The 56,074-nt window shown below is 35.4% G+C and overlaps 5 protein-coding genes, 1 long non-coding RNA gene and 2 pseudogenes across 7 annotated transcripts; 6 read left to right on the plus strand and 2 right to left on the minus strand.

Annotated features, from left to right (window-relative positions):
* The first annotated feature begins 5,257 nt into the window (after window positions 1-5,257).
* Window positions 5,258-7,080, plus strand: LOC142537365 (uncharacterized). Its single transcript, XR_012818532.1, has 3 exons — window positions 5,258-5,475; window positions 6,207-6,269; window positions 6,854-7,080. It is a non-coding gene; the product is annotated as an uncharacterized LOC142537365 (long non-coding RNA).
* Window positions 7,081-9,109: 2,029 nt separating this feature from the next.
* On the minus strand, window positions 9,110-9,463 carry LOC142537445 (uncharacterized). Its single transcript, XM_075642961.1, has one exon. The coding sequence runs from the start codon at window positions 9,461-9,463 to the stop codon at window positions 9,110-9,112; it is 354 nt and encodes a 117-aa protein (XP_075499076.1).
* On the minus strand, window positions 9,464-11,548 carry LOC142537446 (uncharacterized). Its single transcript, XM_075642962.1, has 4 exons — window positions 11,183-11,548; window positions 10,576-11,119; window positions 9,890-10,516; window positions 9,464-9,825 (listed from the first exon to the last, which is right to left on the minus strand). Exons 1-4 carry the CDS (start codon window positions 11,546-11,548, stop codon window positions 9,464-9,466), a joined length of 1,899 nt encoding a protein of 632 aa, XP_075499077.1.
* A 4,394-nt stretch (window positions 11,549-15,942) lies between these two features.
* Window positions 15,943-18,596, plus strand: LOC142537366 (protein PHR1-LIKE 1-like). Its single transcript, XM_075642902.1, has 7 exons — window positions 15,943-16,690; window positions 16,771-16,942; window positions 17,030-17,106; window positions 17,474-17,513; window positions 17,834-17,888; window positions 18,051-18,120; window positions 18,223-18,596. The coding sequence occupies exons 1-7, from the start codon at window positions 16,154-16,156 to the stop codon at window positions 18,460-18,462; spliced, it is 1,191 nt and encodes a 396-aa protein (XP_075499017.1). The 5' UTR covers window positions 15,943-16,153; the 3' UTR covers window positions 18,463-18,596.
* Window positions 18,597-20,888: 2,292 nt separating this feature from the next.
* LOC142529258 (UBP1-associated protein 2C-like) lies at window positions 20,889-23,983 on the plus strand. The gene is made up of 6 exons (XM_075634733.1): window positions 20,889-21,346; window positions 22,329-22,449; window positions 22,612-22,755; window positions 22,897-23,093; window positions 23,178-23,253; window positions 23,425-23,983. Exons 1-6 carry the CDS (start codon window positions 21,192-21,194, stop codon window positions 23,731-23,733), a joined length of 1,002 nt encoding a protein of 333 aa, XP_075490848.1. The 5' UTR covers window positions 20,889-21,191; the 3' UTR covers window positions 23,734-23,983.
* A 174-nt stretch (window positions 23,984-24,157) lies between these two features.
* On the plus strand, window positions 24,158-26,484 carry LOC142529263 (cytochrome c oxidase subunit 5b-1, mitochondrial-like; annotated as a pseudogene).
* Window positions 26,019-27,166, plus strand: LOC142537447 (transcription termination factor MTEF18, mitochondrial-like; annotated as a pseudogene).
* A 5,212-nt stretch (window positions 27,167-32,378) lies between these two features.
* On the plus strand, window positions 32,379-34,087 carry LOC142529271 (uncharacterized). Of its 2 annotated transcripts, none has more exons than XM_075634766.1 (2): window positions 32,379-32,624; window positions 33,361-34,087. In XM_075634766.1, exon 2 carries the CDS (start codon window positions 33,453-33,455, stop codon window positions 33,855-33,857), a length of 405 nt encoding a protein of 134 aa, XP_075490881.1. In that variant the 5' UTR covers window positions 32,379-32,624; window positions 33,361-33,452; the 3' UTR covers window positions 33,858-34,087. The 2 variants fall into 2 exon arrangements, with proteins under 2 accessions (XP_075490881.1, XP_075490872.1); XM_075634757.1 differs by having other exon boundaries at window positions 32,381-32,931.
* The last annotated feature ends 21,987 nt before the right edge of the window (window positions 34,088-56,074 follow it).

Consider the following 56,074-nt stretch of genomic DNA (forward strand, 5'->3'; position numbering starts at 1 on the left):
TGATTGATATAATCAATGAAAAAATTTTAATATAGTTTACGTTTTCAATAGACTTTAGTTTTAATTTGAGTAAAAAAATAAAAAATATATATATAATACATAAATTACATTTGAATTAATAAAAAAATTAATTAAATTAAAATTGAATTAAATGAATTGATATAATCAATTCAAACAATAATTGAAGTGATCATTTATTGTAGTACACATATGTCAATATTCATGATAAATATTTCCTTTTTTAGAAATGACATTTTGGCGGGAAATTAATATTTTTGACAAAAACTCTGTTTTTATATATACTAGTATTTAACTCGTGCGATACACGGAATGATATTATTAAAAATTAGTGAAAAATGAATATATATTTAAATTTTAAAAAATAATAAAATTATAAAAACTAAAAATAAAAACTATTTTTCGCTAATTTTAAAAAGTTTCTTATATACAACGCATGTCGATTAATTTTTTTAGGCTAATAATCACTATCATATATCAAAATTATAGATCGTGTTAGTCTAAGACAATAACATGATGCTTATCGTGTTTAGTGTATTGATGTTGGTCATCAACCTTAATACATATTTAATTCTTTACTTTTCGAGAAGTTATATATTATTATTTTTTAACATGTGATAAGAAAATATTTTTAAATCACATCCAATAAAATTAATAAAAAATACTTTTTAAAAAATTCAGTAATTTCGTCTAAATCCACATTCACAAACAATTTTGTGACATGACACGTGTTTGACACATTTGAATGATAACAATAATTTTCTCATCAATATCTTTATCCAAATGGATTGTGATTTAATTTACAAAATCTCTTCTTAATATACACAACAGCCTATTATTCCGAAAGAAAAATGAAACAAGTGATCATAAGTAGATTATGTATAAATCAGAAAAGTTATTTTATTAACATTTACTATGTGTATTCCAAAACAATGTCAACAAATTTTATAAGGTGTATTCTAATAAGATGTTTGATTTCTTTAGAATTAGTTTAATCATTTCCATTACGGGACATTATACTATCATGTATTCGCGAACTTTGTAATATAGAAGAAAATTATCACATTAGTAATAAATAATAATTAAAATTTTGTATAAATAGAAGAATAATATTTTTTACTTCTTGATCATAAAAAATAGATTTCAAACTTAATGTCTCGTTGTTCTCATTGTTTTCATATGTAGGTATTTCATAACAACGAACAAATCTAAATTTAAACGAACATTACATCTTGAAATGATTCAACTCATATATGATGCTGAAAAGAAGAGTCATTTCAGAATTCAATTTTGGAATAGATAAATTTAATAAGATAAATTTTAATAAAATTGGTTTCTAATATAATATGCAATATTGCATTATTTATAATTTAAAATTTAAATAAGACATCCTAAGGGACAAAAAGTATACATTGGATGCTTTTGAAAAAATTACACCATACATTAACTCTTTCAAATTATGGAAATCCCGAATTGCATGCATTGAGTGTCAAACATTTCTGATTATTGAGGGTAATATACATGTTCATCATGTAGTTTTAGAAGAAAACTACAATGCAATAATTCTTTAAAATTAAGGTAATTTCGAAATAATGTGTATTTGGGATAAAAAATTTATGATTATTAAATAGTAAATTAATGTACATTGGAAAACTTTGTTGTAATGATAATTTTTAACACTCAACCAATTTTATTTTTAGAAAATTTAATAAACTAATTAAATATTGTATTTCTTTTTTAGTAAGTAATTTGGCGAGTAAATTACTTAAAATAGCAAAATTTATTTTTGGATGATTTACCTCATGAGTGATACTGAACATTGCAATTAATTTTATTTTAAATTTATTTATATAATTTTTACTTAAACTGATTGATATAATTAATGCAAATTTTTTTTAATATAGTTTACTTTTTCAATATAGTTTAGTTTTAATTTGAGTAAAAAAACAAAAAAAACATTTAATACATAAATCACATTTGAATTAATATAAAAATTAATTAAATTTAAAATTGAATTAAATGAATTGATATAATCAATGCAAACAATAATTGAAGTGATCATTTATTGCAGTGCACATATTTCAATATTGAAGATAAATCTTTCCTTTTTTAGAAATTACATTTTGGCGGAAAAATTATTATTTTTGGCAAAAACTCTGCTTTTATATATATATATATATAGATATATATATATATATAGATATAGATTGGACCATGTCAATGGCCCAAAGATTGTGATTTTATTGTAAACACGTAGAAATGAAGTCATAATTATATTAGTTTTTATGTTGATTGGGGTTAGTTTGATTATGCCTTCACAATTGATTGGAGTGAAACAGTTTCACTGTGCCTCACGATTTAAACTTGCTTTTTTTTCTTTTGTTTCTCTCTTTCCGTGTACAGTGAAACATTTTTTATATTTTCTTTAAAGGAGTTGTTTTTTTTTCTTTTAAAGGAGTTGTTGAAGGTTAACGCAAAATAAATTATTCTCATTGCATTAAGGATATATGTATTGGTTTACATTATGATGTCTATCATCTCATTAAAAATCGTATAGTTCATATGTCATATACACATTTTATTAACATGTATATTCTTTCAGAATCATTTTAACATTAACTTGTGGGTCATGTTGTCTACGAATTCATCTTTATTCTTATGTTATATTAAATAAATATAATTTCAAATTTATTTACACAATTTAAATTATTATTATTATTTAATATAAATAATATTTTTTTTAAAATATTTATAACGTAAAATTATTTTATCTTATTTTATGATTGTAATTTATTAAAATTAAAATTTTATTATGAATTTGAAATGAATGAGTACAACATATAAAAATAAATCACACTGGCATAAAATTTTAAAAATATATAAATTAAACGTGAAGAGAAGCTATAAAATACTAATTCAAGAATTGTTATTGTAATGTGACCAAATATGTTCAACTAAGTCGATACGAAGTTGGTGATGCACATGATTGTCACGTATTTCAGAATTTGTCTAGATTTAGTCATGAAATCCTCAGTTTGAGCCCTGCACAGGTTGTGCGAGTTCGTCACTTTTATCGTTATATCAATTTGTCACGTGACTCCCCTCATATTCAGCAATCATGTTGCGCAAATAATGCATGTTAACATAAAATGTTTTAACTTTTTCTGTACCAATAATGAGTTGGAGCTCTGACAATTCTCCATCGAGCTTGGAGCACCTCAAATGCTCGTTCAACATATTTTCTTGCAATATCTTGTCTTTCCTTAAACATCTTCTTTGGATCATCCAGACAAGGACAAGCCTTCACGAAAGTAGCACATTCCGGATTTATTTCATCTGTTAGATAAACTTCGTATATTAAGTCTTGTTGACTATGAAATTAATCTCCGAGGCATTTCCTTGCAAGATGTATTGAATATGGGAGATTCATACAACATGTTAATGTCATTACGTGAACCGACGACACCAAAGAATGCATGACATATCCACAAGTCTTGAGATGCGACAGCTTCAAACACTATTGTTGATGACTCATGGCCTCTTGTAGGTAATTTTTCTATTCTCAATGCATGCGATCAAGGTTGCCCAACATTCCAGGGTAGACCTCTCATCATGCATTTGAAGAAGATGTTGAACATCATTCGCATTCGACCTTCTCAAATATCGATCACCAAATAGTTCAACCATATTTTCGTAGAACTTGAAAAGACACTTGAGGGCACTGGATTCACCTCATGCATAGGTACTCGTCAAGATGGTTGGCTGCATAAGCCAATTATCGAATTGCAGTTGTACATTTTTGAAGTGGTGACAAGCTTTCTCTTCTATGAGCATCGTTCCTCAGTTGAAAATACGATGAAGACTCTGAAGTGGTTTAACTATGTGAAAGAATAACTCTCTTCGCATTCGAAATCTTCTTCGAAATATTTGATCTCGATACACAGGGTTTGTGGACAAATAATCATTGTAGAGCCTCGCATGCCCGGCTTCACGGTTTATTTGGATTAACCTTCTTCTTTGCCGCATCACGTTATTACTTTGATATGCTTCAACTATTTGTCAGCTTTGTTGAAGTATCAATGACATTAGCTCTTTCCTCGGATCATGATCTTCTTCATCAACTTCAACTTGGACTTCGTTTTCACTTGTCGAGCTATAGTTGATGTTACTGAAATATTGAGACATTTTGGAGGAAACAAATTCAAATCTACGTGTTTGCCAAATGACATATTCTTATAATGAAGAATTATAAAGCACAAGGTGTTTATATATAAATATATATATATATATATATATATATATATATATTTATATATTTCAATGGCTACTTTGCAACTATCATATTTGAAATGATTATATTTCAACAACTGCTTTGCAACGATATATTAATTGACAAGATATTTATATTAATTAAAATGAAAATTACATTAATTGAAAATTACAATAACTGAAAATTAAATATTACATCTACTCATAATCTCTTGACATATACGTTTGTGAATAATAAGTTGATCATATGTCATTTGCAAAGTGTCATTTGAAATGATTGTGTACTCTTTTAATTGAACTTTGGCTATGACAGTTTTTGCTTTCATATTCTCTACTTCAAGTTATTTTTGTTTCATTTCAACTTTACCTTTTTACATGCTTGTATACTCAGTAAACTCTACAAACATATTGTCCAAGTCTACTGTAGAGCTTGAATTATTTTCTTTTGTAAGTTTCAATTAATTATACTATTATAAATTAATGCATACGTTTGAGCGAGGAAATCTGGGTCTTACAAGTACAATATTTAACCTCACAACATTGGTATGTTTCAACACTCATTGTCCTATGAATGAGAATTAATTCTGAGTGTTAGCTCAAGTTCTCATAATTATGTTGTTTCATTGAACCAAGATATTGGTATCTCCAATCAACAAGGTTGAGTTACAACCATGAAAACTTTATTTTAAAGATTTTGAGCACATTCTTCTTAACAAGTTATATATTCGATCTCCATCCAAGGATTTTTATAATGAATCCGTTAAATTATCTTATGATTTCACTTAATAAAAAATAAAACATCATTGGAAATTAAGTTTAATATGATATTGTGTATTTCACGTATATGTATACCAGATGTAAGATTATCTGCTAATTAATAAATAGCTTAATAAGTTTATTTTAATAAATTTTAATTATATATAGAATTATGAGTCATTTAGGGGAAACAAACCGACGTGTAGCATGCCCTTCTCCCTTCACAAAAGGAATTGGTGGAACTTAGGAAAATAAGAAAGAAAACAAGAAGAAAAGAAACGGGAAGATAAATCTGCAATCGGCCGAAAAGTTTGGGAGAAAGAAAACAAGAAGAAAATTAAAGAACGAAACGAGAAGATAAATCTGCAATCGGCCGAAAAGTTTGTGGATTTAGATGCCTTATAATTTGAGTTTTCTCCTCTAACAGTCAAAGTGAGTTTGTTTCAAAGTTTATTCTATGTTATATAGATGTGTGTGTACTAATTCGATGGAAATTTTGTGAAGTTAAGATGTTAATAGAAATTAAAAAGTTTGAAAATTCAAGATTTTGTGTGAACTAGCTGCTGGAAATTTGTAGTTTAATTTTGAAATTTGTTTTCTTTATCATATGAATTCTATGTACATTAAAAAAAAATGAAAAATAATATAGATTGAAATGGTTGAAAACGATGAGTTACTGTAATTTACGTTTCATTAATTGTTATTGAAATTTAATGACTTATTATTAGTTGAATTTAGATATATAATTGATTATAGCATATGGCAGTGAAACGGAGATATTATGGTTAACTCTTACAATTTCGAGTGTGAGTATTTACTGAATTCAACTCAAACTTGTGTGGAATTGTGAGTAAAAATAAACATAAAAAGAAGGAGAAGCAGGTTCTGCACTTGAGGGTTAGAAAATACAAACCAAGAAAATTTATGTTCTTTCTACTTTACCTTGAATATCGGATTTTGTAAATATTTGATATAGTAAATGAATAAAGAGAATTATGAATTAGTGTTATCCTAATTCGGACTCGGGGTTGTATTGCGACTTTGGTTGTATGCATTATTGTTTATAATTTTTATTTCAAGATGATATTCGATGAGATGTAATCATCGTATTGAATTATCATGTGTTAACAGAGAAATATTGTCTTGGTTGTGTTAAAAATCAGATTGTAGCAGCAAGAATCAGGTAGGACAACAATAAATATATTTTGTGAACGATATTTCATCAGGTATATTCATTTTCGATGTGAATATAAAAAATCACTCACAGGCAAGTATGTATATTGAAAGTTGTGAAATGAATGATTTGATGATGCTATGTGTTGAATTTATTGTTTCTGAATCAGTGAATTTGATTATATTGTGATTGGAAGTGAATGAATGATGTATTTTGTTAAAGCTAGCTAGTGATTTTATTGTCAACCAGTGAATGATGTATCGGGTTTGAATTATTATTGATGGGCAATCCAGTGGATGATGTATCTGGCTGGTTTTCGATGTTGATCGGTGGACGATGTATCTGACCTTTGATTTGTGGATGTGATCGGTAAAGACCAGTTGATGATGTATCTGATCCAAATTTATTGACGTTTATACAGTTGACTATGACCGATTGTTTGTGATTATTCATGGAAGAAAATGTGAAATATTGTAAATGGTTTTATTTTCATAAATTATTTGGTTTTCAATAAATTCAGATGAGATGGGTTGAGTATTCATAATAATATGTTTTTCAATTGATTAAATTTCTACATTTGAATGACTGTGAATGTACTATGCGTTAGCTCACTTTTTCATGGGATTTGTATTTCAGGTACGGTTCAAAAAAAGGGCTAGAGATTAGCGTGATCTTGTAATAAAGAGAGCAGAGCAAAGCCTTCTGTAATTTCTGACACAGTAGTTTTGGAAAACATAAAATAACAGTGTATGTAAATTATCATGTGGTCATTTTAATTTAAGAATTATGATGTAATTTTTAGAATTTGTTGATCTTTTGATGTCGAAATGTAGTTGAGATATAGTTTGTTTGTCCTTTGAATTTTTAAAAAAATGTAAAAAAATGTGGCAATATTAGGAAATTTGAAATATGGTCATTGTAGTTTAATGTGAGATTAAATCTCCCGGCCTTTACACCAACTATCATATATTTTAATTTTGTGTCATATTTTAACATTATATTTCTATTTTAAATGAGATACTTCCACAATTCGAGTTACTTAAAGGACTTTATGACATTTTTGAAGTTACGCAAACTTTAAAATATTTAAAGCGTTGTTAAATTTGAAATCTAAACGCTAAAACTTATAAATCCAACTCAAAGAATTAATTTCTTTCGACTTTGGATTTAAGGACAATTGTTTAAAAATTTAAAACAAAGCTATAATATAATTATAAAGTTTGAATTTAAGTGTGCCAATTAGAAAATTCAAACTCAAGATAAATTTGGATTTTAAACTTGAAAGCTTTGAAAATTTTGCATGTAGAATTAAATTAGATGGAAAATAGAAAAGATAATGATGTAGTCAATCTTTATAATCAAAGACTTCTCCAACAAAATTGGATAAGCATAATTTTACAAATTCTAAGCGTAATAATTTATAAATTCAAATTCAAGATTTTAAATATTGTTAAGTTTGGATTTAATCATTCTTGTTTAAAGAATTCAAACCTTATGAATTATTCTCAAATTTGACAATATTGTATTCTTCAAATCTATCACTTCAGCTATCGTTGGATTATTATTGAAACTTACATGTTTTCCAAATTTTAAGCATTATAACTTAGAAATCTAAATTCAAGATTTTAAATATCTTGCAAATTTAGATTTAATTGTACTTTCTTGCAAACTTTAAAACTTGGAAACTTGAATTTCAATCACATATAAAACATGTTGTATATAATTTATACATCATTCTTATGTCCATCATAAGTCACTAAAGCTACATTTTTCATTCCGCAAGATATACATCTCATATCCTGTATTATCATCAATGAATATGATGAATATTATTTATCATATTTAAGGAGTCATATAACTTTTCAGTGAATGAATTGAGACAATTTATGTTTCAATGCATATCATATTTGATACTGTAAAATTTTAGACATATGATTGATTATCTTTTTCAATTCATGGTCTAAATTTAAGATCTCAAGTCTCATTCTGATAAAAAAAAATATTCTTAAAATAAATACACAAAGTAATGAATTTTTGAGCCAAGAAACTACTCGAATAGGCTAACTCATATTCATGTGTTTAGCATAATCCTCATGGTTCATATATTTCAGTATGGTATTTGCATATTGCAGAGAAAAATCAACATATTCCTAGTTCTTCCATATCGAAATTTGAAAGAACGTCAAATTTAAGAATTATAACAAAAATAAGCCATGAAAAATTTCAAAACCTGATATTTGAAATTCAGTAATTAACAAATCGTCGATATTTTCGCGAGACTGTATAATTTGAAGTCGTTCTTGTTCATAGTCAACATATCTTTGAATTACAAACCAAAAAGGAATAACAATACAAATTTCATCCTAAGATTGTTGGTGTGAATTATCCAGGAACACCTTCACGGGATCTGCAATATGAAGATAACAAGACTTAAGAAGCTATGTTATAAAATTAAAAAGTCCGGGCAAAAAGAAAAACTATTTGGCCTTAAGATGAATTTGTCCCACATATGGTGCTCACAGGTTATGACAATCATATCTCATGATACAACGACTTTCAACTTGTGATAGTAGCACGACAAATCACAAGTTTCATAACTAAAAAATGAATCAAACTCTATTTTGTGAAGAAAAAAAGAAGTTCAAAATGAATGCAAATGATCTTTCTTTGTTTTATCCTCTTAAAGTTGATATTATGTTGTTTCTCTTGTATTGATTTATTCAGATGAGTTGCTGTGAAAAATTCAAAGGCGTATAGGCAGGGATGAATCTAGGATTTCTACTCTGTGGGGGCCGCTTCAAAATACAGACAAAATATTAAAAGAAGAAAGACAAAAATTCCATCAGTTATATTCAACTAAACATAAATAGTACGTTTTTAACAAGAAAATTTCTAACTAAAAGAAATTCGACGTTCCTTAAAATTTTCAAAGTCTTCAATAATAGTATCTATACAAATATTTTTAGCAATTTCTCTTTCAATAAATATCATTAATACATCCGAGAGAAAATCATCCTCCATTTTTCTCCGAAGCCTAGTTTTGACGATATTCATAGCTGAGAATGACCGTTCTGTAGTAGCAGTAGAAACTGGAAGAGTCAGCACAAGCACGATCACTCTAAAAACAAGGTCATATGTAGCAGCTTTTTTAGTCTTCACCAACCATTGACACAACTCGGAAATGGTTGAAAGACTTTTGTAGTGTGACCCTTTGACTACATTATGCTCATAGTGCTTCAACTGCATCTATAACCGTTCTTTTTCTTCACTAGTAAAATCTTGTGGATAAAATTTTTCAACCAGTTTGCATATATCCATATATCTCAATGAATCACTTGCATTTTGAGGATTTAAAGCAGAACTAAGCATGAGTAACTCCATCGCATCTTCACTAAAACGCACATTAATTTCTTGCAGTTGTGAATCTATAGTGGCATAAAAAAATTTTACCCTATAATGATGCTCAACGGTGAAATTGCCTTGATGACGACGGGCTCGACATCGCCTATCAACATACTGAGCACTAAAATCAGGAACATCAATGTTACGAGCCACACAAAAAGACTTCACTTTTTCAAGAAAATCATCCCATTTGTCATCCCTTAGCTCTTGAATTAATTTTTTTTGTAGATGAAACTAGCTCCATTGCATTCAAAATATCTTGAGACTTACTTTGCAATATTTGACAAAGCACATCTGTGATCTCTATAATCTCGTTCATTAGATGCAATATGAATACAAAATCAAATGAATTCATTTCATCATAAACAGACGTTGCTTCTGCTCTTTGGGAAGGAAGTCCATCTTCCATAACTTTGAGCAATACAGTACATGCTGCACTAAACATCTTGATCAAGCTCGATAATGATCTAAAATGAGAACTCCAACGCGTATTAGCTGCTCGTTGTAAATTACATATCTGATTAAGTCCACGCCCTGTCTCGAGTTCATTAATAGAAATCAAATAAGCAATGTCATCTGCGTGAGCTTCTTTCAATTCATCATTATGCTTGCACGAAGCACCAACCATATTAACTATGAAAGTTAATTTATCAAAAAACTGATGAATGGGAGTTATATTTTTTGCTGCCGCAACAAGAGCCAACTGCAATCGATGGGCAAAGCAATGAACATAATAAGCACTCTTACAATCTTTCAGAATCAAAGCTTGCAATCCATTGAACTCACTTCTCATATTGCTAGCACCATCGTAACCTTGACCTCTAATATTTTGGACATCCAAATTGTAATGACTCAAATAAGAATATATTGCATTCTTTAATTTCAAAACTGTCGTATCTGACACATGAACAAGCCCAAAAAAAGGTTCTTGTATGCATCCATTTTTGTCCACGAACCTAACACTATAGAAATTTGTTCTCTTTTTGACTCATCACGGGCTTCATCGATGACTATGCAATACTTGCTGTCTGCAATTTCTTCACGAATTACATTTTTCACTCTCACTGAGAACATGTGAAGTATTTGCTTTTGAATATCATGACATGTATACTTGGCATTTTTCGGAGCTTTATGTATTGCATCTGAAAGCTCATCGTTATACAAGGCCACCACATCAAGAAATTCAAGAAAGTTTCCACGATTAGATGAATTAGAGCTCTCATCATGACTTCTGAAAGGAACGCCCTGAAGCGCAAGCAACCGAACTACATGTAGACCAACTTTCAATCGAAGGCGATTCCTTGCAACTGCTTCTGAGCTAATTTTGTTGAAAAATCTTGGTATATGTTGAGGTTGGTTCATTAAATCCTCACATGCTTTTTCAGCCATACGATGAGGTGAAGATACATTATCTTTCCCAATATGACATTGGAAAGAACATGTTTTTCCACTTCGAGCCTTCTTCCAATTATCAAATCCAACAACAGTAAATGCAGTTTGCTTAAGACATCAAGATGGCTTGCTAAAGATAAAGCAAGGAAAACAGAAAGCTTTATCTTTTACTGGAGAATACTCCAACCAAGGAAAAAGTTCATACCAGGATGATTGAAACCTGCGGGGATGAAGATTGTTTTTATTTAGTGGATATTCTGAAAGTATAGGCTGGTATGCTTTCAGATTTAGATAAGCCCGACGAATTTCTTCTTCCTCGTTGGGAGAGTATTCCCGTATTTGTCGACGTAATCCTGGATCACGCTCTAAGAAATTAAGATCAACCCATGCACTTTCAACCTTTCTTAACTTTTGATAATGAACCTTTGGTGGAAGATTATCATCTGATAATATAGATGGGGCTGTAGAAATGGGAGGATCTAGTTGACTAGATCTCTTCCTCTGAAAGAATTTATCAATTGTACCAGATTTTTCCATTTATGAATAAAATTACACCTGACACAATAAATAAAATCTAGTCATTTAAATATACTAACACCATAAATAAAATATCTGCAATAATACATTATCAATACTCACTGCTAAACTTCAAAATCTCAACAAAATATAATAAAAAAAGTGTATAAAAAAATATAAACAAACAAACATCAAAGATAATGTATTAATGATAATGTATTAATGAAATACTGGTTGAGTTTTTAAGCAACAAATACTCATAATGTATTAATGAAATATAAAAGAGATTTAAGGAGCAGTATTTTTGAATTCATGGCTTCCTCATTTATTTATGTTATCTATTTTTCATGACCCCAGTTCTCAAATTATATACCTTTAGTCAAATTCTAAACAAGACCACATACTGAAATTGAATTAGCACTAAATATCCATTTTCTCATTTAATTAAATCGGCAATTGTGCATGTCATTTGCTAAGTCTTAACCATAAATTTAAATAACCTTTCTACTTAAAAGTCATACTAAGTTGCCAAATTACATTGGAACTCCTCCCGAAAACATTCTGAAATTTCATGAACTTGATTACTGAAATTAACGAGTAGCGATTCAGTTCTTAGGATCATCAAACCAACATTAATAAATTATATTTTATGACACCAAAACTTAACATTCCCAAATTCACTTGTTATCCTTTCTAAACTATTTGCCAACATATACATCAAGTTTCGAAAATAATACAACAAATCAAAAGAGTAATTGTGCTTATCTTAAAACAGTTGAAATTACAGGAAAATAGGAGACGAGTAAATTTTCTTCCTAAACCCTGAAGCCTGGATTGTTCCAATCTACATATGGGGCATTGAGGCACCCTCTCCAAGCGCTTCAACGCCTCTCCTCGAGCGTTAAACAATCTGTTTCGAGTTTTATATATTTCTTGTCTTAATTTCTATTCATCAAGCTTTAAAATTATCTAACACTAATATCCGGTTCCAGGGCACAGTTTGAGCTCGGTTCTTTTAGTCGTCAATGTATCTTGCACAATTTGTCTTACATGTCTGATTTTAATTGCATAAACTATTATTCTTCTTGCTAATTGTATTGAAGCCGAATATATAAATCTTAACAATTATTTGCATTATTGAGTAAAATATCAAAAGAAAATCTAATTCTTTACCACGAACATAGTTTCAACCTTAAAAGTACAGCATCTAATTCTTGAATCGATTTGAGATTTTTGAGAACAAAAATCAGATGAGGAACAAGAGTTTGTTTGAATCCTCTAATAAGGTGATTCCAAGTTTGTTATTTGTTCATGCAATTTGATTCTTCCCTTCTCCCCATTTTAATAAAAAGCAATTAACATAGCATGGGAATCTATTAGCACATTATTTCCTTTGCCGACTCAATTTTGTCATATGTAAAAAATAAGCCCTTTTAGTATAGGGTTAATAAAGAGGTCGGGTCGATTGAAACCATTGTTTCATGCACGGACGTAGACAGGAAATATTTTGGTCCTGGGTTGAATGAATTCATAAACAACCAAGATCTTCCATATGAATCTCACTCCCCTCATTATCTATTTGTTGGAGACGAAGCTTCTTGTGTAGAGAGAAGCCCCTGTGAGACGCTATGAAATATACTCAAAAAGATGGGCTAAAAAATGGGCTGAAAATTTTACCAAGTTGAAAATATAAGGCTAAGATTTAATATATAAAAACCCAATCCATACTATTAGGTTGGCCCAAAAAAATAGCCTGGGCTGGAGCCCACCCCAGCCTTTGGGGTGGCTCCGTCCCTGGTTTCATGTTTCAGATGATGTCTCGAGTTCGAAATTTAATTGTAACAAATAATTATCAGATAAAAAAATTTAATAATAAACAAAAAATTTGTCTATTTATTTTTACTGCTTGGAAATAAGTTTTACTTGATCGAAATTGTCTGACCACACGTATTTGCGAAGCATAAAATGCAGCACAAAATGAAACAAAGGATTGTATTACGTAGAGTGATGGTAATCCCATCTTGGTCTAATTATCTTATTTGCACACACTTTTTCATGTGTTTATATCAATTATTTTAGTATATTTAAAATTATTATATGTCAAATTTTAATATTTGGAAAATAAAAAAATACTCCAAAAGGTACATAAGTGTATAGGTTTGAAGTTTAATACAAACATAATTTTGAAATAATATTAATGTAGTACATGAGTTGTGACATTCTCTCTAGTAAACAAAATAACGATGTATATTTTTCAAACAAAATAACAATATATCAAAAAAAATAATTAAAAACAAGTAATTTAGTACTTCGATTTCACAAAACAATCAAAATAGTGACGTGTTTTTTTGTCAAATATAAAATCTCACGGCCCTGAAAAATATAAGTATATATAATAACTAGTTATAAACAAAATCATAAGAATAATCCCTAAAGAATTTTAATACATATTCCCAATAATTTATATTAATTGACTTCACTCATCACACAAAAAAATTATAAAAAAATAAAAAATTATGCAAATACGCGACGTATGCAGAGACATTTATACACACACGTATACACATATATGTCATCTGTATATTTCTATGCTTGTGTGTTTATATATACGTCCAGGTTTTGGTCCCACCATATATGTATTTATATATATGTATATATATATGTGATTCTTCCTTATCGGAATTGGATCAGGAAAAATCTTAATTCTAAGAATACAATTAAGTCGTTTGAGAAATCGAAGGGTCAAAATTGGGTTGTATCATACATGCACATAATTTGTATGAAGAACTAATAAACACAAAAGACAAAAACTTGTGTGAGACGATCTCACGGGTCGTATTTTGTGAGATGAATATTTTATTTGGGTCATCCATGAAAAAATATTACTTTTTATGCTAAGAGCATTACTTTTTATTGTAAATATCGGTAGAGTTGACCCGTCTCACAAATAAAGATTCGTGACTGTCTCACAAAGACCTACTCTTAACAAAAACTGTAAGGAAATAAAAGACAAAATTCATAAGCCATTATGAAATTAACATCATCGACTCGTTGCGTCTGTCTGGCCAATATATATGTATTTTGTGTTGAAAATTACCAAGTTGTAATTAATTCTTTATACATGTTTCCAGCTTGACACCAATTATTGAATAATGTTTTTGTTTGTTGCCTTTCGTTTGTCAGCTTCATTGGTTGCAACGATCCGGTTAGAAATGACTCATTTTTTCATCAGATACATATAAGTAAAGGTTCTTTTAGGTCGGGTAAATGACAATTCAATAAAATTAAGTAGATAAATACAATGAGTTTAGGAGATAAAGTTCCATTAAAACCTTTTCTTGGAACTCCTAGTGGTTGAGGAAAATTATGAAGTAAACCGGGTAAACTGTAAACATTATTTTAATACCAATTTATTTTATAATTCTCAGAAGGGTATCATCCCAAAATGTTAGCTTAATGATTGATATACGCTCATGAATTTATAAGCTACTCTTTATGATATTTGTAATATTGTCGACCTCTTAAAATGCCTACGTTTTTCACTCATTTTTTAGTATTCAATGCATGCATCATGCACCTTAATTCAGTCAATAAAGTTTTTTATCAACACTGATCCGATGGTAGTCATTTTCTAAGTCGCCCTTTTCGCCGACTCTCAACGAGAGAACTTATATTATTGGTCAATTAACGATTTTATTCCAATAATTTTCATATATTTTTTTTTGTAATTTCAATCCATTTTTCATCGGAGTATTGATGTAACATCGAATATGTCAGCAGTGTCTGTAACTACGTCAGCAATTTTCAGTGTCATAAACTTCATGTCATGTCATCATTTTTCAACGTCACATCAGCAGCTCAGTGCGAAATATCTAATTTTTTTTTAAACGCAAATTAATGGACTCAATCGTAAATTATTGGACAATAAACCAAAATACAAAAGACTTACAAGTTACAATATAAGAAAATGCAATTCTTCTCACATAAATATCTACTATGGTTTTTTCAACTGCTCCCATTACAACTATTAGCTTGTGCTTTTTTTTCGTTTTAGTTTTAGTTTGATCATGTTTTGTAACCTTAAAATTTTCAAATTTTTTTCCAGTAATCGTGACAAGTTTAATCATATATTTAGTTGGTGTCAGGTAAACAATATTGTTTCATTCATTTCCCAATCAAAACCCTCCAAGGAATGGGGTTTATAGAAAAATGTATATTTAAACATGTCGATGGGAAAAACAAAGCTTTTTGCAACTGTAAATGCATATTGAGGACTATAAAATTTGTTTGTTTTACCACTTTATTTAAAAATCTGTCATTGGGACCAAAGTTCATTCCTATCCGGTTAAGGAATAATTAAAGTGATGCATTTGAATAGTTGACATATTCATTCTTATATTTGAAGACTCGTGGCATATATATATTTTTTTTGAAAAAAGTATTTCTTGACAGATACCAGAAAATGAACATTTCTAGTGTGCCGTGTACATGATTCAATCTCGTACAATCCAGCAAAGAAACCGATAAGAGGCAGAGATTTGAATATAGTTTCATTCTGTTATTGTTAGCCTTGTAGTAAAGTTTTTGCTCAGTTCAGTTGATATATATATACACACAACTGGATAAATGAAGGGGATGCCGCAGTTTGATGGGTTTTTCAGTGATTTTGCAACTGAATTTCCAGATTATTTTCCTCAAATTTATGGAACTCAGTATCAATCTGCACCGCCTACAACAGAAGATGCCACACAGCAGCAGATTGTGTGGCCTGATCATTCATCCAACACAATGATCAGCAGGTTAGAACCGCAGGCTCCTGCTTTTTACGCAACCGAAAGTTACATGGGCTTATCTGAATTTGGTTCCCAGCAAGAAAAGAACTCCACTTGTTGCTCCCAACAATTCAACAATTCTTACACAAAAATACCGGTGTACCAAGAGCCTGGTGATGGCTTCATGGGATATGCACCAGAAAGAAGTGAGCCCGATTTTCAACCGAGCAACAGCCTGTCGATTTGGCGCCAAGGTTTGTATGATAATCCATTTGAAAACTTGTCTATGGGTGAACAGCTACTACGCCTGAAAAACAAGCTATTGGGTGATCTTGATGATTCAGATAGGAGAAGCCCTTCTGTTCCATTCAATGAAAATCAAGATCTTAGAGTAATTGTCCAGAATTCACTTGTTTTAATTCTTCGTTTGATGAAATGGCCCTTTGTCATTTTTTATGACATCTTTCACAGGTGTCACAAAATTTATACTCATCTCCTTCTTCATTTGCGAAGCATCTAAGATCGAATAATAGTATTTCTTTGTCACCCGGAGCTGTCTCAACTAGCAAGACTCGAATCAGGTGGACTCAAGATCTTCACGATATATTTGTTGAGAGTGTGAATCGACTCGGTGGTCATGACAGTAAGTGATCCTTGAATTAGCCACATAAATTCTTTTCGGTAACATCTCTTTTCCCAAGAGATAAATTTGATGCTCCTTGTAACATAGAGGCAACACCAAAGGCAATACTGACACTTATGGATACTGAGGGCCTGACCATATTTCATGTGAAAAGCCATCTACAGGTGCAGATTTTTCTGAGCTCTGATAGTCAAGTAAACTAAAGAATTTGATTTATTGATAAGATTTGCTAAAATATTCTTATGATGAAATCGTTGTAACGCTGAAACAGAATCGTCAGATATGTGGCAAAATATGATTCTATATTCATGTGTGTGTGTGTATATATATACTCAGCATGTACTTTGAAAATGTATGAACAAGGAGCTATGAAATTCACTTCTTAAATTGTTCCTTCTTTCTTTTCTGTTTTCTAACCCGGTATCAAGAGCCATTCAAGGCTACCACCTCTGTTTCAATGGACACTATACTCCCTAATTCCAATATCGTTCTCATCATATGTTTTGGTTTTGTTCTTCATTTTCTTTGCAGAAATATCGTAACGCAAAGTTTATACCAGAATCTGTGGAAGGTATGCTTTAATCAGCTTCATTGTTTGTAAAGAAAATAATACTACTGAATTAAAGGCAACTATAATCTCTTCAGAAAAAAACACGCCTTGTTTTCATATTTTCTCGTCTTTTTTGCCTTGATAGCCCCAAGAACTATCACAATGTTTCCAACATTTGTAGATCTTCGCTAAATTATAACCATTGGAAATACCTACTAGTACATTGTCTGAAAACAAAACAAGAAAAAAATAAACAGTGATACCTGAAAATCTCAATGAAAGTAAACGAAGGGTCCAGAATGAATCTGAATTCTGATGAAATTCTTTTGCTGATCCTGCAGAAAAATCCGAGAAGAAAATTAGTACAAATAATGCAGCACATATGGACATCAAAACGTAAGATTCTCATGTTGTTTGCTAACTAAAGAACAACATCAAATTTTATCTTCGATTTTTGCTCGAAACTATCCATTTTCTTTAGGATTCATGATGGTACTGAACAAGTAAACATGCTGTCCTGTTTTTGCCTCTCAATATGTGTCGAAAATTGTTTTACAGAGGAATGCAACTGAAGGAGGCGTTGCAACTCCAATTAGATGTACAAAAGCGTCTTCATGAGCAGCTAGAGGTATCTCTAACACTTATCAAACATTCATCTCTCTTTGCCACTGTTTCGTTATTGGACAAAAATCTAAGTGGCCCCTTTTCTTTTCTCCTTTTTCTGGAGTAGTCTCAAGGAGTCTTACAGATGAGGATTGAAGAACAAGCCAAACAATTGAAAATGATGCTTGATCAGCAACAAAAAACAACACCAAGTTTCACGGACTCGACTGATCCGAACAACAACGAATGTCCTAGTTTTAACATCTCGGCAAAGATGCTTGAAGATCCAGAGATCGTCAATTTAGACAGTTGTGACGATGATAAAAAATTTCCATCCGAAAGGCTTGGTTTGAACAAGAGTAATTGATCAAATTCATCTTCAGACCAAGTTCATTAAACTACTGAATGCGTTGAAAAAGCATACTTCCAACTCTTCAAAACCAATGAAATTATATCTTACCGTGCATTAAAAATACATAAATTAATATTTCATTGATATGAGATGCTCATACAATGTGTATCATGAAACCTATATTTGGAATACTGTATATTCTAAACAGTTCCTAGTCGATTCAGTCGCCGCTAAGAAGGATAAAGACCGCTCGAGTTTGAGATAAGTATCTGCGATATGAGTACCATGTTTCATTGGTAGGAGACATTGTGATGTCTGAACATGCAGATAGGTGTTCCTTGTAGAGTGCACTGAAAAACCCTCCATAAAAGACTTTCCAAGTGGTTCTCACTTATCGAGTGGAAACATCATAGTTTATGGTAGTACACCATTAGTCCTTATGACCCGGGACAACATTGTGACTCTATATGCTAACATTGCGCTTTGACTTGTTTACCGGCTCATATGGGATCATCAGATGACAATGTTGGGTGTTTTGTCGAAACATATAGGAGTCGATGCATTGTAGTCGGGGATTCACCGCTTACCTTCGGGTATGGATATCTTATGTGATCTCATGTGTATGTAGTTTGAAATATCTGATCAGAGTGTTGGTGGTAATTAAGAAATGGGTTTATTATATTACACCATCGATGCAACTATGACATGACACATAATATCGATTGTTTGACAGTTCTCGATATACCAATAGTTGTCGAATCGGTCGGGATATATGAGATGAAGGGATCGTACTGTATGCTAACCATAATGGAATGATTCTTGCAGGCACTATAATTTGATACCTAGAGAATTATGTAAGCGATTTTTCTAGGTTTTTTACATGATTGGTTGGGTACTATCTGACTTGAGTTTTGACGTTCTTATTATCAAGGAGTTGATAAGTAAGAATGAAGCAATTGATGTATGCTTATATAAGGACATGTTTAGTCATGAATCACATTGAGATGTGAGCTAGTTGTATCAATGAACCATTGAAGGTAACACACGTACTAGCTTTCTAGATCTCGTTGAGAAAGAAATTAATTAAATGTGTTGAACGACTTATAAAGGAGTTTATAAGCACAAAAAAAATTAGAAATATGACTTCTATAAGGGGAATATAACTTTTAATTTGTGGAAGTGTTCCTAAATTAAAAGTTGGTCAAATAAATAATGTATTTCAAAATTGTGATTTTCATAAAAATTGTTATGAACTTAATTAAATTAATTCAATTGTTAGATTAATTAAACACTGGTGGACCTAGTAGAGTCCAAATAATTGAATTAATTCAAGTGCTGAATTAATTAAATAACATTGGGTCTTGTAGAGCCCAAATTTTAATAATTATTCAACTAATGGGCTTGAATAAATTCAAGTAATATTTAATAGATCTCAAATGTGTTTGAGATATTAAAATAATAATCTATAAACTTTGTAAATGTTACAAGCCCAAATAACATGCTAGGGAGGTGAAAGGTTGGGAGTCACCTTTTTAAATTAAAGGCTAGCATGCCTTTGGAATACACGACACATTTTGTAAGAATCAAGAAAAAGCTTCCCCCTCTTTCCTCTCCCTCTTGGCCGAAACATTCCACCTTATTTTTCAAAAATTTTGCTTCTTCATTTTAATGAATTGATAGCATATTTCTCAATGAAAATACCTTACATTTTCTAGTGCAAGTGTAAGGTGATTCTAGATTGTTGGTGGTTGACTTGATATTGAGCAAAGTGTGTTCAAGGGAAGCTGATAGATTTGTCTACCATTGAAGAGTTAAATTGTTTAACAACTTAGTTGGAATCATCAACAATCTTTGTGATTGATAGGTAAAACACTAGAACATCATATGTATGTGTTTTTGGTATTTGCTACACACTAGTGAGGGATGCTCGATTTTTACTCATGTAAAATGCTATTTTAAAACTTCCGCTGGGCATTCCGGGCTTCCGTAACCGATCCCTTTCACGAACATCCATAAACAAATTAATGTCTATTTATTTATCACATTTACTTACTATTGATGTTGTTTTTAAGATGTATTGTTGAAGCATTTTATGTATTATTTAAATACCAAAATATTGTATACAAAGTGTTTGATAAAATAGTTCAACCAAAACATGTTTACTCATTCAACTTGCATATCTTTTAAATATTTTCCAAAATCTTTAATCGATTTTTTACGATAGATCCGTTTGGTTTAAAAACCAAATTCGATTTAATTTCTCGATGTTCAATATTTCAAAAACCGAATTATTGTAACTCAATGTTTATCCTCAGGCGATCATTACATGTGTAGGCAATGCTTATACAAATAGGATGAAATTAGTATCTACACGAGTCAGATCGAATTTTCCGGTAACTCGAACTAATTAGAAAGCAATGCTAAAAAGTGAGAACTAGAGTTATTCAAAACAGGGGAACGCGATTTTTTCTATTTCGCCTTTTTCCTTTCTGGTGGACAAGCTTGGGAATGCGATTTTAGCCACCGTTATCCGAATATTGAGTGAAACTCTGCCATTTGGTCCTTCCTGGCCGGAAAGGGTTTCGGTTTCAGACTTATCACGAGCTCGAGGCTACCCGCTGGCGCTTACACGCACAGATTCATATTCTCGTTGCAACACTCCTTGCCTGGCCTGCGACTGAGCGGCGCGTGAAGTGAAGAAGCAGACAGATTTTGTTGAAAAAAATAGGGGTAGGATCCAAAAAATGGAAGAGATGAAGAAGAGGAAGCTTGAGGAAATCGGAAACGGGCAGGTGTTGCCAAACTTAAATGAAACAGCTACGTTTTCAACCGTTGAAGAATTACGTGCGCTCCTCGACCCGCTCGCTAAGCCGCAGCTTGTCGATCTCCTCTCGAAAGCGTAATACTCGCCCTAACTCTATTTCAGCGCCTTATAGTTTTTACGTATTTTCTCTATCTTGGCTTTCAATATTTTGTTTGTATTTATGAAATAAAATATGGTTTGCTGGAACCGTTGTTGTTCCTTACAGGCGTTTGAATTGACGTATTAATGCTTTTTGCTAGGAAATTTATCGTAACAGTTGGGTGTTTGGAGGATTAGATAACTGTTATATATGAAGATTAATTTCGTTTGCTTTTATAAATATATGTCAAACAGGCATCCTCTACACTATTTTCAAATACCGTTTTTGTAGGATGAAGCTGTTGACGTGGTAAATTAGGGCTTATGTTCCTATTTTTTTCTTTTTATTATTACCTTGCCCGGAGGGTTACTGGTGACTAAAAGTTTATAGGTAGTGAATCTATTAGTATTTTTATGATAATTATTTTTACTGCAAGTTTTTTTCATTCCCAAATTTTGTTGTATTTGCCACCACCTGAGAAATGAATCTACTGTATCTCCAAGTCTTTGGGGTAGAGTCTCTATTGAACTAGGGATTCTCACTGAAATAATTCTATATTGATCTGAGGGACGTGGTTTCATGTAGATGAGGAATTTAAAATATGTAGGATTGGATTGAAGGAAACATTTATAAATGTTAGTTCTTAATCTTGGGTTGTGGGATCAATTACTAAGATGTTAGTGCATTCTGGGCTTTGAACTAAAATGGTGCATGAATTTTCTTATCTTTTTCTATTTAGCTCTTTATTTGTAATAGAAATTACTCATCTTACATGGCTATCTCTTTGGTGCTGCCTTAATATTTTATCTTCTTCAGTCTATTCACAAGAATGTTTTGTTAGAAGAGGGCTATGCAGTATGGATGCTTGTTTGCATTTGAATGTTTTATGCTCGGGGACCATTATCATGTTCCTCCTCGTGATGTGCTGTGTGTATTGACATTGTGTGTGGGTGCTTGTTTGCATGTTCTGGCGTGAAGAGGGTCACAATATCCTTCTATTGCTGAAGAAATTAAAAGTGTTGCAAGTGCTGATCCTGCCCTTCGAAAGCTTTTTGTTCGTGGTTTAGCATGGAATACTTCTTCAGAAACTTTGTGTGCTGTGAGTGATTTGGTGCCTGTGGATTGTATTTTGTGTTTTCTTGTTAACTGCATTCTGAGATACGATCTCTTGGTCACTGGAAGAACTAACCACACATGATATCATGCTTTGTGTAAGAGTAACCTAAACCTTACAACTTATCGACATGGATGACTTGTCCAGGCATTTCAAGAGCACGGTGAGATCGAAGAGGGTGCTGTAATCCATGACAAAACAACTGGAAAGTCTCGTGGTTATGGTTTCATCACCTACAAAGATATGGAATCAGCTCAGAGAGCACTGAGAGCACCTGGAAAGATGATTGACGTGAGCATAATGATTCTTTTGACGCGAATGAAACAACAAATACTGTGTGCTGAATGTGTTTTTATAATGTTCAAAGCTCCCTGCTCCCCCACCACACATACACAGCTGTCTTCTCGTCTCATTTTATCCTGTCTACCTTAGGGTCGTATGGCTGCTTGTAACCTTGCAAGTGAGGGGTTGAACAACAGCAGTTCTACTCTTGATCAAGCCCAAAGGAAGCTTTATGTTGGAGGCTTGTCACCTGAAACATCTAGTGAAATGTTGCTTTCCTATTTCGGAAGACATGGTGAGATAGAGGAGGGTTCTGTTGCATATGACAAGGACTCAAACAAATCTCGGTAAAAAGGCATCTGGTATTTTCTTTCTCATGTAAACAGTTTTTGTGTTGGTAGATCTCATTAATTTACTTGTTTTACATGAAGTGGCTTTGGCTTTGTTACTTACAAGACTGTGGAGGGGGCGAAGAGAGCTTTAGATGACCCCCAAAAGATACTCGGAGTGAGTAAAGTTTTTAGAAATATGGAAGTCTTGCGTCATAGATTTCATGAGTTTTACGAATAAAACTGCAATGAAAAGTTGAGCTTTTAAATCCGAAAATTAAATCGGATGTTGTGGTTAGATGGAAAGAGTTTAGTTTTACGTTAATTCTTTTCCTTGCAATTTTTGCAGGGAAGAAATATCACGGTGAAGCTTGCTGATAATTACAAAGGCAAAGTGACTCCAGCTGGTGTGGTTCCGGTTCCAGTACATATGACTGCTGGCTATCAGCAGAAAGCATATTCTGAGACTGGAGCCTCTATTGGTTATTCTTATTCCCTATCTATGGCGTCATTTGGTTCCTACACGAGTCTCTCTGCAGCTGCAGCACCCTACTCAGCTCAGCCACAGTATTCTTATCCCCAATTTTCTGTTAGGAAAGATGCCTCACCATCGCCTACGGCATATGGGGGGTACCCATATTACATGCCAAAGCAATAGCAGCTCGATCTCCATGAAAGCATGGCACTTCATGACACCTCTTATTATCACTTCAAATGTGTTTACCTTCTCATATTTAAAACTTGCGGATTTTCTCCATTATGATCTCTGCATGTTTATGCCATCGGTATTATGATGAGGAAGGTAGTGATTGTGAGCGTTTTACCAGTGAGAGCTTATGTTTTTGTGTTCGTGAATTGGAAAACCATTCGAATTTTAGTTCATGGCAGTAGAGTTGGGCATTTGAATTCGGGTTTCATTTAAAAAAAATCAGGTTCGGGTTAAAACCCTAACCTGACTAGTTAAAATTGGGTCGGCTGTCCGAAAAACCAGATCGGGTACTCAAAACCCGTTTAAAAAAAAATTGGGGGATTGAGTTCTTTAATTCTAATTTGCGCTACAAATTGGTGAGCTCAGAAGAACTATGTGGAGAAGGCTTGCTGCAGCTCCAAACTCTCGCCCCAATAGTTTCCCCTCCCAAATCCGCCTGATTCTCTGTTGGATCTTCTGCAGGCCTGGAGAATCCTTGCCGTTTATTCCCCGTCTTCTCTCGTCATTTCAGCACCGATTCTAGGGATGTGAGTGTAACAGAAAGTGTGGAGGATATAATGACAATTGCCACTGGTCATGAGCGTGAAGAGCTCCAAGTCTCTTCAAAGGACAAGATATTCTTGAAATAAATTACTCGTCCGGTCCATTCGGAACAAAGGAAGAACCTGTTGTGATTTGAGTCTTATTAACAAAACAATTGTGGGATGCTTTGGAGCAGGAGAGGATGAATATGATGTTTGGTTCTGGCTAGAGAAGGACAAACCACTTGAATGCCCAGTATGCTCGCGGTACTGTGTTAGAAGGGGTTGGCCCAGTTGGACCACCCGATGGACATGGAGACGAGTTAGAAGATGAAGATGATCATCACCAATGAACTTAGTTGGCAATTTTACTGAAACGCTCCGAAAAACCCGAACAATGAAGTACCCTACTAGTCTTGTAGCCAAACAATGGGGTTGGGTTCGGGTATTAAAAATGCAACCCAAAAAATTGGGACCCGACCCGAACTGCGAAAACCCGAACCCTTTCCGAAAAACCCGAACCCGATCAAGTACCAGACTAGTCTGGTAGCCAAAAAATGGGGTTGGGTTCGGGTATTGAAAATGTTACCCAAAAAATCGGGTACTCGACCCGAAATGCAAAAAACCGAATATTCGATCAGTGCCTACCCCACGGAAGTATTATATGTCAACAACTGAATTTATATGTTGCAGTCTTGCACATGTGAAGCACGCTCATACTATCTTGTCGTTTCTTGTTGGATCGAACCAAATAAATTTATATTAGTAATAAATAGATCCAAGTACATTTTTAACGATTTGTCCAACACAAAAAAGCACTGGTTCTGGAGCTACAGAGAATGGAGGATCACGAAGACAACAATTACCAAGAATATGAGCTGGTTTGTTCGCAGATCTTGAACTAAATCCAGTCATTGTTGATGTTGAGGCAGGTTAGAAATCGGATACTGAACATGCCGCATCCGATTCAATCACTTAGCCATTCACAACAGCTCTCGTTTGAGGTTCTTCTTTGACTAGGTTGACCGCTTTAAAGAATTTGAATGGCTTGCAAATTCCATGTTTACTCCACAGTGATTGTATCTTTGAAAATGCCTAAAGTTACAAGTAGGATGAGTTAAAATCTTGTTTCAACATATTTACTTGCGCATGTTTGATAGAATACAAGTAATTCATACTTTACACATTTTAATAATCTCATTTGTCAATTCAAATGTTAAGAGTATGTTTGTTGATTATTTCTTCGGGTATTTTGACGTTGCTTATGTTGGATTCATATTCTAATGCGTCGGGTTTACCACTTCATACAAATGTTGTTTTTCACCTTGCCATCACCCATCTCTTCTTTGATTTCGAAGCACAAGCTGTTTTGTTGGAATACTTGCATTGCACCAGGGGTTTGCAGTTTATGGATGCTGAGGCCATGAATAAAAATTCTCCAGAGTTTTTTGATACGTTGTTGAAGAGGATATATATTGACAATGCTGATGTGAGCCGGTCATTGTCGCGGTTCTTGAGGTACCATCCCATTAATGAGTTTGAACCACCCATAGCTTCTTCCTCGCAATTTAATGTTCTTGAATGATGATCGATTGTTGGAGAACTATTATGTCTTGTATAATTATGGCATTGCTCGGAACAAGATAAGACAGATTTATAAGGAAGCAACATAATTTTAAGATAAGAAAGATTTATAAGGAAGCAACATAATTTTTTGGGTATGATTATAGGGTTTTGCGATCAAAGCTTCCATCTTTTCAGGGTTTGGGGTTAAAACAGTCTCTCGTGGTTAAGATTATTGCTTCAAGCCCTTATCTTTTGAGAGGAAATATGAATGAGAAATTCGTTGAGATTCTGCTGAAGTTAAAGAATACAGGAATTCATATTGACTGGTTTGAAGAGCATATCTCCGAAGAGAACTCCTACAACTGGGAATGTATGCTTGAGCTTGTGTGCTTACCAAGTGAGTTGGGCTTGAGTGAGCATGAATTATGGGAACTGATTGTTCAGCATCCTAACATTGTACTTAAGCGCTCTGGACTTGTTACCTTTTGCCTATTTGGGTTCTTGTTGAAATTTGGAACCTTGAAGAGTGAATTTCTAAACACCTTTCTTCAGTTTCCGCAGATATCGGTTGTAATGTATATCAATACTTTACGTCAGGGCTACACATTTCTCATTGAAATTGACATGCCTGTTCGAGATATTTGTAATATCTTCGTTCATACCAATCCTGCTTGGCTCGTGTGAACTCAAAAAAGTTAAAAGCTTAATGGGTGCCTCGAACTGCGGGAAGAGCAGGCTTGGTCAAATGATTATGTAAGATCCTAATGTGTTGAAGAAATGGATCCTTGGAAGGAGAATTGATCGGCTACCAGATCCAAGCAGGGTTCTAAAAGAGAGGGAAATCAAAACTGATTTTTTGTTGAGTCTAGGCTTTGTTGAGAAGTCAGAGGAAACGGAAAGAACTATTAAAAAGTATAGAGGCAAAGGAGTGGAACTTCAAGAGAGATTTGATTGTTTAGTGAACACTGGTTTGAGTCGTGAGGAAGTCATAACGATGGTCAAATTATCTCCTCAAATTCTCAACCAGTCCAAAGATATAACTGAAACAAAGATAAATTCTTTTGCAAAAGAATTGGGCTACCCAGTGACTGATTTGCTCACTCATCCTCCTCTTGTGTCTTATACAAGCGAGAGGGTGAAGCTTAGACTTTTGACTTATAAATGGCTCAAAGACGAAACAGCAGTGTATCCAGAGTTATCCTTAAGCACTCTCATGTCATTCTTAGAGGATATATTTGTAAGGCTTTATGTCAATTCTCATCCCAGGGGTTGGGGTTTTGGGTGAAAATGAAGGAAAAAATGTTGGATCTGGTTTTCTATACGCCCAAACGCAGCGGGAAGTTTTAAAATTTTTATTTTATTTTGAAAACAAAATAATTTTCTTTGGGCGCTCGTATGATTTTAACGAAACATACATAGGATGTTAGAAAATTATACATTTGGTGAATAAATCACTGGACACCAACCGATCTCCTTTCTTTCCTTCTAATCAGGTCCACGACTGAATAGATTGATCCTCTTCCAAATTGCACTAGAAAAATTGGAAGATATTTAACGTAGGAGAGAATTATTTGAGAGACGGCTCAAACCCTAAAATAATTCAAGGTGGCCAAATTTTTTTTCTTGTGTAAAAGGAGGCTCACGTAGCCTTATTATATGGTGGTGGCTAGGGTTTAGCTTAGCATGTATTATTTATAATTAAATAATAACCTAATTATATAATTAACATTAATGAGCTTGATTTAATTAATTGGGCTAGTCCAACTAGTTTAATTAATTTTATCAAAGCCCATTAAAACTTTAATTATTTATTATGCTGGACTTGTACTACTACAAGCCCATTAAACATTTAACCCACCATATTTAATTTATTAATTAATCAACTCAACTCTTGAGCTTAATAAATTAAATACATTATAAATTCAACATTTAAATTTATTATTTAAATTATAAATTCAACTCCTTGAATTTTTTTTATCACCTCAAAAATTTAATATTTAATAAACCCAACGTTTGAGTTTAATAAATTAAATTCTCAAATTTTTATAAATTCAACTCATTGAATTTATTCTCTCAAAATTTAATTATCATAAATTCAACTCCTTGAATTTACTATATAATATAAATTCAACTTCTTGACTTTATTCTCTCAACGGGAACAAACAATCCAGTGCTTGTGTGACCCTCAATGGTTCATGGATACAGCTAGCCGTGGGTTCACAACTCTTTGTGATTCAGGACATAATCCTTTATTCGGGCTTACCCTAGTTAGCCCCATTCTTTTCATCAACACCTTGATCAAGAATGTCAGAACTCATTTCTGATTGCACCCATCGGATCATGGTAAGAGCGTCTAGTAGCATCGCCCCATGATCCCCTATGTATCACTGATAGTGCCTGCAAGAACCAGTCGATTATGATTAACGTACAGTAAGGTCCCTTCATCTCATGTATCCCGATCAAATCTGCAACCATTGGTTCATCGATAACTATGTGATAACTATAATAGTGGCATCGCGTGTACTATTTGAGAACTCCTTCTCTAACGTACATCTCATACTCTGGCCAGAAATTCCATGCACTATTAATTCATCAGATCACACAGGATATCCACACCCGTAGGTGAGCGGTGAATCCCCGACTACAATGCACTGGCTCCTATATGTGTCGCAATTGTACCCAACCTCGCCACCTGATGACTCTCCTGGAGCCAGTAAACGAGTCAAAGCACAGCCCTAGCATATAGAGCCTCAGTGTTGTCCCGGGTCGTAAGGACTAATGGTGTACAATCATAATCACGGACTTATCCTCTCGATGAATGATAACCACTTGGAAAGTCCGAGGGAGGGTTGTTCGGTATAATCATCATATGACTACCCATCCTGCATGTTTGGACATCTTTGTGCCCTTACCAAGAAACGCAGTACACAACATCACAGTTGCTAGTCTCAAGCTCAAGCGACCTTTATCCATGTTTTAGGCGGGTGAATCGACTAGGAACGAATTTAGATTATACAGTGTTTACAAACGAGTTTCAACATCGAATTACGATTCATTTGTATTAAAGTATAATCAAGGTCTTTATCTATGTTTGATAATATGGGTATACAGATAAAGAAATAACAAACCATGAAATAATGAATTATATTAAAATAAAGATTGTTCTTTACAACTGAGTCAATAAAATCCCTAGCCAACAGTTGGCTTGCAGGGCATCTACTCTAACAAAAATATATTCTAAATGAAAAAGTTTCCTCCCTTTTTTACTTGGTCTCAGATGCTTATCAACTGAGCTGCCACACAAATGTGAACACATGACATGAAAGAACTTTTAACCAAATGTAGAGTTCAAAATAACCAAGTGATTGTCTAGGTAGAGTTGCAAATTTGAATTATCGATCTAAGACTCTGAACACTTGAGATAATCCCACAAAACAATAAGAAATTATAGTCTTTTGTGATGGAATGCATCCTTTTCTGGCATGGAGGAGTTGCTGAAATTCAGTCCGCTCGCTACTTTTTCACTTGAGCAAGCTAAAGCAAAAAATGTAGTCTCTCATGATGGGAAACGCCCTACGGCAAAGATGATTTTGTTCCTTAATGATCTTCATTTGAAAGTATAATTAAGAGGTTCGGTTGATGTCTCATTATCATAAGAAATGTCAGTAATATAGGTAGTCCTCATGGTTACCAGTACATGGCCTTTGATATATATTGTTATGGTAAATGTTATTCATAGCTTACTACCCCCACAAAAACATTTTACCTTCGGGACAGTAAATGAATTTCCCTCGAGATTGTTAATGTGGAGGATGATTTTTTTTGCCTGAATATCCTGCCAGATTGACCAAGACTGATACTGAATCCTCAGAAAAAACAGCGGTAAAGCTGCTAAGGAGATATGTCCATGTGTTCCATAGGGGAGTGGAGCTTTCCTTGCTTCACGAGATCGAGAAAATATGAAATATGGCGTTTTCCCTTGTTCGTTACGCGATCACTCAAGTTTTATTTGCAGACAGAAATGATATCTCTCGTTGCTATCTCTACATTTTCTCGGTTAGTTGCGAACTAATCATATAGAAGCTATACTCTGATGCTCTGAACAAAGATAGAAAGACAATGTGTAGAACTCAATACTGAAAGTATGATTACCATATTTTACCAGTTCCTTTTCTTTCTCGACAGTCATATATTTGTCAATATTTTTTCTGAACCAGAAGAAAGTCTCTTTTGTTCTTCGAGACCAATTCCATCATGTTCCATGTTAGAAATTCACATTTTTCAATGACTTACTAATAAAATTTCAAGTTTTCTTTTTGTTTTTATTCTTGCTGTTTTGGTCAACTCACGTTTTATGCTTTCAAGTCATTGCTCGAAGTTATAGCTGATGTATATCTGATCATATTCAAGCAATCTTGATTGGGCTTTCTTTATGGAATTTGGGTCCCTCCTCGTAATCACTTGGAAGTCCATTAAATAGCCAGGTGGCCCTCAATCCTAATGCGTGTTGCGAAAGTCGACTGCTCAGTCAATTCATCAACACTTTACTCCAGCTGCGGAACGTGTGGTCCCCATGCCAGAAGGATACTAGCTGACACCCCAACAATACAATTCAACGGGTCTTTGTCATTTTGTCCTTGGGACATTAATTCATTTACGATCAAAAAAGAATTGATAGTTGCCTGTAAACCCTGTTTTTGGGTGTCTAAAATCCAACCACCAAAGCAAAGAGTGCTGGCTTGCTCGGAATGAGTCTCATCTAACAAATACTAATGATCTCGCATAGTTCTATGTACAAGAATTGACGGCTCTCGCAAAATTTGTGGTGTTTGAGTGACATACAAAAGTGCATTTCGATAACAGGTGTTAACTTTTGTTACAACATTTAATGTTCGCAATTGATTTTGATGTTAACAAAACTTGCTGTGTTTCTAACATATTTACTCAAGTGTGAAGTTATTAAAACAAGAAGCAAACTGAAACTGAATTCTACACAAACTGAATTTCTGACGAGTTTTGGTGTTTTAAAAATATCTCTCAACTAGAGGATTCAAATGACAATCCGCCAACTGGACATATCAGAAAATTCAATTTGGAACAAGTCGTATTTCACTCCAGTCGGGCAAAATCGGATGTTATCTAGGTCAAACTGATCGTAATTGATCGCACGAAGACAACAATCAGTTGGGTTTGAGCAGCTGCAGTATTTTGGTCATATCTCTCAGCTCGGTTATTGAAATGAAGCGATTCAGTATGCGTTGGAAAGATAAGACGATGATCTACAAATCATCTTCAGAAGTCAAAGTCTTAATCGAAGCTTAAGATGCTGATAAATGACTATGAAACTACTGGTTTTGCACAAACTGAAATCAGCCTAGCTGATTTCAGCACACCAGCTGAAACTGAACCAACTGAACCAGCTGACCAACCAATTGAACTGAACCAGCTGCTGACCAACTGAAACTGAATCAGACCAATCGAACCAGCTGAATTGAACCGAACCAGCAGCTGACCAACTGAACTGAACTGAACTGAACCAGCTGCTGACCAGTTGAACTGAACGACCAGTTGAGTTGACCAGAGTTGACCAGTTGGGAAAATGTACAGCAAGGCGAATTTGACCATTGCAATATCAGAAACAGTACAAAAACTTTCCAAACGGTCATATTCTTGTGTCTAACATATATATCATTGTCGGTGCTTATAAATACAACATCTTGAAGATCAAACAAGAGTTTTGGAGGAGGATTCAAAGCATGGGCAATTACCGTGAAGAAATCAGCTAGTTGAGAGTACGCGCCCTTGTGTGAGGATGCATTTGAGATGTACACTGTAAAGAATAAATTCCTCACACACAATCACTCACACATATACAAGAGAGTTGAACTTCAAATTTTAGTTGAGTGAGTCTTTACACAAAGATATAAAACATTGTGTTTGTAGTCTTTGCATATGAGACATTAAACAATATGCTGATTGTGAGGTGCTGCCTACAATCTTGAGTGCTAGGAGTTCAGTTAGACAGTAGCGTAAGTCCTAGCTGAATGGATTTGTACAAAGAGTTGTATAAATCAAAGTCTTCTAGTGAATCTTTCCCAAGAGGAAGAAGGGGGGTGACGTAGGAGCATTTGAAGTCTCCGAACATCCATAAACAAATCCGTGTCTATTTGTTTATTGCATTATCATTTCCATTGTTTTAAGGATGCATTGTTGAAACGTTTTATGTGTTCTTCAAATACAAAATTATTGCATATCAAGTGTTTGATAAAATGATTCAACCAAATTATTTTATAGTCATTCAACTTACATATATTTTAAATGCTTTACAAAATATTTAATCAGTTTTTACGAAAAATTATTTCGAGTATTTTCCGCTTGGTTTGAACACCAAACTCAATTTAATTCATCTGTGTTCAATATTTCAAGAACCGAACTATTATAGCTCAATGATGATCTCCTACTTGATCCTGTCAACTTTTGATCTCTTTCCGATGAAATGAAAATTATGTTCTTGCTTGCGATATTGTTTCCATGTGTTGTCATTTTATTTTTTCAAAAATAATAATATTTAAGGGCATTTTTATTTCGTTACCCTGACTAGTCGTTTCGGCCTAAAAAAAATTAATAAACAACTTTCATCATTTTTCCCTTTAAAATGCACTTGATTTTCACTCATTTTCCTTTAATTTTCTCCATCTTGCCTTCTTTGCTTGCGCCTCTCAGCTCATTGGCTTGGGTTTTCAACCTTTCAAGGTTCAAATCGGAAAAAAGAGTGAACCTTTTTGCATCTGAATTCATCTGCTAAATTCTCTTTTCCCCACCCTTGTTTTTTTCCTGGTCTGGCCCTTCATTTTAGCTTGGTTCAGATAAATATTTCTTTATTTCTCTCTCGGTGTGTCAAGATTTCATCTTTTTGTATCGAAACTGTTCATGCAAATAGAAAATACATCTGGTAATTGGGTTTTGATTAGTTTCGTGGCTGGTTTAACCATATTCGTAAAATGATTGCTTTTAACAAGGATGTAAAAAGCTGCTGCATCTTCTAAATCAGCTTCATTTGGTATGCTCGTCTATTCTTTGTGTTGTTATTTTTATTATCCTTTTGAGCTTCTTAAGTGTTAATTTGATTATAGATTTATTGTGAGATCATGATAAACTTATTTCTTGGTGCTGTTTATTTATCCTTTGTTAGATATATCAAGTATTTATGTGTAATTGAGATTTGCTTGGTTTTCATTCGTAATTTATGACTTATGATACTGAGTTTTTGCTGGTTTTCATGTATTAAACAAGTAGTAGGCCTGTTTAATAAGAAGATGTATTTAGATAAGCTTCAGATTTACTTGGTTCTGACTTGTGTTGATATTCAGGATAAATTAAATTATGTATGTGTTTCACTTTCTGTCTTATGGTCGCATGGTTAGAGTTTACAGCCTTACAGGTCGGATTATTGCATACTCTTTTTGATTGTTCCTATTGGATTTTGTAGCTCGATCAAGATAAACTCTTGGGATTTGTAAAGCAGTGGTGGTGTTCTTTTCCAGAGTTTTGTTCTTCTATTCTGATTCCTGATTGGGGAAAATGGGTAGAGGGAGAGGAAAAGGAAAGAAACAATCTGTATTTGCCACCACTGATGATAATAAAAGTGCTGAGGATGAGAAATTAGCTATGAGGAGAAGAGGAAGGCCGCAAATACAGGTAAACGATAGTGTTCAGGAAGAAGATGAATTCGAGAAGATAGAAGAAGATGCAAAACGTTTGGTATTCAATAAACTTGCCAAGCATCAAGATGCCACAGAGAATGACAAGAAGAGAAAAAGGCCATCACAGGTCAAGGACATTATGGAGCCATTTAAAGAGGAAAATGGCAATGGAATCGAGACTAATGGTACTAACTCGATCAAGTCTGTTGGGTACAGACAACTTGGAAGCAGAAGGAAAAATAAGCCGAGGCGGGCCGCTGAAGTTGGGGTTGAGTGCTTATGAAGATTGCACGAATCTCCGTTCTTGTGTTCTTTTGGAGTATATCTTTGACAAAGCTTGTCAACTTGAGTCTTTTACATTAGTAAAGAAGATTGATTGTCACAAGTTTCCATTGTTTATGCCATTGAATAACCGAGCAAGTTTCTTCATTTTTAGTTCACCTGCTACATGTGTTGCAAGCATGGTATATATATACACACCTTTTTAACCTTTATTTTCCAAGTTTTATTCTCTCTTTCAGATTATCGCAGCTACATGCAATTGTATTACACTGAAATTGAAGTGCATGAGTGTGAGGATGGCTGTGTCACATGTCTGAGATACAAGAAGGTGGACTTCTTCTCCACAGCGATTCGTCATTCATTCGAACACAGAAACAGGCTTTGATTTTGTTCTGTTTTTCGCTTGGGCTTGGTGGAAACTGGAACCAGCAAGTGAAACAATTTTAAAAATTAACGAATTATCTTGGAATATGAAACATCATGAAATTTTAGAGGTACTCATTGCCTATTTTGTTGGTATACCTCAAATAACCAATTTAGCAATCGAACTCATTTAATTATACTAGTAAGTAAGACGAGCCTTGCACAAGTGATACAACGAAAGTTATAAGGAGATCATGTAAATTAGATATTTATATAGATTTATTTGGGAAAGCAAAAGATTCATTATGCGTGATAACTGAGGGGTCCGCTTGTGGGGACACAAACAACAAGAGAAAAGCTCTCTTACAAGCCGCCAGAAGTGAACACCCACCCACATTTCGACCAGTTTGTGACATAGCAATGGCAAAAGAAAAGCTAGCCTTCAAAGAGTGGGACTTGGAGATCTCTCACAACATGCATAACGGCGCCTTGATCATATCTGCTACGATTTCTAACTTTTGGGTAAAGAAAATCCTGGTGGATTCTGCCACCTTCGCCGATCTAAATTTTTATGACCTTTGTGAAACTGGGTATATGCAATGCCCAACTGACGCCTTTATCATATCTGCTATAAATAAAAGAATCATTCAGTATTTATAAAACAAATTGATGTTAGAGTAGATGTCTTGTAAGCCAACTGTTAGCTAGAGATTTTATTGACTCAGTTGTAATAAACAATCTTTATTTTAATATAATTCATTATTTCATGGTTTGTTATTTCTTTATCTGTATACCAATGTAACAACATATATAAAGACTTTGATTATACTTTAATACAAATAATCGTAATTCGATGTTGAAACTCATTTGTAAACACTGTATGATCTAAATTCGTTTCTAGTCGATTCAACCGCCTAAAACATGAATAAAGGTCACTTGAGCTCGAGAATAGCATCTGTGATGTTGTGTACCACGTTTTTTGGTAAGGGCATAGAGATGTCCAAACATACAGATGGGTAGTCATATGATGATTATATCGAACAAACCTCCATCGGACTTTACAAGTGGTTATCATTTATCGAGAGGATAAGTCCGTGGTTATGGTTGTACACCATTAGTTCTTACGACCCGTGTTGTGTGAAATAATTGTCCTTGCTTGGTAGAGCGATCGAACCGTGGTACTTGAGCTGGTGTGCGGTTTAAAAGATTTGAGTTGCACCATTACCACCAGCTATAGCTTTTGGTAAAGAGGCAAGCGCACGATCCTACAATTGGTATAAGAGCTAAGGTCACGAGTTCGATTCTCATTGATTGCAAAGAGTGCAATTATTGGGAGGGAGATTGTTGTGTGCAATAATTGTCCTTGCTTGGTAGAATGATCGAACCGTGGTGCTTGAGCTGCTGTGCGGTTTAAAAGATTTGATTTGCACCATTACCACCTGCTATAACTTTTGGTAAAGCGGCAAGGGCTCGGTCCTACAGATAAGTTGACATAAGCTTCTGATTTAAGATGAAAGATTTGACTCGGGATGATAAATTATTTATGAAAAACTAATATGAGAAAATATGATATAATAATTTATCATAAGTTTCGGGCATTTCCCTACAGAAGTTGATTTTATGTCAATAGTAAACAATGTGAGTATTAAGTTTGAGTTATTAAGAATGCTAAGCGCTAACTATAAATATATATGATCTTGGAATATCTTGTATAAAATGAATGCGAGAAATAATATCTTCAGTTTAAGAAATTTATATTATTTTGGGATAACTAATAGGCTACGACCTTATATAAATAAAATAAGTTATGAAATATTTGTAGATATCGAGAAAAGTATAACACAATAATTTTTTATTTTTCTTTTATTGTACAAAGAATGATCAAATGAGAAAGACATTCAATGAATTCTTTTGTGTGAGAGCCTGCTAGACTTATGATTTGATGAAATTAAGATTTAGTAAAAGAATAATTATTTGAGGTAACGACAAGGTTATATAACATTTTGTCTTATTTGAACAATGTAAAAAAATATAACCATTATATATCATGTTATATAAATTTTATCGTTCATCGCTAAAATTAATTAATTTTTTTTTACATATTTTGGTAAATAATTTTTTATTTTTAAATTAAATATTTTATAACTCATCATAATTATATTAATATAATTATTTTTCATTTAATCAAGTTAAAATACAAAAAATAATTATAAATTTTTATTCTCTATATTTTTAAATTAAATTATTTTTACGTTACTTATAAAAAAATATTATAACATTAATGATAATATTATCAACTAATTTTACCTAAATAATTATTTTATGAATATTATTAAACATTTCATTTTAATATTGCAAAAAATATAATTACTCAAAAATCATTAGATCAAAATGACATTGACTTGGTAGTAATGAATCCTAGCTATGTAATTGCTCATATCTTTCAACCAACACCTAATTACACCTCTAAGACTTCTTTGGACATGATCAAAGGTATCAAATGATCTGAATGGTCATTCCACCAATCTAGATTTTTTGGAGCATAGCATAAATTGAGGTAGTTTTCAAGAATGACTATAAATAAAGAATCATTCAGCATTTCCAAAGAGATTGAGAAATATGTACACAAGTTCCCCTCTATTTTCTACATAAATTGTTTTATCACAAAATACATGTTATTTAAATATTGTTGTACTGCAAAAACAACGTACAAACATTCAATTATCAAGTTTGAATAAAATACAAGGTATTTAGGGTTGTTTTCAAGCGTGCACTTTGAAAACACATTATTCGGAATTCATTGTTTCTTGGAAAAACATTTGCTTAGTTCGAGTGCATCACTTTGGTGGGAGCAAATATTTCTAAAGGAAAGTGAGTATAGGTGCGTTGAACTCATTTTCAGGTTTATTGAAGGATTTTTCGAAGTTCCCTGAAGTTCCCTGATGACAACAGTTTTCAAGAAGAGTTCCTGACAAAAAACAGATCCGAAGAATCCCAACAATAATCTTAAGAAACTATTTTTTCCAGTCGATGGCATCTCAAAGAAGCTATCTTTCATAACATTTCTGCGGATTTTGTCAAGTTGGAAAGGTTTGATGGAGAAAACTTTTGACATTGGCAAAAGAAATTGCATTTCTTACTCACATCGCTAAATGTGGTATATGTTCTTACCACACCGGAAGCTGCAGAAAATAAAACTATGGCACAAAAAAGGGTAAGACAAAAATGGGATCAAGACGACTGTGTGCAAGGTACATATTTGCAATGGAATGTCCAATGCTTTGTTCTACCAATAACTGCAAAAGAAATTTGAGACTCAATTTGATGGGTTATGGCTCAAACCAGGGCCCTAATTGGTTATTTACTCTTATTTTTTGACTGCATCAGTTTGGGGCCGTCAGTGAGAAACCTGTTTAATAAGTCGTTGAGATTCCATATCCGATCGCACACATCTCGCGACATCGAAGTCAATGGGTGGACACCCCCGGCCAACAAACTAGAACCGGAGATGCGTATTACCCGAACAAGAATTGAAAGAACTAATGGAAGAGACGATCGCACTTGCCGCAACTGAGGCGGTGGCCCAATACGTGGCATCCCATCAACTCAGTAGAACTAGAAGAACAACCACGAGTGCAGCCTCATCGACTGACGATTCATACGATCAGAAATCAAAACGTACAACGAATTATAAAACTAGAACTACAACACCTACTAATTCTAAGAAGAAGACATATCATAAAGAAGATGACGCCAACATGCATATGCACCACGTCCGAACAGAAGAAACGAAAGCTACGGACCCCACCTTGGGTCATGGGTCTCGTATGTTGACTGAGGAAGAAAGTTCATTATCAATCTTACTCGCCCGACGCTGCCCATTTACGAATGCCATCTTGGCTGAAGTTTGATGGAACAAATGATCCGCAAGACCACTGATGCTGCACGAAATTCGGGTGACCAATTATTGGTGAGAGAATATCCACTACTTTTGCGTCCACACCAGTAAATCTCGGGGTCGCCACCTACGTCACGATATGAGGTTAGTGGTGTCGAGAGATACCCGGCGAAAAATCCTCCAACACTCAAGTTAGAAAACGCCTCAAATATGTACTCACAAAAGCTAGAGACTTCTAGAGCATATAATGAGATAATGTGAATATGCCCATAAAATGGAGAGATAGTTCCTATTTATAGACTTCCATGATGGACCATGAGCTTGAACCTCATGGGCTCTCTATTGAGCCTATTTTCCTTAATTAATGGCCCATATCAATCTTTACAACCTTAATCAATTTTTAATTATGACAAACTAATATTCATAAAAATAAAAAATTTTCTAGACTAATACCCATCATAAACCCCCACTCTCGAATACCTACATCGAGAGTATCAATTTAACAGAAGAAAAAGCTTTCCCCCACGCCCCCAAATAAAATAAAATATTAATAAATTAACAGCAAATTCGTTTTTCTCTTCATTTTAATTCTTCCACTAGGTCAAAACCTACCTCCCTATTTAAGGGTCCCACACGCCTCACCCCTCTCCAAAATTCCCCGCCGCCATGTCAGATAACACCTTTTGCTTTGTTTTCTTTCTTTATGAGTCATCATTATTGCTTTTTATATTATATACATATATTCACACATGTTTTTCTTTTATTTTTTGAATGTGTGCTTCATGAAACAATCGTCTCTCTTCTTCCTTCTATTTGGTTTACTCCTGTAACTTTGTGAGCCACCCTGAACTCTTCAACCACAATGCCTTGGTCTGATCTTGGTGGAGAAAAATGTCTAAAAGCTCCGGCGATACCATCCTTTTCATGGTGCTCTTCTCTTCTGCAAACCGATCGGAATCATAATTGCCTTGTGGCCTGTAAATCGCTCAAGTTTTCCAAAAATGGTGGCTAGTTTTCCACACTTCCTTGTTTTCTGTTGGTATTCACAGAAGGAAATAGCTGCTACTCGACGAATGGCACTTGTGCGATTGTTCTTGGTTGGGCTGGGGATGTCTTTGTCGTTTGATGTTGAAGAAACTGCTATTTTCTTGGATTAGTTTGGTTCAGGGACTGCCACATTTTGATGTGCTCCTCGTGTTTATGGTTCAACCGATGATCTAATTGCATTTTTTATTCTTCTTATCATATTTGTTCATATTTTTTTTATGAATTTTTCTAAAATTAATTTTTTTTTCTCCTCCCTGCTATCCACTTGCTTGTGCTCGAAAATGGTATTTTTGGTTTTAATGGGACCCTTCGGTTCGGTGACGGTCTTTGGCTGAGCTGGGGCAGGGGTTGGCAGTCACGCGAGGGCGCAAGCTCGCTCGTTCTTTTCACAGCATGTGGGTGCAACTTGGGTTTGGGCTGGGGTGACTTGTGCCAAGAGTTGGGTTGGGTAGTTTGGTGCAATGGGTTTGGGTTGGGGTGGTTTGGGCCAAGGATTGGGCTGTGATTATTTGTTGAGTGGATTTGGGTTGGGGTGATTTGGGCTAGGGATTGGGCTGAGTTGATTTGCGTTGGGGTAAATGAATAATCTTTGCAAAATAATATGAGTTGTGTGCCTGAGGCTACTTCTCTCGGGGTAGCTGATAAATTTTAAAACTTCTTGCAGGGTGTGCGACTCGTGGTAAGGAGTACTTCTTATCAATGACTAGTCGTATGCACAAATCTCCCCTTTCGTGTGATTTTAGCTGGGTGAGGCTTCAGATACGTACTCCTACCACTCTGACACTCCGTCCCTTTTGAGCGATTTGGGTTCTTTGGGTGATATGACCCTTCTTGGTGACTTGGGTTATTTGGGTGATGATGATTTAATAGATGAACTTGAGAGTTGTTCCACTCCCATCGCCCAGTGCCTCTACTTAGCCTTCATGGTTCCTCGTTTGGCAATAATCCTGATCGAGAAGTTATTCCCGGGGACCTAGATCGGAGCCTTCTGACTCCTCGAGATGTGAAGTGCTTGAGTGGTAAACTGGAAATTTCATCTGACTATAAGTTTAAGGCTCCTGAACTGGTGGATTCTTATCACAACCCACCCGCAGGGTACTTCACCGTGACCCTGGCCCATTTTAATAGTGGTTTTTCTATCCTTCCTCATTCCTTACTAGTCGAGGTGACTCGTACCTTAGGTGTAAGCTTCAGTCAATTGTCCCCAAACTCACTTACTTATTTTCTGGGATTCTGTCATCGAGCAAATGAGTTTCAAATTCAGGCTACTACTTCTCTGTTTCATTCTCTTTTCTCAGTGCGATGCCTTAGGCCTGAATACTCCGTCTATTTTCAACCTCGTGCTGGTTGCAAGTTTATGGTCAGACTACGCTCGACTCGAGGGGATTGGCGATCCCATTTTCTTTTTGTAAAGGATAGTGGGTGAGACCTACCTTCAACTTGGAGCTCTAGCTGTAGTGTTGTGAAAATGAGAATGATTCATCGACACTTGCAAGTTCAGTGTCAAACCCTGGGGTTTTTTGATGATTTATTCGATCCTAAGAGTTTGTTGGCCCGCTGTATCCCTTTTCTTGCTCTAATTGTCTTCTTGCACATTGTATATGTTCGCTATTTTTAGCTATTACGTTTGATTTATAGACTTTTGATGCTTCATTGCCCCCTATCTTTCTTGTAGGGTTGCGCGTGAACTTGGCCACCCTTCAAGCTCGCGAAGACACTATGGGGAGACCTCCTTCTACCGGAGAGAAGAAAAGAGTTGATGACCGGCGCCAACCTGCCGCTCCTCGATCTTCTATCACTACCTCTGGGTCGCAACCCCAGTCTGGTCGTGGAGGAGGGTATAGTTCTCAGGGTCGCCAGGGGCCTCATCCTATGTCGACTGACAGCCGTGCTCCTGGAGCTGATTTTGATCAAAGAAAGGACCAGTGTACTAGAGGACACGACGATGGCAAGAGGAAGGGTGAAAGTGGCCATCCCGCCAAACTTTAAGAAAGGTCGCGAAGATCCGATATTGTCTTCTCGAGCCCCTCGGAAGAACTCTCTATTCTTGGAAGGAGTTAATGCTAAAGAAAGAGTGGGGTCTTTTTAGGATACAGACTGTAAGGACCGTATATCGTATTATCGTAAATCTTATATGATTATCGATAATTCAGGAATTTGATATGTGATTATACATTTGATGTATATTATGACAATGAAATTGAGAAAATGAATATTGAATATGACTTGACGTTGTAAGAGCTCGAGTGGAGAGGCCGGACGCCAACTTAGTACAAACAAAAATAATTGTACAGAACGTGTGGCGCCCGGGCGGTAGAAAATGACCGCCCGAGCGCCAGGGTATGTGACATTTATGTTCAGGCAGAACATGCCGCGCCCGAGCGGTAACTTGTGACCGCCCGAGCGCGGTGCACTTGTTAGCCGGGGGCAGAATGTCTCGCGCTCGGGCGCGAGAGCGGTAGAAGGATAAGAACCACTTTTGCTGTTCGATTTCTTCATTATATCTTTTCATAACTTCGAAGGAACGAGAGATTTGCAATTTTCTTTCTTCCAAATCGACTTCAAAACTTCTGTCTAAACGCGAAACAAATTATATATTTGTGATCGTCGCGTTAAGGGCTTCTGACTGAGGTAATTTTCTTCTAGTTCCAGCAGCTCTAAATATCAAAGTGCTGGAATAGCATGTATTTGAAGTTGAATTTATGATATGTGATAGAATAACCGACAAGAAACTTATATTCGAAGTCGGGATTGAATTATGATATGATTATGATTTGATATGAATTTTGAAGTTTCAAATGATATTTGAAACTCATATTAATGATTTTGGAGTATGTTATTGATTAGAATGAGTATGTTATTGATGTAGATAAAGTGTAATATCAATATCTTCAAGCTACATCGACTGGAATGAAGAATTGAGGTATGTTGCGACCGGGTAACATACGACAGGTATCTGTATTATATGATATATGTCGGATTGATTTGATTGATTGGAATGAGATTATGTGTCTATATGCCTTATTTGTTGATTGATGTGGCATACATGACATTGAGATTGAGATATCGATGTATAAAATAAATGTTTTGTTAACACACATCATTTTATGCATACACTGGACAAAGCAACATTCAACAAAATAAAGATGTGCAAAACAGCAAAAGAAATTTGGGAAAAGTTGATTCAGTTATATGAAAGAAATGACCAAACAAAAGAAAATAAACTCTCTGTTGCTGTTCAGAAATTTGACAATATCAAAATGAAGGTTGGAGAATCAATGAATGAGTATGATGAAAGGGTGAGCAGTATTGTAAATGAATTAAATGCACTCGGAAAGGTGTATACTAACAAAGAGGTTGCACTAAAAGTGATGAGAGGTCTTCCAGAGGAATGAGATGTCAAAACTATGGCTATGAGAGAATCTAAAGACTTGAACCAGATCGAACTTCATGAACTATTTGCTGATTTAAAGGCTTATGAATTTGAATTGCAGAGCAGAGAAGGAGAACCATTTACTCCTACAGCTACAACTGCTCTAGCAGCTGTAAGAACTGAATCAACCAGTTCAGTCGAGAAATCTGCCGATCAGTTAAGCAATGATGCTATGTCATTATTCATCAAAAAGTTCGGGAGGTTCATGAGAAAGAACCAAGGAAACTTTCAGAAGCAATACCAGAGAAACAATTCCAAAGAAGAAATAAATGCTTGCTACAATTGTGGCAAAACATGTCATTATATTGCTGACTGTCCTAAACCTAAAAAGGACAGTCAATGATCAACTGACAGAAGAAAGAAATCATATGAGCATAAGAGAAGATCCAGAGATGATAAGAAAACCTACAAAAAGAAACATGAGGTTCTATTAGCTGAAGAGAACAAATCCAAATGGGCAGAAACTGATAGTGACGAATCAGAACCAGAAAGCTCATATAACTCAAGTGATGAAGAGGAAGTCAAATGTCTAATGGCCAATGATACAGAAGCAGAATCTACAAGTCAACATGTATTTGATTTTAGTTCAACTGATTTTACACGAGAAGAACTCATTTTAACATTGCATGAAATGGTAAATGAGTACCAGAAACTTGCATCATCATTTGAGGAAATAAAGTCAAAGCAAATGATCCCATGGACAATAAAACCAAAACTGATGAATCAGTTGATGGGTTGAGTCTAAAAAGGGAAATTGCTGAGTTAAAAGCAGAGAGAAAGAAAGATCAGTCACTGATCCAGAAATTGATCCTTGAAAATTCAAAACAGACTGAACTCATTCAATCTTGGAATAAGTCGTCTACTGCACTGAATGAGATGCAGAATTCACAAAAATCAGTTTATGATAAAACTGGTTTAGGGTTCAGTAATCAAGGAGAAACGTTTTCAAATGATACTCAACCAAAGCTGACAATGAACAAAGGGAAGTACATTCACTTTGTCAAATCAGCAGTGGTACAAGAACAAATTGAGCCCAGTAAACTGATTGAACAACCTACTGAGAAGTTGAACAAGGCTAGAAGATATGGGATTGGCTATAGCCAAAAGCTTTCAACTGATTCACAAAGCGGGTCATCAAAAAGATTTCACAAAAACTATTCGAATGGCTATGTCAATTACTATAACTGCAAGCCAGTTTAGAAGAGATACAGATTGAACAATCAGTTGAATAAGACTAAAACACATACTGTATCAACTGTACACTACTCACCAAGCACACAAAAGCCGAGAAAAACCATTTGGAATACAACTACTGGAAAGTCAGTTAGACTAATCCAAGTATGGGTTCCAAAGGGACTAATAAGTTTTGGACCCAAATAGATATGGGTACCAAATCATATTATGTGTGTGCTTGCAGGTAACAGGTACATATAAAAATTCAATATGGTATTTGGACAGCGGTTGCTCACGACATATGACAGGAGATGCAAGTATGCTATCTCAACTGACCAAATATAGTGGTCCAAACATCAGTTTCGGAGATAATTCCAAAGGTAAAACCGTGGGTAAGGGTAAGCTTATCCATGGTAACTTTACTATTAAAGATGTTTAATCAGTAGAGAATCTGAAGTATAACTTGATTAGCATCAGTCAGTTATGCGACAATGGATTCTCGGTACAATTTGATAAAAACTCATGCTCAGTTAAAACATCAACTGATGAAATCATACTAACTGGCAAACGATGTGGAAACACATATAAAGTCAGTTGGAATGAACAGCCTCATGCACCAGTCTGCTTTATTGCTTCAAAATCATCTCAAAACTGGTTGTGGCATAAAAGGTTAAATCATTTAAACTTTAAATCCATTGCCTATCTGAGTAAACATGAACTTGTAACTGGTTTGCCCAAAATAAATTTTTCAAAAGAAAAACTTTGCTCAGCATGTCAGTATGGAAAACAAGTACGATCTTCTTTCAAAAACAAGGGCTGTAAGTCTTCATCCCGATGCTTAGAACTATTGCACATGGATCTCTTCGGTCCAATACCAGTCATGAGCTTAGGGGGAATGAAATACACCTTGGTGGTCGTAGATGATTTTTCAAGATTTACTTGGGTTATCTTTCTCAAATCCAAAGACCATATGGCTGCACAACTGATTAAACTTTTTAAAAGACTTTTAAATGAAAAATCAGTTGGGATTGATCGAATCAGATCTGATCGAGGAACTGAATTCATCAATCAAACACTTTCAAGCTTTCTAGAAAATGTTGGAATCAAGCATGAGCTCTCAGCAGCAAGAACTCCTCAGCAAAACTGGTGTAGCTGAGAGAAGAAATCGAACCCTTAAAGAAGCTGCTAGAACAATGCTTGCTGATTCTGGTATTTCTCAAAGATTTTGGGCAGAGGCAGTAAACACTGCATGTTATACTCAGAACAGATCAATGATTAATAAGAATCATATGAAAACACCATATGAGATCTGGCATGGAAGAAAAAGTATAATCACTTATTTCAAAATATTCGGCTGTAGATGTTTTATTCATGATAATAGTAAAAATTACTTAAAAGCATTCGATGCCAAATCTGCAGAAGGAATATTCCTTGGATATTCATCAGTTAGTATAGCTTATAGAGTTTTAATAAGAAAACTTTAAATGTTGAAGAATCTGCGCATGTTGATTTTGATGAAACTGCACTAACTGATAAGCCAACTGATCAAGTTGAGCTAGCTGATCGATTTTCAGATATCAGTTTGGAAGATGATGACAAAGATGAAAATCATAATAATCAAAACATCCTTCAAACACCAGAACCAGAGATATTGGATCAATTAAATGAGCAGGAAGTCAATGCTGAAAATCAGTTATTAAAGGAAAATGATAATATTCAAATATCAGCTGACGAGGCATCAACTGAAGCTGAAAACTGCATTCAGTTACCAACTGAAGAAGTTGCAGATGCAACGAATGCTGAGTACAGATGGAGAAAATCACATCCACCAGAATTGGTAATAGGAAATCCATCTGATCCAGTAAGAACTCGCAATCAAATGTTAAATTTATTTATTCATTCAGCCTTCGTCTCACAAATGGAACCAAAGAAAACTGATGAAGCTCTTGCTGATCCTAACTGGGTAAATGCTATGCAAGAAAGCTGAATCAGTTCACTCACAATAACGTCTGGAACTTAGTTCCAAGACCAACTTCAAAAACCATTATAGGTACAAAATGGGTGTACAGGAATAAACTAAACGAGGACGGTTCAGTTATACGCAACAAAGCAAGACTAGTAGCACAAGGATATAGGCAAGAAGAATGAATTGACTACGATGAGACGTATGCTCCAGTTGCAAGATTGGAAGCAATCAGAATATTCTTGCTTATGCATCTCACAAAAACTTCAAAGTTTACCAGATGGATGTGAAGAGTGCATTCCTAAACGGTCAGTTATAAGAAGAAGTATATGTTGAACAACCTCCAGGTTTTGTAAATCACAAACTTCCTGATCATGTATACTATTTGAACAAAGCTTTATATGGTCTTAAACAAGCTCCCAGGGCTTGGTACGAAACTCTTTCAAAATTCCTAACTGATCATGACTTTACAGTCGGATCAGTTGATAAGACATTGTTCAAATTTACTAAAAATAATCATATTCTATTAGTTCAAATTTATGTTGATGATATAATATTTGGGTCAACTAACCCCAAATTGTGCGAAAAGTTTGCTAAGTTAATGTAGGAAAAGTTTGAAATGAGCATGATGGGTGAACTGACATTTTTTCTTGGACTGCAAGTGAAGCAACTGGAAACTGGTATATTCATTAGTCAAACAAAATATACAAAGGAGTTGCTAAAGAAATTTGGTATGGAATCATGCTCAGCTGCAACTACTCCCATGAGCTCATCAGTTAAACTAGATACTGACGAAGGGGGAATATCAGTAGAGGACGACATTATATAGAGGATTAATAGGTTCATTGTTGTACCTAACAGCCAGTCGACCTGATATTGTTTTTGCTGTCTGTATGTGTGCCAGATTTCAAGCAAATCCTAAGCAATCACATTTCTCAGCTGCTAAAAGAATTCTGAGATATCTTAAGGACACGCAAAATGTTGGGCTATGGTATTCCAAAGACTCCACCTTCAATTTAGTTGGATATTCAGACGTAGATTATGCAGGATGTAAGCTTGATCGCAAAAGTACAAGTGGATCTTGTCAGTTCTTAGGAGACAGACTGATCTCTTGGTTCAGCAAGAAGCAGACATCCATAGCTACCTCAACAACAGAAGCATAATATCTTGCTGCTGGTAGCTGTTGTGCACAACTGATCTGGATTCAGCAACAACTGAAGGATTATGGAGTAACGTCAACTGAATCGCCCATATTTTGTGATAATACCAGCACAATTGTCCATCACTTATAATCCAGTTCTTCACTCAAGGACCAAGCATATAGATGTCAGGCATCTTTTCATTAGGGATCATGCGTTAAAGAAGGATATTCGACTAGAATATATTTCAACTGAACAACAAGCAGCTGACATCTTCACAAAACCATTACCCGAGATGCTCGCTGAAATCAAGAAAATTCAATTCGAACAACTGTCTCATACTGTCAAATTAGATTCTTCGACTGAATTTGACTCGGCGAAACTAAATGCTCTTCAAGCCAACATGGACTCTCTTAGCAGAACTGTGCATGAAATAATGAAGGGGCTAGTTAACTCACTATTTACAACACAGGATGTAATCAGTCAGAGAGTTGAGCGACTGGAAACCTCTGTTTCAAATAAAATAGAATTGCTACAGACCTCCCTCACAACTGTTGCCACAAGTATCTCATCAGATGTAAAAATTCTTTCCAATGACGTTCGAAAGTTATCAGACAAAATGGAGTTGTTTGACAAAAAGGGGGAAGAACAGCAGCTGAAGAAGAATTAATCATATTATTAGAATCAACTGATATAATATTCTCAGATTTTATGTTATCTACAAGGAATCCAGTTATTTTATGATTCAGTTGCGTAATCTATTGTCTACAAAGAGCTCAGTTATTCGATCTTAAATCACTTGGTTTTGTCAAACACCATAAAGGGGGAAAATTGTTGGAAACTAGATTCTGGAGTTTGACAAAACATGAATCAATCGATTAACAAAATATGAATCAACTGATACGCGCAAGCAAATTCGGCAACTGAACTTATCAACTGAAATCAGCTGATACAATGATACAGAGTAAACTGATCAGTTGGAACTGATAAGTTAAAACATTCAGCCGAATGCCTCAAAGTCTCTCAACTGAAGATGTCTCGGGAAAGAACAAAGAAGACATAATCAGATTACAAGAGCACCGCACAACAACCAAGACTACTTAAAACAACGCATTCCGGACAAAGCAATTAAGACGCCGAATTACAATAAATGAAGCAAACAATATCGAAGGAATCAAGTGGAAACCAACGGATACAAAGATTCAAATTTATCTCAAGATTAACGTTGGAAAAGAAGAGTATAAATATGGCAGAAGAAAAAGAAGAAGTGACGATACATCATTCAAAACTTGCTATTACTCTGTCAAAATCTCAGCTCACTCTTACTTGATTTATTCGTAGCAATCAAGGCTACAAGTTGAGCAAACTAGCACTCTGTAATATTTGTTAATTCAATAGCGCTAAGATTAGTTACGCACAGAGATCATTTTGTAATACTAAGAGTTTCAGTTTAGGCAGTGGGTAAGTCCTAACTGAAGTGGGTCTGTACAAGTGTTGTATTGGATCAAAGTCTTTTAGTGGAAATCCTATCCTTGTGATAGAAGGGGTGACGTAGGAGTAATTGAATTCTCCAAACATCCAGAAACAATCCTTGTGTATTTTATTTCAGTTCTGTATTCTATCTGTCAGTCAGTTATCTTCCGCAACTACCTCAGTTTAACTGATTGATATTGACCAACAAGATTCCGAGAATCAGTTTGTCACCAAACTGAACTCAAAAATTCGATAAGACCAATATTAATTGAGAGTGTTTATTCAACCCCCCCTTCTAAACACTCTTGACACGTCAATCGATCCTATCATCATTGTTTAGATACTTGCGGTATATATGATTGGTTGTTCCATATGGAGCTTTGCTCACCCCCAAGGGGGGCTGTTGTTGTCTTTGTGTGTGGACAATGGCAGGTACTCCAGGATATCAGGAGACCGGAGAGGGTACTTCTGGAGAGAGCCACAGCTTGGGCTGAGGTTTTATGTTTATGTCTTGTTCCCACTATATATGTATATGTATCTATATACCGGGGCATGTCCCGAGGATATGAGTTGTTTGTATATGATTGGTTTTGATTACGTGTGGGCATGTTTATGACGTGAAATGAAATACTATTTTTAGTATTCAAATAAAATGATTTGGGCTCATTGTAAAGAAAATTTAAACTCGTTTTCCGCTATAATTACTTAACCCTAATCAGATTGCATTGTAATAACGATTAGGAGCTAAGAGCCCCACACTAGATGGTATCAGAGCATAGCTGGGAATGCTCGATTGAGTTTTGTGTACACTTGAATAGGCACAAATGAATTGTGCGCTTGTGTTTGAATTATTTGTATTACTTGCTCCTACTTGATTTGATTCGAGTAAGTATCTGATGAGATTGATGATATGAGATGATGAGATTATGAGATTGATATTGATTTGTGATATTCATCATTTGATTTGTAGATGGATCCCACAAATGAAACTGCGAGTATCAGTACTGAGAGGATTGTTGGACAATTTGAAGGATTGTCCATGGATGTAGTGATGGCTCGATTCCAGGATCTAAAACCACCGAGGTTCTTTGGCACTGAGAGTGCTGAAAGAGCTGAGGCCTGGCTGAAGGATATTGAGCACTTGTTTAATATTGTTGAGTATTCCAAGGCTCGGAGACTGAAACTTGCTTTGTATCAGTTGAAAGACCGAGCTAAATCTTGGTGGGAAGCCGCTGAGATTGGATTGAAAGAGGCCGGGATTGAAGTCACTTGGGATGTCTTCAAGGCCCAGTTTTTGGAGCAGTATTCCCCTCCATCCTATTATATTGCTCAGGAGAATGAATTCAATAATCTGCAGCAGGGAACGATGTCTGTTGCAGAGTATGCTTCGAAGTTTTCTACTTTACTGAAGTATGCACCTCACGTAGCTGGGAATGCGAGGGCAAAATATAACAGGTTTGTAAATGGTTTACATCGTACTTTGTATACATATGTTGTTTCTGAATTGCCTACCAGCTACGCAGAAGCAGTTGAACGAGCCAAGGCAGCCGAGGCTGGACTTAGGAGAGGAGGTCCACAGTTTACTCCTCCACCTCCGGTGTCAGCTCAGCAGCCTACTTTGCGACCGAGGGGTAAGAAGTTCAAGAAGGCTGGCTCTGCTTCTTCGTCTTCTTCGAGCTCTAGTGGATCACAGCGAGGGAGTCCTGTGATTGCTCCCTATTGTAGCCATTGTGGAGGCAAACATACTATCAAGCAGTGTCGAGGTATGTTTGGTACTTGTTATCAATGTGGGCAGGAAGGCCATTTCTCTCGAGTATGTCCGAACAGGGGTACGACTTCTGCTCAACCCCAGCCAGGATTTAGAGGTGGCCCTGGTATGACGAGACCTACTGTTCCTGTTCCATCATTTCAGCAGTCAAGTGTCCCACGATATCGAAGACCGGGTGGTCAGAGTGCCCAAATTCCTCCCCAAGTGAGAGTGTACGCCATGACTGAGGATCAGGCGAGAGAAGCTCCTGGAGGCGTGATTGCAGGTATTTGCACGTTTTCGATTATCCTGCACGTGTTTTATTTGATACAGGAGCATCTCATTCATTCATATCTCATGCATTTGTTGCATCTCACGATATTGAGTGTACCTCGTTGTATGATACTTTGTCGATAACCACGCCAGCAGGGAAGATTATTTTGTCTGAAAGAGATTATTTTGTCTGAAAGAGTTGTGCATAATTGTGTATTGATATATGAGGATAATGTGGTATTTCTGAATTTGATTGTCCTCCCAATGCACGACTTTGATTGTATTGTTGGCATGGATATCTTGACAACAAATCGAGCTACTGTTGATTGTTGTCATGGAGTGGTTCGATTTCGACCGATTGATGGACCCAAGTGGAATTTTTATGGCAAGGGTTCCGAAGTCAAAATTCCATTGGTATCTTCCTTGGAAATGTCCCGATTGTTGACTAGCGGAGATGAAGGTTATCTTATCTACGCTATTGATATTTTGAAGAAGGAGCCTTCTTTATCTGAGATTCCAGTTGCGAAAGAATTCCCGGATGTATTTCCCGTTGAGATTCCTGATTTTCCTCCTCATCGAGAAGTTGAGTTTATTATTGATCTTGTGCCAGGGACTGCGCCTATTTCTAAAGCTCCCTATCGCATGGCACCTTTGGAATTGAAAGAACAATTACAGGATCTTATCGATAAGGGATATATTCGACCGAGTGTATTGCCTTGGGGAGCTCCAGTTTTATTTGTTCGGAAGAAAGATGGTACTATGCGAATGTGTATTGACTATAGGCAACTGAATCGGGCTACTGTGAAAAACAAGTACCCACTTCCTCGTATTGATGATTTATTTGATCAGCTTCAGGGTACTTCTGTATACTCGAAGATTGATCTTCGTTCTGGGTATCATCAAGTACGAGTTCGAGACGAAGATGTGCCCAAAACTGCTTTTCGTACGAGGTATGGCCACTATGAATTCTTGGTTATGCCTTTTGGTCTCACGAATGCTCCTGCTGTTTTTATGGACTTAATGAATCGTGTCTTTCGAGATTATCTTGAACCGATTCGTTATCGTCTTTATTGATGATATTCTGGTATATTCGAAATCGAAAAAGGAGCATACTGAACATTTGAGACTGGTACTTCAAACTCTTCGTACTAGTCATTTGTATGCTAAATTGTCCAAATGTGAATTCTGGATGGACAAAGTGATATTTTTGGGCCACGTCATTTCGAGACATGGCATATCTGTTGATCCTGCGAAGGTCGAATCTATATTGAATTGGCCGAGACCTACGAATGTTCCTGAGATCCGTAGCTTCATGGGTTTAGCGGGATATTATCGTCGTTTTATTGAAGGATTTTCGAAAATAGCTAAACTTATTACTCAACTGACACAGAAGAATCATCGATTCATTTGGTTAGATGAATGTGAAGCTAGTTTTCTCGAATTGAAGACGAGATTGACCACATCACCTGTGCTTACTATTCCCTCAGGTACCGGAGGATTTGTGGTGTGTACAGATGCATCTGGTAAAGGTTTGGGCTGTGTTCTGATGCAACATGGCAAAGTGGTTGCTTACGCGTCTCGTCAATTGAAATCTCATGAAACCCGTTATCCTGTTCATGATCTTGAATTGGCCGCCATTGTGTTTGCATTGAAGATTTGGCGCCATTACTTGTACGGAGAAAAGTTTGTTATCTATTCGGACCATAAAAGTCTGAAATATCTCTTTTCTCAATCTGATTTGAATATGAGGCAACACAGGTGGATGGATCTCCTGAAGGATTTTGATTGTGAGATTCAATATCACCCTGGATCGGTGAATGTTACTGCGGATGCCCTGAGCCGGAAAGTTTACGATTCTGTTCTAGCTTCTATTTGTGTCGCCAAGGTACATGAGGATATATGTACTTCTGGCTGGACTTTTCACTCGAATTGGAATTCTGTCACTGTCTCTGCTTTGCAAATTGAGCCGAACTTGATATCTAAAATACGAAAGGCCCAACGAAGCGATGCTCAGATCCAAAAGTCGAAAGAACTGGTATCTGCTGGACATCAGTCTGGATTTCAAATTTCTTCTGATGGTTCTTTACGACTTAATGGTCGGCTGGTAGTTCCTGATGATTCTGATTTGAAATCTGCCCTTCTTCGAGAAACACATTGTAGCAAATACAGTATTCACCCTGGAGGTCGGAAGATGTATTTGACATTGAGATCTCAATTCTGGTAGAAACGTATGAAGAAGGACATTGCTGAGTTTATTTCGAAATGTCTTGTCTGCCAGCAAGTAAAAGCCGAGAGAATGAAACCGAGAGGATTGCTCCATAGTCTTGAAATCCCGAAATGGAATTGGGAACATATCGCTATGGATTTTGTGACTCATTTACCTCGCTCGCCCAAATGCTGTGATGCTATTTGGGTGATTATTGATCGGGTTTCCAAATCTGCGCATTTTATTCCGTATGAACGGACTTATCCTTATAAGAGAATGACCCGTTTATACATTGAGAATGTTGTGAGACTGCATGGTGTGCCAGTCTCGATTGTATCTGATCGTGATCCCAGATTTGCTTCTAAATTCTGGGGTAGTTTTCAGGAAGCGATGGGTACGCGTTTGGCTATGAGTACTGCTTATCATCCTCAAACTGATGGCCAAACTGAGCGTACGATCCAGACTCTAGAGGATATGTTGCGTGCGATTGTGATGGACTTCAGAATGGGATGGCAAGATGCCTTACCATTGGTCGAATTTTCTTGTAATAATAGCTTTCAGATGAGTATCGGTATGGCACCGTTTGAAGCTCTATATGGGAGACGATGTAGATCATCGTTATTCTGGGATGAGATTGGTGAGAGACAATTGACTGGACCTGAAATGATACAGGAAATGAACGATAAGGTTCAGTTGATTCGGCAGCGGATGAAAGCTGCTCAGGATCGTCAAACGAGTTATGCGAATAAACGAAGACGACCCTTGGAATTCCAGAAAGGTGACAGAGTGTTTTTGAAAATATCTCCCTTTAGAGGCACTGTTCGATTTGGCATGCGAGGGAAACTATCTCCTCGTTATGTTGGTCCATACGAGATTCCGGATCGAGTTGGTGATCTTGCGTATCGATTGACATTGCCACCAGCTCTATCTGCCATTCATGATGTGTTTCATGTTTCTATGTTGAGGAAATATGAACCAGATCCATCACATGTGCTTGCACCTGATGAGGTTGAACTGGATCCTTCTCTTTCCTATGTTGAACAACATGTTCGCATTATGGACCGAAAGGAAAAGATACTGAGAAATAAATCGATTCCTCTAGTTCGAGTGCAATGGACACGGCATGGTGTGGAAGAGTCGACGTGGGAATTGGAAAGCAAAATGCGAGAATCATATCCGCATTTATTCGATGCTAGTCCATCTGTTCCATTGTATTCGATGTATTCTGATCCTTTTACTGATTTTAGTTTTGATATGTACTATAACTGGTGACATATGTATGTTTGCCAATGTTATATATATAGAGATGTTTGAGATTTCGAGGACGAAATCTTTTAAGAGGGGGAGAAATGTAAGGACCGTGTATCGTATTATCGTAAATCTTATATGATTATCGATAATTCAGGAATTTGATATGTGATTATACATTTGATGTATATTATGACAATGAAATTGAGAAAATGAATATTGAATATGACTTGACGTTGTAAGAGCTCGAGTGGAGAGGTCCGGACGCCAACTTAGTACAAACAAAAATAATTGTACAGAACGTGTAGCGCCCGAGCGGTAGAAAATGACCACCCGAGCGCCAGGGTATGTGACATTTATGTTCGGGCAGAACATGCCGCAGCCCGAGCGGTAATTTGTGACCGCCCGAGCGCGGTGCACTTGTAAGCCGGGGGCAGAATGTCTCGCGCTCGGGCGCGAGAATTCTACCGCCCGAGCGCGAGAGCGGTAGAAGGATAAGAATCACTTTTGCTTGTTCGATTTCTTCATTGTATCTTTTCATAACATCGAAAGAACGAGAGATTTCGATTTTCTTTCTTCCAAATCGACTTCAAAACGCTGTCTAAACGCGAAACAAAGTATATATTTGTGATCGTCGCGTTAAGGGCTTCTGACTGAGGTAATTTTCTTCTAGTTCCAGCAGCTCTAATATCAAAGTGCTGGAATAGCATGTATTTGAAGTTGAATTTATGATATGTGATAGAGTAACCGACAAGAAACTCATATTCGAAGTCGGGATTGAATTATGATATGATTATGATTTGATATGAATTTTTGAAGTTTCAAATGATATTTGAAACTCATATTAATGATTTTGGAGTATGCTATTGATTAGAATGAGTATGTTATTGATGTAGATAAAGTGTAATATCAATATCTTCAAGCTACATCGACTGGAACGAAGAATTGAGGTATGTTGCGACCGGGTAACATACGACAGGTATCTGTATTATATGATATATGTCGGATTGATTTGATTGATTGAAATGAGATTATGTGTCTATATGCCTTATTTGTTGATTGATGTGGCATACATGACATTGAGATTGAGATATCGATGTATAAAATAAATATTTTGTTAACACACATCATTTTATGCATACATCGATACATGAGATGCACGTTGAGCTATGATCCTTGGATACCTTGATATGATTGGATTGGATTTCGGGGTTTGTGAACACAATCGCTATGCCGGTATTATATGACCCGTAAAGCATAGACAATTGTGGCCCCATATGATTGGATATGAGATTTGGGATTTGATGGCGTTTTGCCGACTCTATCATACGAGTATCCCATATTGGCCGGTGTGCCAGCTCGAGCATTGATTTGATAGCGATTCGATTGATTCTGACATGTGCTCAGTGGATGGGCATTTGACCTGATACCTCCACGACATACATGCATTGCATACCATATATCATTGTTTAGATACTTGTGGTATATATGATTGGTTGTTCCATACGGAGCTTTGCTCACCCCCAAGGGGGGCTGTTATTGTCTTTGTGTGTGGACAATGGCAGGTACTCCAGGATATCAGGAGACCGGAGAGGGTACTTCTGGAGAGAGCCACAGCTTGGGCTGAGGTTTTATGTTTATGTCTTGTTCCCAGTATATATGTATATGTATCTATATACCGGGGCATGTCCCGAGGATATGAGTTGTTTGTATATGATTGGTTTTGATTACGTGTGGGCATGTTTATGACGTGAAATGAAATACTATTTTTAGTATTCAAATAAAATGATTTGGGCTCATTGTAAAGAAAATTTAAACTCGTTTTCCGCTGTAATTACTTAACCCTAATCAGATTGCATTGTAATAACGATTAGGAGCTAAGGGCCCCACACAGACGATCCTGATACGGGATGGAGAAAGGGGAGGGAGATGATATGCGACTATGACATGGCCCATCTGGTCCCTAAAACACCTGCTGCTCTGTCCCACTCTCTGGCCTTGATAGGTTGCCAGGTGCTTTCCTCGTCCCTCTGTGCCTTATCTGCAAGGATGTTTATGTGATGTAACATATTGTTTCTTGCTTGTCAGGCTGTGTCTCTGGCCTGTGCTTACCAGGCTCGAGAGGAGAGAGGTCGAGCTGAGGAGGCTTGATTTCGCCGAGAGCTTTTCCAATTAAAGGAAGAAAATGAACGCCTTCGATCGGAGAATATGAAGTTCCAAGATGATCTTTCTTGCTTGACAAAGAAATGTGAAGA

The sequence above is a fragment of the Primulina tabacum genome, chromosome 2, assembly GCF_025594145.1.
Source record: "Primulina tabacum isolate GXHZ01 chromosome 2, ASM2559414v2, whole genome shotgun sequence".
Taxonomy (NCBI): Eukaryota; Viridiplantae; Streptophyta; class Magnoliopsida; order Lamiales; family Gesneriaceae; genus Primulina; species Primulina tabacum.

Bases quoted from the DNA above. Each gene is read 5' to 3' on its own strand.
- LOC142537445 (XM_075642961.1), bottom strand. From the start codon at position 9,463: ATGCAGTTGAAGCACTATGAGCATAATGTAGTCAAAGGGTCACACTAC.
- LOC142537446 (XM_075642962.1), bottom strand. From the start codon at position 11,548: ATGGAAAAATCTGGTACAATTGATAAATTCTTTCAGAGGAAGAGATCT. The intron at 11,120-11,182 runs GTAAAAGATAAA...TGATGTCTTAAG, and splicing joins CTTGGTTGGAGTATTCTCCA to CAAACTGCATTTACTGTTGT. The intron at 10,517-10,575 runs GTTCGTGGACAA...TTCATGTGTCAG, and splicing joins ACAAATTTCTATAGTGTTAG to ATACGACAGTTTTGAAATTA.
- LOC142537366 (XM_075642902.1), top strand. From the start codon at position 16,154: ATGAAGGGGATGCCGCAGTTTGATGGGTTTTTCAGTGATTTTGCAACT. The intron at 16,691-16,770 runs GTAATTGTCCAG...CATCTTTCACAG, and splicing joins ATGAAAATCAAGATCTTAGA to GTGTCACAAAATTTATACTC. The intron at 17,514-17,833 runs GTATGCTTTAAT...CTGATCCTGCAG, and splicing joins TATACCAGAATCTGTGGAAG to AAAAATCCGAGAAGAAAATT.
- LOC142529258 (XM_075634733.1), top strand. From the start codon at position 21,192: ATGGAAGAGATGAAGAAGAGGAAGCTTGAGGAAATCGGAAACGGGCAG. The intron at 23,094-23,177 runs GTAAAAAGGCAT...TTTTACATGAAG, and splicing joins AAGGACTCAAACAAATCTCG to TGGCTTTGGCTTTGTTACTT. The intron at 23,254-23,424 runs GTGAGTAAAGTT...CAATTTTTGCAG, and splicing joins ACCCCCAAAAGATACTCGGA to GGAAGAAATATCACGGTGAA.
- LOC142529271 (XM_075634766.1), top strand. From the start codon at position 33,453: ATGGGTAGAGGGAGAGGAAAAGGAAAGAAACAATCTGTATTTGCCACC.